The sequence below is a fragment of the Pinus tabuliformis genome, chromosome 3_2, assembly GCF_031772625.1.
Source record: "Pinus tabuliformis cultivar Carrire ecotype Pingquan chromosome 3_2, CPIR1, whole genome shotgun sequence".
Classification (NCBI taxonomy): Eukaryota; Viridiplantae; Streptophyta; class Pinopsida; order Pinales; family Pinaceae; genus Pinus; species Pinus tabuliformis.
In genome coordinates this window covers 997,760,030-997,820,977 of record NC_142302.1, presented here as the reverse complement: position 1 = coordinate 997,820,977, position 60,948 = coordinate 997,760,030, and the positions used below count along the sequence as shown (strand labels likewise).

Here is a 60,948-nt window from a genome sequence, read left to right as displayed (position 1 = left end):
TGAAGGATCATTCTTGTGGAGGAATGATTGCTTATGTAGGTGAATGGCATGAAGAGGTACCTGGTCTTATGAGGAATCAAGTGGGAGGAGTAGCCCTAACAAATTTATGAGGTCAGTATCATGCGGATATGAGTTTATATTGTGTGTTTATACTATGTCTGTATTTATGTTATGGACAGGTATGTTGAGAGATACATCAGCAGAATGAAAGCAGTGTGCTTTGATGCATGTTGGGACAAGCATGGATAAGATAATAGAATTAAGGTTGCTTGGTAGAGATAGTGTGGTTTTGGATGTGTAGTGCTATTGTTGTGTATATGTTGTGCATATTGTATATTCAGTGATTGTACATATGGTGTTGCGTGCCTATTGTATATATGGTGTTATGTGTATATTCCATATGCAGTGTTGGGTATAGGTGGTCTTATGTGTATATTACATATGTAGTTTTGGGTATAGATGGTGTTATGTACATGTTGGATATGCGGCGTTGTGTACATATTGTATTGTGCGCATGATGGATATGTGGTGTTGTGTGCATATGGTGTTGTGCGCATGTTGGATATGCAGTGTTGCGTACAAATGGTTCTATGTAGATGTTGTATATGCAGTGCTATGTAAATATGGTGGTGTGTTCATGTGGTGTTATGTACATATGGTGTTATGTGCATGCCTATACATGTGTTGTTGTGTGAATGTGGTGTCGTGTACATGTGGTGTTGTGTGCAGGTGGTGTTGTGTTCATATCGTACATGTGGTGTTGTGTACATGTGGTATTGTGTACACGTTATATAGGTGGTGCGGTGTTTATGTGGCGTTTTGTACACATTGTGCAGATGGTGTCATGTACATGTGGTGTTGTGTACACGTTGTGTGGGTGGTTCTGTGTATAGATGATAGTATACATGTTGTACATATGGTATTGGTGTACATGTGGTATTGTGTGCATGTCGTACATGTTATGTTGCAGGCACGCGGTACTATGTATGTGCGTTGTGTAGTCGTGGTATCATGACATGTGTATTCATTGTGTTGTACAATGTGTATGCATACATGTTGTGTTTTGTTGTACACCGGGTGTAGGTGTGCGTATTGTACATTGTGTGTATGTGTACATGGTTGAAGAGAAGGCATTGGGTGTTTGTCAGGTGTGGCAACTGATCCAGTGTGCATACGAAAAGGACAAAGGATAAAGGTACAAGCAAATGACCAATTGAAGGATATGTATCAATGTTTTATTTTAGTTTTGATTATGCATGTGATCTATGACTTTGGTTCATGATGGTTACATGTGATTTATGATTGTTGAGTTTAGAACTAACCAGATGTGATATGTTTGTACATGATGATTTAATCAAACAACTAATTTGACTTTTTGTGACAGGAAGTGAATAAAATTGCAGGTGTACCTTATTGACAAGCTACCGATGAGGTATGATTTGAGTTTATTTCAATTTCTTTTGAATCTAATGGAAATTATGTCCTTGGTACAGGAAAGCATGCAATGCCTGGTTTGGGATGGTTGAAACCGACTGCAAGAATTATTAGTGTCAACAGTGAAAGGAATTGGAACAAGCAGCAATATGCTAGTAAAACACTTTAGGATCAGGGCCATTGTGGGACACTGGTACCTAATAGTGTCCATTGATTTCCATGAGCATGTTGTGATCGGTATGATTCTTTTGAGGCAAGTATATGCCTTAGTTATTTTACCTTTCGATGCGAGGAAGCCTTGCTAAGGGAGGGGCTGCTCGAGGGACTGTGTAGCAAAGAAGGGGATGCTCTCAAAACTTGGAAGGTGTGTGACTGCATGGAAGGGGATGACCAGATTGCTCGAGGGACTATGTAGCAGAGAAGGGCAGGTAGGGGAATGGATTTGTTTTGGTCATTAGCATTGCCAAATGGAATCATATGCACGTTGGGACTGTGCCCTGGAACAATGAGTCGGTAACTGTTCACTGAGGGTACGATAGTGCATGATTGTAGCGCTGGACATTGGATGCGGACTTTGACTTTGGTAGTGGATTCTGGACTTCATGGGAAGGAGTTGAATCCGGGTACTACTTTGAGGGTGGAAGTGTGAGCATATGCATGAGTATATGTGGTTGTTATTGTAAATATCATAATGAGCTATGTTATAATGCTCCAATAAGTAGTATGTTTGTCATGTTTTCAGTAGTGTTCATTGTAAATACAACAACGAGCTGTGTTATAAAGCACCATGGGCAGTATGTTTTGCTTTCAGCAGTTTTTTTTGTTGTAGGTGTCATTGAACACCGAGGACGATGTTCCCCTAAGGGGAAGGGTTCTGTAATAGCCCTGGTTAAAAATTCATGTGAAAATATATAAGACCATGGTCATGGGACACGTATTCCAAGCTGAACGGTGGGAAAAACATCTTAGTGGGTGTTCATTCCAGTTATTATGGCTAAAGGAAATGACAAAGGCTTTGGACAGGCATGATTCATTAAATGACATTTTATTTATGAAAATAATGGAAAATAAGAGAAAAGCAAGGTGAAAGGTCACAGGTTGCATGTGAGGAGGAAATTGAAGGAAAATAATGGAAAGTGAAGAAATTAAAGGCCTCATTGATAAAAAGGCTTTTGAGGATCAGTTGGTAGCTTTTGCTCAGACTTTTTGTTAGTTCAGTTTTGGAGCTCTCATTCTATTCTCTCTCTCTCTCATACCCTTGGATACTTAGAGTTTTCCTGGAGCACTCTTGGAGGAGTGTGGCATACTTGGGATTGGGAGCAAGAAGGCAAAGGAAGAGTAGGAAAGCATAAGAGGACATCGAGATCAACATCTACTGCGGGTTTTGCTTGCAGGTACCAAGTTGCATGAATGATTTCCTTACTAGTTTTGGCATGCATGTGGTTTCATGGTTGTGATTTGTCATTGGCATGGAGGATTGCCTGGATTGATAGTGGTTTTGCCTAGCCTTATCATTTCCTGGATAGCCATGGTGTTGTGGGAGTCTTTCCCTTTTTTTTCTGGTTGATTCTCATGTTCCTTTGGCTGTGGGTTGAGTTATTAGTTCCTAGAACCTTGGTTGGACAAATGCCCTGGAACCTTGTAACAACTTGGGTTGAGTTATTAGTCATAGAGCCTTGGTTAGACAGATGCTCTGGAGCCCTTAGTGGGTTGAGTTACTAGCCTTGGAGGCTTGGTTGGACGAACGCTCTGGAGAACGACAGCAACTGTGGGTTGAGTCACTAGTCTTGGAGCCTTGGTTGGAACAAACACTCTTGAGCCTTGGACACCTTGGGTAGAGACCAATTTGGTGATGGTTAGTGATGTACGACCGTGAGGTGGAATCACTGGTTGAGGGATGAGGTGGTTTAGCCTCTGGAAGCCCTGGTTTGGTTTTTATGGATTTGTTCTATGAGATTCCACATTCATGCTTGGAATATGGCACAAGGGGGTGATTGGTTGAAGAGATATTTGGTTCAACCAATATATGGTCAGGTGGAACATGGAAGTCACAAACTTGGTTGGCCTTTGCATTCATTAATATTACCTCTCTTTCTCCTTGGTATTTTATGGGTAAATATACTTGTTTATATGTGGTTTATATGGTTGTTATATCCTTGATATTTTTGTTGATTATATGTTGGTTATGAGTGAGTTTTATGATAGTGATAATGTATGGCTCTCATCATGTTTTGGTTAATCGTTGAACATACAATGAATATATGGCTTAATATATGGTAATGCAATTATTGTGATGAGATACCAATGCTTCTTAGTGATTCTCGTATAAGTATGAGACCCCTGTGCTCAGATCCATTGTTTAAACCTGTAGAATGCATATTTGTGACATGTTTGACGAAATGTTTGTCAAGACTAGTAGGGGTTTAGTCAATTCCTTGTTCAAGTATTTCCATTTGTATCATTGTTTCGATGTTAGTTTTCATTTCTGAAAGTTTCATGGAGTTTTGGGCAATGTCCTGAGTCCTGGCCCTGAAAAAGTGGCACATAATCTGGAGTTGTTGGCACAAAACTAACTAGAAAATTCCCCATTTGCATGCATACCTTGTTGTGGGAGTGATTGGAGGGTCCCAGTCACATGCATGCCCATTTCAAGGGAGCGACTGAGGCTTTAATGCAGAAAAATGTTAGTTTGTCTCGGGGGCTAGTCACTTGCATGGGATGGATGGTTCTTGGGGGTCCTGTTGCAAGTGTAGAAGTTCACGTTGCTTATGTTCTGTCGGTTCCACTTCCTTAACTGATACATAGGGAGTTTAATCATATCATAGTAACTCTATGTCACATGTTTACCCTGGTTGGTCGGTTACTTGGGTAGATGTGGGAGGAGGGTGTTACAACAGAAGCAATTGGAGAAATTTCATATCTTCATCAAAAACCTAAATGGGAAGACCATCGTTTTCTAGATATGGGGTTGGGATCTTGTGTATCATTTGAAGCATATCATATAGAAAAATCTAGGGATACCAATAACACCCCAAGTCCTGGAAGACAAGGGTAAATTGTTATAGGATTCTTGCAGGCTTGAAGACTATGGCGTGGGAAAGAGATCAACTATAATATTAAATCTAAGGATGTGTGGCATCTCTTCAGTCTACAAAAACCCCAACACAAATCCTAATGGATCTACATCATTCAAGGATTCACTAAAAGTGAAGAATGTTGCTCAAGGAAACCAGGCTCAAAGCATACCAGGTCCTTACATTGTTAAGCAAGAAGACAATGTTCTAGACATGAATGTAATAAGTCTAGAAGTAAAATCTCACTTTGTAGATCTACAAGCAGGTTTAATGATTTTTGGTCGAAACCAAAATACCTAAATGAGTGGATTTACACTTATTGGACAACAAAGTGTGATATCATATTGTGCTCGAAATGTTTTTTCATAGTTTGGGTGAGACTGCTAAACCTTCCCCTTCCTTTCCAGAACCACCAAGTGTTGAATAATATCGGAAATATTTAGGGAAAATATAAAAAATAGACCTTGACAGAACATCAAAAGACATCTTCACCTTTGCCATGATATGTGTAGAAATAGACCTTAGCAAAGGTCTTCCTTATCATACTTTTAAAAATCATGAAAATTTCCAGTGGACACAAATGCTAAACTATGAGAATACGACCTTCAAATGTCGTACTTGTTTTCAAATAAGAGATCTACAAATTTCTTGCCCACAAGGCAAAAGGGTACCAAAAAAGAAAAAGAGACAAGCCCCTAAGCAAAGGGGATGGCAGTTTACAAATGAAGAGGAAAAAATGGAAGGAAATCATCTATATCTAGAAACACAGCCTCAACATGGAAACTATGTGATTAGGGGTGAATGGGGTGGCCCCAGATTAATGGACGCTATCCAGAAAGGTTCTGAATCTAAAATGATCATCGTTCCATAGTAGCAGAAGGGGAATCTATCCATGGAAAAGGATTAAGGTGACACAAAGAAAGTTCATGTATCTGGGAATTCAGACGAAGATAAAGAAGCATCTACACAGATAGAGGGTAAGCAAATGGCAATAGTAACCACTGCTCACAGTCAAGGAGTCTGGAAAAAGGTGGAGAAAAAGAGAGGAAAAAGGGGGAAGTTAAGTGATTTTTATCATACTTAACCCTGCTAAATTTTATGTATTTCTTATATAGTTATTTTCTTCTCATAAATTTGTTGAAAGGCTGATGCGTTTTGAATGCTCTCGGGCATCTGCAGAATGTAATTTTGTCCCTATTTTCAGGTTGAATAAAATTACGATTTTTCGTCGGAAATAATAAAATAATAATAATAGTAATAATAAGTGATATTTAACAATTTATATGTTGGATGGAATAATAATTTATCATAGGAAAATTGTTATTAAAATTGAATCTAAATATCTCTAATGGGGTTGTCAAGAGAGCAAATGACGTCTCAAGAGGGGGGTATTATTACCCTCAGCATGCAACAAGGATGAATACCATGTGGGCTATGTACACTTCACCTAGCAGGAGTTGGATGAAGGTTCTGGAGATGGTGGAGGAGTTAATTAGAGTTCGGTTGGGCGAGAGATTCAATTATGGGTTGGGTTAGATGAAGGTGGTGAATGCAATGGGTGTGAATTGTTCATAGGTGCAAGGTGTCTCAAACTTCAAGCCATGCCAAGCTCTCCAATTGCAATTTGTGTAAAGAGGATATGATTTGAGAAGGTTTAGTGTGTTGTTGGCTTGGGAGTTGGTCCTCATTGTGGCTACCTAGGATCTTGGGACTCTGTGGGTGGGAACAACTCCAAGTTAGACACGACAGAGTGGCTCTATTTCAATTGTTCAAGTATGGGATGGAAACAACATGGTCTGTGGGTGGATCAATTTTTCTGTGGTGCAGGTAATTTCTTTTAATTTTACATTTGGTGTCTATCTCGTTTAGAATTATGCATTAGTGGGCTTCACCAGGTTTAACATTGTTGTGGTAGGGTTGGGCCTTGTAGCAACTCAGAGATCATCTTACGATGTGTTTGACGGTTTATCTATGTGCTCTGGTCCTATGGCGAGATTGGTCGAGGGGTGGGCCATAGAGCCCAAAGGGTGGCTCTGTGATTTTGTTGCTAGTAATTATGTGTTAAAAGGTGTGGTTGGTCTGAGTGGTTGTGTCGAGTTGTTTCCAGGCTGGGGTAAGTAGGTTTTTCTTCGTCGTTGATTCAATGGTTGGGACCATGGAGAGGTTTATGAGATTAGGTATGAGGGGTGTGGCAACTGGAAATTCGGGAAGCTCAAAGGGAGTGGAAGGTGATGCAGCGACAACGACATCGTGCGTGTAGAGGGTTATCCCTCGAGGAGTGGGAGTTGTGCACCAGGTGGACTAACGAGATATCAACAGGGAGGTGGACCAGAAAGCCATTTCTTCGGGCAGGGTGGACCTGCCGCCTCCATTCGCCTCCCTTGAAGCCCACTTGAGACATCTCGCTTTAGTGGAAAAACAACTAGCTTGGGACTAGAATGATGACCAAAATTAGCTTATTTCCTTCATGAACGATTTGTAGCACAACTAGTGACACATGATGGATAGGCTAGTGTCTCTCCCGTGTGGGCAGAACCGAATTCAAGATAGGCAGGATATATTGGAAGGTCGCATGGCGCATACAAAAGCACATGTGCATGAGGCATTTCACCAACCTCAACGGCTAGAGAATGGACTGGATGCTCCAGATCCGAGTAACGTTGATATTCTAGGATGATGGTGAGGTGTATTTTGATTTTGGATCTATTTTGTTTATAGTGGGCAACTCAAATGAAATATGATATTTTTGTTATACATAAATAAATTAATTGAGAGCAAAAAAAAATCATTTACTTTTTAGTGTGAGAGAGATATGTGTTTCCCTCACTACTTAATATGGACTTACTATGAAGTTGAGAGATAGCATGTTAAAATAATATTACCAGGTTAGATCCATCTTAGCTCTGGATCTAGCATGCGTTGAGAGGGATGAAATATTTTGAGGTACAAACCTCTTTTAGACTAAAAAGGGATTTGATCCCTCTTAGTGCTTGGTAGATATTGATCTAAACTGGTTTATTATTAATTATAATTATAATTATTTATTTTATTTCATTTCTTAAATTTTATTATTTTTATGTAATTTGACGTCAAGATGTTTCCATAACATAATAGGAGAGGACAACATCTCTTCCATACACGGCTGGAGAGAGCCTTTGAGTAATAATATGTACATGACTTTATATATATACATAGGCATATCCATAATTTACGGATATGATTGCAATATTCCTACATGATTCTTAGATATTTGTTCAATGATTTGGGAAACCATCAAAACATAAAATACTTGAAAATAGCTTATACTCATGTAAAAAACATATTTATAATTGTTTACTTCCTACCATAATTTAACAAAGACTTTGCATAAAAAATGGATAGGAACAAGATGTAAATGTTTACTTCCCACCATTATTTAGGTTTTCCTCAACACTTACGTAGAAGTAAAAATGTAAATGTGTAGGTTTACTAGTGGTTACTACCCACAAAATTTTATGCAAGTCCTTAACCAAGAAATTAGTTTATCTACTTCACATCTCAATTTATTAGTTCTTCCCAAAGCAATCTTATAGCATTTCATTTGCTTATTAACTTCTATTAATTTTTTTTATGTAATTATTCGAGGAGCATAATTTCTAACCTGAGTGGAAGGGACTGAGCTACCTTGTAACACTTTTAATATGAACATTGAAATATTTTACTTGTGGCTGATAGTAATATATATATTTTTTTTATTAATTACGTCAATAGGCGTCTTTCACTGTGGGCTTGGGGTGGGCAAACCCTGTTCACTCCAACCAATCAGAGGTGTTCATTTGCGTCGTCCTACTTCTAATTAAAAATTGCCACATGGTTGTATCCCATTGCTTGATTCAATCCCTAACCTTGTTCGTGTTCTTCTGCCACCGAAAGGACAACTTCTCTAGCTGGAAGGAAGACCTACGTCTAGTTGAGCTTTAAAGGCTCGCTTTGTTCCAAAATCATATGATCTCGTAGAGGTAGAAGCATTTGTTTAAGAACCAGTCACTTTGTTCCAAAATCATATGATCCCATAGAGGTAGAAGCATCAGTTTAAGAACCAGAAGCATAGGTAGACAAACCAGTTTCAGATCTTGGACCTTCCTCTATTCAACGCACAAGCTTGGACCCTCTGTTTGACGATATACATAGGTTAGAAAAAGTTTATCTCAGAAAATGGATGCTCGGAGCAGAACTCCTTAGCCATGAGATCTGATGGAGGCTAGAAAAATTTAATCTCAAAAAATGCATGAATGAAAAAGGATCATCAGATCTAGAGAGAATTTTTTGACGTTGACAGTGATAGGAGAGAATTTTTTGACATTGAAGTGGCAAGGGCATCGAACACTAGATGACATATTAGGGTTGAGAGGTTACGCACATTGACTTAAACGTGTTGACAAATCCTCTGTATTGATTGGATATATGGATGCTTCATTGCTAAGGAGTTCCACTCTGAGCTTCAAAGCGATCATTTAAACAAGAAACTGGTTCGATCGATCTAAGATCCTTTCTTGTCCAACGCAACGGATTTTGCATGGTAAATGCCTCTTCTGCGACTTTTTATTTTGGTTTTATGTGAGTGTTTGGATGAAATATTAAGAAGAAAGAGCCGGATATTCGAGTTTTGGTCTGGAAAATATTTCAATTTTCTTTATTTATCGTGAACTTCAAAACCCTAGGTTGAAAGAAAAAAATATTTGTAGGCCAGAGCTGTAGATATTGCAGTGTTCTTAATGAAATCCTAAGGTTGAAAGTTGAAGCTGTAAATATTGTAGTAATCTTTTGTACATATATGTATTGGTGTACGAGATCTTAGAAGGAGACAAGAAATCCAAAAGAACTACAAGATAGTCTCTGCAAACTATTAGTGAATTAGATTTCAAGTCAGACTGTATGGTTAGGTGTTAAATAGCATAAATAAAGATCAAACTTAGAGATTTCACTTTAAATTGGATAACCTCAGTTTAAATTGCACAATATCAGGTTAAATTCTCGCAATTGCATAGCTTAGGTTAGCTTCTTATAATTCTAACCTCTAGTAACATTGTTGCAATTTTTAGATTAAATACCATTATTTAAGGCCAAATTGAGCCGATACAGACTAAAATACAGTTGCATTTAGAGGTAAAAGAGTGTACAAATAGTTGGAGTTCAAGATAAGATTTGTAAGGATAAACTGTATAGTTGATGGTTAAATATCATAAAATATTTGTGAATTAGGAAAACTGTAGGTTTTCAGGGGAAATTGTTATATATATATATCTATTAGGTGTTAGATTGTGGTTTCTATTGCGGAAATAGATGGCTTTCCTAACTAATATTTGGCTGCTTAGAAAAATTGTCGGACTTTAAGAGGTCTTATATTTGTACCTATACTGGACATTTCTGGTGTATCTTTATTACAAGCTTTACTTCCTCTTGCTGAACAAATAATACGTTGCGAGAAGCCTATAGGATGCCAAAGGAGAAATGCAATCTCCATTATGCGAAAAATTAAGGTCTTGTCTATGATTTTTGAAGAAGTCAGAGATGTGGGGGTTCCGCTGCCTCCCTCTGCTTTGCTATGCTTAAGAGAACTATATATTATTTTCCAGAAGACAAAATATTTGCTGGAGGACTGTAGCGGCGATGGAAGTTATGTTTGGTTGGTGATGCAAACTGAGGAAATATCAAATAAATTTTATGTTCTAACACATGACATGGCTACTGCATTGGATGTACTTTACTTGAGATTGTTGGATGTCTCAGACGAGGTTAAGGAGCAAATTGAGTTGGTTCACAGTCAGGCTAGAAGAGCTAAGCTTTTCATTGATATGGTTGAAGAACAACTCTGCAGAGATATGCTTGTTGTTCTTGATGAGTTCGAGAAGGTGGTGACCCCAAAGAAATCTAAACTCAGAAAAATTCTTGACGATCTCCATCTGAAGAATGCAAGGGATTGTTTAAGAGAGATAGAGTTGTTGGAGGAAGAGATGAGAAATCAAAATAAGGTAGGTGCAGATCAAAATGTTTCAATGATTCATAGCTTGATTGGTTTCATGCGCTATTGCAAGTGTGTCCTATTTGGGGTTACAGAGATGGAATTTGATGCAAAATTACAGCCATCAAGTGAACACAGAGTTTCCAGAGCAGAGTCCAAGGATGTCCCTGTTATTCCAGATGATTTCAGATGTCCGATCTCACTTGATTTGATGAGAGAACCAGTCATTGTTTCTACTGGGAAAATGTATGAACTAGCTTCCATTACCAGATGGATAGAGGAAGGACACTCTACTTGTCCGAAGAATGGACAGAAACTTTTGCACACAAATCTTATTCCAAATCATGCTCTCTGCAACCTTATTATTCAGTATTGTGATGCACATAACATCCCTTTTGAAAAACAAGGAAACAACAAGAAAAGTTCGTCAATGGAAAGCACCATGAGTACTAAGGCATCTATAGAAGTTGCAAAGATGACTGCAACGTTCCTTGTAGAAAAGATTTATATAGGATCTTTTGAATCGAAGAGGCAGGTTTCTTATGAACTCAGACTTCTTGCTAAATGCAACATGGAAAATAGAAATTGCATTGCAGAGGCAGGAGCCATACCTTTGCTTGTATCGCTGCTATCTTCCCAGGATCCCAAAGCTCAAGAAAATGCGGTAACTGCACTCCTAAATTTATCTATTTATGAGAGGAACAAAGCTAAAATAATGCAATCTGGTGCTTTACTATCGATCATCAATGTTCTCAGTAATGGATGCAGTATGGAAGTGAGGGAGAATTCCGCTGCAACGCTCTTCAGCCTTTCCTCTGTTGATGAATATAAGAAATTAATTGGAGAGAGGCCAGAAGCCATTCCAGCCTTGATAAATCTTCTCCGGGACGGAACTGTCAGAGGCAAGAGGGATGCAGCTACTGCCTTGTTTAATCTTTCAGTTTTTCATGGAAATGTTTCACAGGTAATAACAGCTGGGGCAGTTCCTCTGTTAATTAATGCATTGGCAGATGACATACCGAGTCTTACAGACAATGCAATTTCTGTTCTTGTTGTTCTTGCGAATCAACTAGAGGGATTTCTTGCAATTTGTGAAACCTCTGCAATCCCTCTAATTGTCAGCCTTCTAAGATTGAGTTCTACTTCACCTAAATGCAAGGAGAATTGTGTTGTTATTTTGATATCCTTGTGTTGCAGTGGAAGAGACAAAATTGTAAATAAATTGTCAAGATTGACGTCGTTGATGCCTTCTTTGTATAATCTTCTTACATCTGGTACTCCTAGAGAAAAAAAGAAAGCTAGATCTCTTCTCAGAATTCTTCACAGCTGGGAGCCTTCGGGAGCTCCCCAAACAATTCTCTCATACGAGACTTAAAATTCAGTCACTACAGTGCACTAGCATCGAAGTATTTGGTTTGCTTTCGATTCTTTCCTAAATTTTTATGGAGACTCTTATTTTTTTGTGAAGCACTTGCCACCAATTCATTCAGGTGCTCATATTTTACTAGTATAGTACATTCTTTCAGTTTGGCAACAAGGATGAAAATAAATGTAAACAAAAACATCATGTATTATATAATGTAGAAAAATGTAAACATGTCTGTTTTTCAACAGCGTATTTACGTCGATAAACGTCTTTCACTTCTGGCTTGGGGTGGGCAAACTCGGTTCAGGCCAGCCAATCACAGGTGTTCATTTTCATCATCCTACTTCCAATTAAAAATTGCCACATGGTTGTCTCCCATTGCTTGATTATATCCCTAATCATGTTCATATTCTTCTATCACCGGAAGGACAATTCTCTGGCCAGAAGGAAGACCTGTGTCAAGTTGAGCTCTGAAGGCTCGCTTTGTTCCAAAATCATATGATCTCGTAGAGGTAGAAGCATTAGTTTAAGAACCAGAAGCATAGGTAGATGGACCAGTTTCAAAGCTTGGACCTTCCTCTGTTTATATATATATATATATATATATATATATATATATATATATATATATATATATATATATATATATATATATATATAACTTACCAGATCTAGGCTTCCTAGGGCTAAATGGTTGCGAGTCTGGTAGATAGTGTAGAGGAGCCGATAGTGGGTCATTGCTGGAGAATTTTAAATGTTTGCATAGCTTTCTGGACAAGCCCAAGTGGAAAATTCTGACACACACATGCTACGTAGGGAAAGACATCCTTGTGGGTATGTTTAGTGCTTTTATATTGGGAAACCCAAATGCATTTTAGCATGTCTTGGAATTGAATTGAGAAGAACACGACGTTATTTATTTTGTTAGTGTTTGTTTCTGGACCATGGCTTAGGAAACAGTCAAGTGTTTAGCCCTACATAATGGATTCCTTCCTAATGCAGATTTTGTAGAAAATAGAGTCCTGACATTGAGGAAAAGTAGTAGTAGAAATATAGTGCAGAGGGAACCCTGTAAGGGATTGCATTTTTGATCCATGGAACCATATTTTAGCTCTCCCTAGAGATTCAAATAGTTATATTGCAACTCTAAATAGACCCACAAGTTTGCAATGTGAGTATATTTGGCTTGTCTTCCCCCATTGTCTTTTTCTTCTGCTTCGTGTACATCAACATCAGGGAAATACCTGTAGGGTTTAGGATTCACAAAGAGGAAGGGAAACATAATATTTTTGCAGAAAAATCTTCCGTTGTGGAAGAGATCTCTAGTATTACGAACATCCTGGTATTACGAATGTTTTGGATCTTCCCAAGCTTGAGTATTCACAGAGTTTTAATCAATGTTACTTGCATGTTGGATCATGAGTTTGGGATGAATCATATCCCCTTTACCAGGCCCCCTATTTCCCTTTTATTGATCCTGGGTTTCGATGTCAAGAGAACAAGAGGCTAGATAAATTTTACATGAAATGGCGGTGGAAACCTTTGGGCTGCAATATTCCCAGGTCAATAGATCTTTGCCCTAATGTTAATATTAGTTTGGAGAAATAGATGACCTAAGTTTGATCTAGAATTTCAATTAGTTTGGAGCTACATTTCAAGATATAGTAAGAACATGGTTGCCTAATAATAATGTAGTTTCATTTGAGCCCTGCGTTTTGCCAATTAATATTCATACTAAGAATAATCTGAAAGAGTTGCATGAAAATATTATATCCCCTATGTTGTTCTATTCAAGAAGGATAAAAAAGAGACCAATGGCAGTCTTATCTTATGCTGATGTTATGTGATTCAAGAAAGTTCAGACTGAGACCAATGGCATTCTTATACTAACATTGTTTGTTTAATTTGATTGGTAGTCTTTTACCAATGTTTTTCTCTTTGATGTCAGAATTTTAACAAAGTTTCAGATTGAACACCATTATAATTTTAAAGAGAATTGAGCACAGTCTGGTAACCTTTGTGGGCAAATATATATTTTGTGTCTGAACTAATTTCCTTTTATGTGATATCAGATTCAATGCAAGCAACATGCTAAATAGGATACAAAACCATCGAGCAGTCTTTGTTGGTGATTCAATCGGAAGAAACAATGGGAATCACTCATTTGCATGCTAGTAGAGGCAGTTCCAAACAAACTCCAAATATATGAGGTCAATGGAAGCCCCATTTCAAAGCACAAGGGATTTTTGTCCTTCAAATTCGAGGAGTTCAATTGCACTATGGAATATTATAGGGCACCATTTTGGGTTTTGCAAGGTTGTCCTCCTAAAGCTCTCCCCCTGAAGTTAGAATTACACTAAAATTGGATTTGGTTGACTGGACATCTTAATATTCAAAGGATGCAGATATTCTAGTCTTCAACACAGGGCATTGGTGGAACTTTGAGAAGAACCTCAGAGGGTAATATTTTATTTTGCAATTTGACAACAATGCAATTATTGCATTTGGATTTTGTGTTATTCAGTTGAAGGCCTTAATCATGGAAGACTACATAGTTTATGTTGGTTGTATGTTCAGACCCACAAATAAGAATCCCTTAATGGTGATCCTTTCTCTAACACAAAGCACCATAAAATGTTTTTGGGGCTACTTCTTGGTATTTTTTTCCAAAAAATTAGATTGGAAAATAAGAAATCCTAATTTAAAACATCACAATTCTTTCCATGCATTCCATATTTTATTAAACTTGAAAAACTTCTTCCTTGTTAGAATTTTCACCTTAGCTTTTCCATATGGATTGACAAAGAGAGTTTCATAGGGGTTGCTATTTTCAAGAAGGAGAAACAATAAACATGACACTAGATCTGCTGATTGCATTTGAGAGATCTATGAAGACTGTGATGGAATGGATTTGTCAAGAAGTAAATACAGAAAAAACACATGCATTCTTCCATACCTAGGCTCCTGTGCATTTCAAGTTTGTGTCATATCTACTACTTTGATAATCTCTACACACTTAAATATTTTTCTCTTATGGTATAATATCCAAAAAAGGGAGGATGCTGAATTCTGCTATATCTCATGTTGTGTTCTTCACATGTAGGGGAGGTACATGGAAAACTGGTGGGAATTTCCATTTAGAGACCCAACCAACACTAAGTCTAGCTGATTTCCTTGACCCACATCTATGGAGAAACAATCTCATCATCTCCAAAGCACTGCAACAACTTAATCACAAAAAGAATGTGCAATTTCTAAACATAAGATATGATTCAACTAAGGAAAGATGGTCATTCATCACTGTATTATTTAGGCAATGGATCTGGACTTGCTTCCCTTAGTAGGTAGGATTGCAGCCACTGGTGTCTTCCTGGAGTGCCAAACACATGGAATGAACTGCTCTATGCCTTTTTTATTGCAAGAGGCTTTGGGGATCAAACAAATGGAATTTACAACATGTAGAATTCCACCACATTCTTTGTAAAGTTAAATTTTCAATATCTATTCTATCATGAAGGTTTTTATTTATTTATCAAATTCCAAGTGAATTTGTGAGGAGGCATTTGGTTCAAGTAGAGAGGAAAAATCAATGTTCGTTTTTCTAAGAGTTTTCACTAAAAATTACAAACTCCCCTCTCTTTTTGGACCCTCTACTAAAGGGGTCAAACTATTTTATACTATTTTATTCAATTTGGTTTTTCCTACACAAACCCCTCTATAACAGTCAAACCATTTTTATTCATTTTGGTTTATACTACTTGTGTGAATGTGTGAAGTATTTTATTTGTCTTGTGGTGGTTTTATCGAATTTGGTTAAGGATTTGAGTTTCTTGTCTTTTGGATTGTTTTACCTATGTTAAGCACTTTTGATGACCAAGGAAATCAACTATGCATCTCCAACATCACCTCCCCTCACTCTTGATATACAGAAAATGCCTTCCATGTGTATTTTCCTTCATTGCAGGTATCAACATACATGTGTATTTTCCTTGCTAGATTTGGCATGCATGGCATTGCATGTGGCTCTTTTCTATCATGGCATGGGTTTTGCGAGGTCTAACAACGTTTTTAGCCTAGCCTTTCCATTTTTGGATAGCCATGGTGTGATGGGGTTCTCATGTTTTGGTTGAGCTGGATTGCCAGATGGGTTCGAAGTTGAGTGAGGTGGATATATGAGATGATAGAACACATGGCCCTGAGCCGGACTGTGGGTTGTGATAAACCTGGATTTTGTGTTGCCTTAGATGGCCTAGGAATCCTTGCCGATGAATGGAAGGATATACAAAAAATCAAGAGGTGGTTTGCTCTCTATTGGGCCTAGTAATCCCGGGTTTGGGATATGCGGTGAAGCCTGGAGAGTGGGTCTCGGTTTAGGGCCTAGTGATCCAGGTTTGGATTGCGGTAGAGATTGAGATACTAGTAGACATGAAAATTCAACACGGTGTAGGTGGAGAAATCTGGTGGCATCCATGATTGTTTGGCCTAGTGATTGGGTGGAGATCACGATAAAGCATGTTATGATGTGTTCATTGTGTTGGCCTAGTGATCCGGGATGGATTACGGTAAAACCTGGTTTCTGTTGATGAGGGTGAGGTGGTTTAGCCTTGGTATGCCCTAGTTGGTTCTTTTGGTTTGAGTCCCACATTCATGCTTGGAATATGGCATGGGGGTGAATGGCTAAAGAGAGATTTGGCTTAGCCATTCTATGGTCGGGTGGAACGTGGTAGTCCCATCTCCGGTTGGTTTATTGCATTCATTAATGAGAAATTAATTCCCTTGATTTTCATGTGTAAATGTATTGATGTATATGTGGATTTTGATGGTTGATATGTTTATGGTATTTATGTCCCTATTATGCTAGTTATATGTACATTTATGACAGCTCTAATGTATGGCTCTCATCATGTTTTTATGTGTATATGAATGGATAATATGTTTGTGACCTAATAGATGATAATGCAACAATTGGCATGAGGGAACAATTGTTCATAGTGATTCTCATATAAGTATGAGATCCCTACACTTAATTATGTTATTTACACATGTAGGTTACATGTTGATGATGTGTTTGACAAAATGTTTGTCATGGCTACTAGGTGTTTGGTTATGGTCTTGTTCAGTTTATTGCTTTTGCATCATTATTTCCCTGTATTTTTACTGATTCTAAGCTATCACTCCATTTTGGGCAGTGGCTTGGGCTCTGGGCCTAAAAAAGTGGTTTAAATCCCAGGGTCATGGGCACAAAACTAGAAATTTTAGTCTTTGGTTACTGGCAGGCAAGCCTATGAGAGCGACTTTAGGTTGTTGGTCACTCCCTTGCCCATAACATGAGAGAGACTATGGCCTAAGAGATCCTGAACATTAGTGGGCCCAGGGACAGGTTATCTAATGGCTAACTTGTCTCCTGAAGGTTCTGTTGATGATGTTGGATGACTATGTGTGATGTTTCGTCGATTCCACTTCCTTAAGGCCGCATCGGAGGTCGAATCTGATCATAGTAGACTCTTGTTTCATGTTTACCTCGGTTGGCATGGTTACTTGGGTGGATGTGGGAGGAGGATGTTACAGAGTGGTATCAGAGCATGGTTCAACTCTCAGACTGAAGGGCAGTGTGTGTTGGTCATGCATTCATGTCAGTTGCATGTGTGTCTCTTACACTTGCATTTCATGTGCTTGTTGCATTGACTTGATGATTGCTTATGGTTGTAGTAATGTTGCCATGGATAATTTGATATTGATTTCATGAAATGTATTTGTCATGAGTACGCGATTGGTTGCATATGGATTATATGTCTCTTACATGTTGATTTTATGTCACCTACTTACATCCTTGTATGTTAGGTTACATTCTTTAATATTTGATTACATGTATCATTCTTGTAGGTTGATTACAAGAATTGATCTAATGTTCGATTACATGCATTTATGCATATGTTTAGTTGATAAGGCATTGCTTATGCATGTTATTGGTTGCATGTGGCAATGTGTATAATGGAGTAATGGTTGGTGTCATGCATGAGGTCACAGCATGCATTGCTGATATGACCTTGTATTGATGACTGGACCCTAGCTAGAATGATGTTTATGCATTGATTCACTTACTTGTTGTATATCTATATGATATTATGTCTATGTTATACATGTATCATGTTGATTCAGTGATCTTGCAAACAAGATATCCACCCCGAGCTATACTAAGGTACGTTAATTTATTGTGATTTGGTTTATCTGGCATATTATGCATTACAGGAAGAAAGATCAAATTGCTAGCAAGATGGTTGCCTACAAATGTTCTCCCTATGAATCCGAAGAGCATCATGGTGTTGGGAAATCTTCTGATTTGGTAGTTACATTGAGAAGTTTGAAGGAAGAGATAAGGATTTGTAAGGCGGATAATGACCGAATCATACAAGCACAAGAGAAGCAAGCAAAGGTTAATGCTATACTTCTTCACAGTTTGTCAAACTTGTATCGACAGGGGCCACTTTAAATCATCCATGGACACGAGGATAAAACTAATGGGGCATATGGAAGTAGGTATCCTGGTAGACAGAGGTCAGATAGATCTGAAACAGTGAGAGATGGCAGGGGTGATGAGTACATGTACTATTCTAGTTCTGGTTTTGATAAACATCATGATCGTCGTCACTATCATCCTTACAGGAGGAATGATAGGGATACTTGCCAGATGAGTTTAAGAAAGCAAAGCCACCTACTTTTGATGGAGATATGTAGAATCTGGAAGATGTCGAGCCTTGGATATTTGGGCTAAACAAATTCTTTTAGTTGCATAATTACACAAATAACAAGAAATGCAGAGTAGCGATCTTCAGCTTGAAAGGTAAAACAAACATTTGGTGGGAAGATGTTAAGCGGGTCCGAGACATCGGGACAAATGATTTGAGCTGGCAAGAGTTCAAGAGGATTTTCAGGAAGAAGTACTTATCAGAGAGGTACTACAATAGTATGGCCAAAGAATTCTATGAGCTAAAGATGGGATCAATGACAGATGGAGAGTACACAACCAAGTTTCTGGAGCTATTGAGGTATGAACCTTATCTTATTGATGAGAAGGCCAAAGTTCAACGGTTTGTCAGTGGTTTTCCACTAGCATTTAGAGATCGGATTGAGTATGATGAACCTCAGTCACTTGAGGAAGTTATTGGGAAACTGAAGTATTGTTATGAATAATCAAAGTGTAAGAATGAATCTCAACATGGATATAAAGGAAGGGACAAAGGTAAAGGTAAATGATAGCCTAAGAGGACAAGGCCTTCACATGCAAATGAGAAAGAGAATTTGACACCACAAAACAAATTTAATGTAGCTAGACAATGACATCGGTCACATCAGCAACAACATCATAGAGGTGAGGGCACTGGTCGGTTGGAGTGTTGGACATGCGGTAAGGAGCACCTTAAGAGATATTTCCCACAAAATTAGGGTGGTATTCCTTAGATATATATTGCACATGAGGCACAAACCGTTGGGGATGTTGGTTAGAGTGTTCCACACATCTATGTAGCAGTGGAAAATAGGTAGGCAAACTAGCAGGGATCTATCATTGAGATGTACGGTAAGCTTTGTGATCAAGTTATTTCTATTTTGATTTACCCTAGATCTAATGATAGCTATGTTAGTCTTGGCTTGGTGGACAAGTGTGGTTTGAGTAAGGAATTTCATGCAGAGTCTTTGTTAGTGCAGTTGGCTACAGGTACGAAGAAATGAGTTCATCATTGGGTAAGAGCTTGTGCATTTGACTTGAATGATATGCCTATCGCAACACATTTTAATGTATTACCGTTGGGTTCATACAGTATATTGTTGGGCATGGACTGGTTGTATCTTCATAGAACCAAGGTAGACTATTATGACAAAGCCATTTAGTGTGTTGATGACAATGGGGAACCACGAGTCTTATAGGGTAAGAAGAAAGCTACATTAGTTAAGATGGTGACAACTATGCAAGAAAAGCATAGCAGCGGGAAAGGGTGTAAATTATTCGCATTGCACATTTCTAGTGATAAGGGTAAGGAAGTTGAGGATATATATGTGTTGAACAAGTATCCAAGTTTACAACAGTTCAAAGATGTATTTCCTGAGGACATTACAAAGTTGCCACATCACAGGGAGGTAGACTTTTCTATTGAGTTAGTGCCAAGGGAACTCCAAGATGAGCACACCTGAGTTGTTTGAGTTAAAGTTGCAGTTAAAGGAAATGTTGGACAAGGGGTACATTAGGCCAAGTGTATAACCTTGGGGTGCACTGGTCTTGTTTGTGAAGAAGAAAGATGGTACTCTCAGATTATCCATTTATTACAGGCAGTTGAACAAAGTGACTATCAAGAACAGGTACCCTTTGTCGAGGATTAATGACTTGTTCAATCAGTTGAAGGGAGGAACAATGTTCTTAAAGATTGATTTGAGATCCAAATACCATAAGGTATGCTTCAAAGAAGAGGACATGTACAAGATTGCGTTCAAGACCAGGCATGAGAATTAAGAGTTGTTGTTGTTCCATTTGGCTTAACTAATGCTCCAACTACATTCATGTGTGTTGATGAATAGTTTGTTGCTTCCATATTTGGATAAGTCTGTTATTCTGTTGATTGATGATATACTAGTATATCCTAAAAATGAGGAAGATCATGTTGAGAATTTAGCAACAGTGTTGAGGTTGTTGAGGGAACATCAGTTGTATGCTAAGCATAGCAAGTTTAGTTTCTTTCAAACTGAGGTACACTAATTGGGACAAGTTGTCTCCAAGGAAGACATTATAGTAGATCCAAAGAAGATAAGGGCCACCATGGTGTGGGTAGATCCTAAGAGTGTGGGTGAGGTGAGATATTTCATGGGTCTAGGATATTACAGGTGTTTGATCAGGAACTTCTCGCAGATTTCTTATCCCATCACATCATTACAAAGGAAAGGTAAGAAGTTCGAATGGACATAAGAGTGAGAGGTTAGCTTTAAGTAGCTTAAGCAGTTGTTGACACACGCACCAGTTCTACATATTTCAAATTCGTACAAAGTGTTTGTAATCTGCATGGATGCTTGCAAGAGAGGACTTGGTGAATTCCTTATGCAAGATGGACATGTAGTATGCTACGAGTCCCAAAAACTAAATGAGCACGAGCAGAACTACCTGACACGTGATCTTGAGTTAGTAACGATCATACATGCATTGAAGATGTGAAGGTGCTATCTTCTTGGTAGGAGGTTTGCACTTATGAGTGATCACATTGGGTTGAGGTATTTGTTTGACCAGCCGAATCTGAACACTAGGCAGGTTAGATGGTTGGCCACAATCAACAATTTTGATTTTGAGATCAGGTACATCAAAGGTAAAGAGAACAGGGTGGCAGATGCTCTCAGTAGATAGGTATAGGTAGATCACTTGGAAGCTATGAGCTCCTATGGGACAGACTTACAGGATAGGATCCTATAGGTAGGACAACAGGATGTCAGGTATATGGACATTATGCATAGGTTGTACCAGGGTAACGGTACAAGTGCAGGTGCACAGGGTATGAATTATTGTCTTACAACAGATGGATTGGTCAAATTCAGAGACAGGATATATGTTCCGGATAACAGTGAGCTCAAGAAGGTGATATTAAGGGAGTTTCATGTGAAACCTTATTCAGGTCACCTAGGTTATCAAAAGACATTGACTGCAATGAAGATATATTATTATTGGCCGAATATGTGGAAGGATGTAGCAGAGTTTGTGGCTAGGTGTTTTGATTGTCAGCGAGTGAAAGCATAGTGCAAACATCCAGGTGGACTGCTACAGTCGATCGCAATTCCAAAGTGGAAATGGGAGGTCATTTCCATGGATTTCATCACAGGGTTGTTGAAGACAATGAAACATCATGATTGCATTATGGTTATTGTGGACAGATTAACAAATATTGCACACTTCGTTCTTGTAGAAATTCCCACTGTAGATCACCTGATAATGAAATATACTAAAGCAAATACTATATCTACTTCTACAATCAAACTTTGCGGAAGCTTAATCAATTTGAGCTAGATCAATCAGAACACATATAACAGAGAAGAAGAAATCATACACATGAAACACATAAGAATAACCCGGGGAAAGCCTCAGCCTAAAACCCCAATCTCTGTATTATCATACAAGTGGAAATATGTCAGGATTACACAAAGCTTTAGCTCACAAGCTAGCCAACTCTCAGTACAATCCCTCGTTGCTGCTCATAGATAGAATAGACAACACATATGCCTTCCTTCAGTCCTCCAAGCCTCCTATTTCCTTGCACAATTTTTCCTGGCGTCCAGTGCTTCCACTTGTGTGAATTCCCACCTCACACTGCTCACTTGGCTCAGTAGTAACTGCGCAATCCTGAAGGAGATGATTCCTTCTACATGGATGAGTTTCCTATATAGGAAAATTCCTCCAACTGATAGTAGACTATCCCTTCCTATGATCTCAACTGGGTCTCTGACTGAACTGACATGCATGAGTTATTTATGAGAGAATATTCAGTTATCTGAAGTGCAACAGTTACATGCATGCATGCATTAACTAACTGAACTCGCAATTGGTTCAACAAACTATTTGAACTAATCTAACTAGACTTAACTCAGTTAACTGAGCTAACTAATTACAACTCAAAGTACAACTCATCCTGATCTCCTTTAATCAAGGGATAACTTCCTCAATCAACGGAGAAACTGTTGCATGTCTTCACATAGACTTCATGTTTGATTTCCTACAACTAATTAACTCAAGATGAATTAATTAATTATTTTACAAACAACTGCTAAGATCAAATTCGAATTTTACTTCTCAATTTTAGTTCAGGGACTAACTAAAATTGGAATCTATCCTGAAATGATATTTATAGCAATGTTATTTTTAGCACTTCCATTTTTCATTCCTTGTTGCTATGTCCAACACTGGTGCCTGAAATACTATATATAGCAATGCTATTTTTAGCATTTCTTGTTGCCATTTTCAACACTCCCTCTCAACAAGAAAGGCATTCAACTTGAACCCGATCTTGAACCTTTGGAATGTTCTACATGCAACACTTCTCCCAAGTGTTATTGCTCCAGCAACTCTAGAAAAAAAAAAATCTCCCAACTGACCTCTCTGTTGGGCTAGAAACACCCTCTGATGTTGAAGCTCCCTCTGTCGTTGACAAGTGCTCCCTATGTGACCTCTGAGCTGCTGCAACACTCCATGCATCTCGCACCGTTGCACACCTCTCTGTGCCATCCTACATTGGTGCAACAGTCCTGTGCCTCTCGCATTGTTGCAGCCTGCTAGCTCTGCACTGTCTTGGGATTCCTACACTGTAGCTCTCTCTGCCGCTCCATCCATATCTGCCTCTACCCACTCAGCTAGTCCTGCTACTCCTTGTCGGGGCTCCCGTAGCAAGGTCTAATCAAAGAGGTTGGGTACCTTAATGATCTTGCCCCTGTTCTAGCCTTCTTGGGACCGTCACTCCACATCGCCCCACCTCCAACCTGGAGGTATGGATGCATGTGATCCCTTTGCCCACTTGGCTCGAAATTTCCCCCTACTGGAGATCTTTGCATGAGTGGATGCCTCCACTCAATCTCCTCTCGGCTTCTACAGTTGTGGCTGCTCCACAACCTCTTGAAGCTGCTTCACCAGTTGTGGCTCCTCCACAATTGTTTGAGAATTCTTCTGGCACTGCATGTTGAGAGGTAATGTACTCTCCCTCTCAACCACCAAGTCTCCATCAGTTTCCTTGCTCCTCAAGGCTTTGCATGCATCTTGAACCTCAAGAGCATATAGGTTCTTGACTCGTGAACCGATCTGCTTCACTTGTCTAGTGGTGATGTGTCAAAGGAAAACCTTTCCCTTACTGAAGACTACATCATAGCCTTTGTGTTCCATCATTGCGATCGACACCAAATTTTTCCTCAGTCCTGGTACATACTTGACATCAGTCAAGGTAATGCGAGCTCCATGCTCCCTCTGAAAAACAATCGTGCCTACACCTGAGACACTATGCTTTTCATCATTACCCATCGTTATGAGTATCTGGAGATCTTTCTCCTCCAAGGTACTGAACAAACTCTTATCGTCGGTCATGTGGAAAGAAGCTCCACTATCAAGAAACCAACCACATCCCACCATGGATGAAACCATGCATGCGAAGAGGGTGAAATCCAACTCAAACTGTGAGGCCAATGCCTCACCTTCAGATCCTTCCTTGGATCCCATCTTGGATTTCTTCAGTGAACAATTTGTAGCAAAATGACCCACCTCATGACAACGAAAGTATCACATTTTTTATTTGTCAAACTTCTTCCCACCATGGGAAGAACTCGATTTGGGACGAGAATCCTTCTCCTTCCCTTTCTTTGCCTTGCTCACTAAGGCACAATTTTCTTCATCCTCCTTGGATGAAGAAGCATCTCTAGTGCTTCTTCTTATCTCCTTCTGCATCAGATCTAACCAAAGTCATTCCAAATCTGGCAATTCCTCTCTTCCATTTACCGAGTCTTGGTAGCTATGTGTTATCGGGAAAACTAGTGTCCATTCAAAGCTGCTAGTACCACTAAGATGGGTAGCTATCTTAGAAACAAATAGATTGAAGTTACTTGTGCTTTCCTTTATGAGAGATAGATGAGAGAGAAGCATAGAGTACCAGCCTCAGTCTTTCGCTAGTCTCCTTGCTTGTTTCCTCTCTCCTTTGATAGAGATTTCACACTCCTTTCTCACTTGTCCCGCTTCAAAGAACACCTGTAGAGTCAAGGCAACAAAATACCATCAAAGCATAGAGATCTATAACCATAAACAATATAGGATCAGATGTATATTAACCATACAAATGCATATATCAATACAAGATTTAGATATATACAAGAATATGGAGGAAAACTCAAATAGCTTTATTGATAGAAGTAGTAGAAGAGAGGATTACAACCCATTGGTCTAACCCAATGCCATCCTCCCAGCATGAAAGCCCTCTTCACCTCATGAAAAGCTTAGATCACCCAACAATATAGTGTTGCACAGAGAAACCAACAACACTTCCTTACAAAATACAAAATTCCAGCCTCTAGATCTCTAGGATGAGGGATCCATATATAGATGTTTGCAGGTGGGTGAGTCAGCTTTTGGGATTTTGATTAGTGTCATCTCTCTAATAGTTCTTGGTTCCACTTGGAGATTTCATGATCTCTTACTCATCCCTGGGCGAATTCAGAGAGGCAAGTGTCAAATGGGTAGTTTCTAAAAGATTCTCTGGGTTTCCACCTAGCCAACTGCCTCTACCATTTGTCTGCTCTCGCTCATCGCACCCTACAGAAGGGATTTTCAGTATGCATCGCACTTTTTGCATGTGGCAAGTGAGATGCATCATATCCTTAGCACTGGGCAGTCTATATGGTCCTGTTTTGACCAGTTCTGAGTAGTTTTTCAGGGAGAACTTCTGGGAGATGATGTAATCAGCTGACCTTGCTCCTTTAGGGTATGGAACAACACTTTTAGGGACTTAGAAGCCCTTGGTTTATGGACATATGTGATTGGGGTTGCAGTGCCCAAATATGTCTATAACAGTTGCCCCTTAAAGCATGAGGTCGTAAATCTTCTGATATCGAGTGAAATGCTTTATCATGAGGATCCGAGGTTTTTCGAACTGGAAAGTGACCTGTAATAAGATACAATACAATACATTATCTTCATAATATTTTCATGATCTAGCTGAGGCGGGCATTCCCATGCTCAGCTTTATAAATTCATTTTCATGTACATAGGATAGACAACCATCTGTGTGGCAGACTGATGATTCTGGTAGAGCCATCATCCCTTAGCTTGGATGATTATATGTGCAGCTATGATGTTTTTATTTTCCTGAATATATCACAGCCTGGATGGATGAAACTAGATCCGGGGTCTTCAAAACATGTTCAATCTTCGCCCGAAGTACAATTCGATCCATGTGAAAAGATGTTCTGATGTCGAACACGGAAAGACATCGCCTGATTACTAGCCAATGATTCAAGCTGTTAACAGGCGCATGAGGAATCACCGATAATGATGATGACCCTCAAGGTACTGCAGTACAATTCACGTGGTGTGAATACATGAGTCGATGTCGAACACCACGCAAAATCTTTCAGTCGAAGGCCATTGACGTAAACCTGTCGCCAGAAGTGAGAAACTTGCCATTGAGGCATGCAAGCTTCAAAGTACTGAAAGGGTTGTTCCTAAGTTGACTTCTTGGATAACGAGCTGATGTCGATAAGAAGTGACCCATCGTAGGAGGGCCTTAATGAATCCCACATCTATGAAACGAAACGGAGCAAATGATTTTGTGGAGGTGAAAACAATCTGATGATACAAGGTTCAGGGTGGCGGTCATGAAACAATGAAGTGTGAAGGTATTGCAGCGGATGATACATAAGCTGGGTTGGTGAATTCTTTGAGTGACTTCTCTTGAACATATCGGCGACACTGAAATGGATTGGTAACATTAACCCCAAAAATGGATGGTACGGAAGACCAATGGTGATATGATCAGTGAATGGAATAACCCAACCCGACTCAATCATGGTGATGGAGTGAAAGTGTCATGTTCAAGAGCGACCTGCTACCAATAAAGTTTCTTCAAGTTTTCTTCCCAAATTTTCCCCAGTCATTGCTGACCAGTACCACTTTATTTTTGTCAAGCTTGAGGAGGATAACATATGCTTGTTCTATAATTTTCCCTTCGGGCAAACCCGTCACTATGTTTTAATGAGCCTAGCGACAGTGAAACTCGCTCTTGTTTGCATGGACAAGTTTTTCGCTATTGTTTTAACGAGTTTAACGACAACGATAACTCAGTTCTTTTCAATTTTAGAGAGCTTGAAAAGAGACGGAAAGGAAACTCCAATATTCCTTTTTCACAATGTAATCCCTTAAGTTCGAAAAAGTTTAAAATAATACGAAAGGGATGACTTTTAGATAGTTTTAACGAGCCGAACAAGACAAGCACTCGATCTTTTTGTGTAATAATCCCTCAAGTCCAAAAAGATTAAAATCTGGAGGAGGGATGGCACTTCAGATCGCTTTAACGAGTTGGAGAGGCCAATTGCTTGGAAATCTTTTCATATTTTACGAGTCAGATGAAAAGCGCTTAAAGGAGACTCGTTTTTTGAGGAACGAGTGATGTTTTCGGATAACAGCTGGTTCCGGTAAGGTTTGGAACTTTTCAATCACGGTAGTGTAAAGGTGGCTAATGGGATCACTTGTCGCAGCTATTCCTCAAAAGGGGTAAGCAATCAAATGGAGGTGTATGATTGGCTAAAAAAGAGTAGAGGTGATGGTAAGAACACGACCAAGGTTTAAAGGTTGATAATTATGCGATTGCAATGGTTATTTATCGAAGGTGGGTTCATTTTTTAATGAGCTTAAACTCTGGTGGAACATATGCTCATTGCTAGGTTTATTTTTTAACGAGCTTGAACTTCGCATAAAACTACTCGTGCCAGTCGTATAATAAGGATGTCTCATCGATAGGTTCATTTTTTAGGGAGCTTGCCCCATTCGAAACTTTACTCCAAAGCCTTTTGTATGCAAGCTAGGAACGACCAACTACTGTCATAGGGGTTAAAGTACTACTAAGGTCAGGTAGGATAATTTCTCGGTGGGAAACATCTCCTTTACTTTGCCGTTTCCATTGGTCCCGACAAAGGTGAATGGTTGATCAGACCAATCACCTAACTTAAGCAGTTGAAGTTAGTGAAAAACTATGGGGTTACAGTTACGTTGGTCGCTTTTCACTTGCGTACAAAAGGTTTGCATACCCCCAGGTATAAAGAAGTAGAGTTTCCAGGTTACCATTCATTTGTAGACAAAACACTTCCTTGGCTCTATCGGGAATATCACCTTTGACAGAGGAATCCTTTTCCAGCTTGATCCATTTTCCTAAACGGATAGGATAGTCAGACTAGTCATATTCCTACATGGAAACCTACCTTATATCTGGGGTTTTTCCTGCCAAAGCAGACCAGGGCGCATGCCTCCTGGGTTTCAGTCACAATCACCGAATCACTTGTGCTCATCAGGTGGACGGACTGGAGATTGAGGAGACATTCCTTGCGCAAAAAGACCAGTTAGGGATAGAATTTGACTATTAGCTATGTGTGAACCGGGGAATGAAAGCTGGACCACTCTGCCTTCATGTGGAAAACACATCAGTCGAAAGAGTGAGGAAACAATAGCTCCCATGCTATAAATGTAGTCATGCCCAAGGAGTAGATTGTAATCTAAAGGTCCTTGGACTACCATCACGTTTAGATGAACAGTTTTCCTTCTCAAAGTTATAGGAAAATTTGGAAGGATCCCTAATGGTCAACTGGTTCCTTTGTTGAAGCCTGTCAGATTTCAAATCTCAGGCAGAAGCGATGGCGAACCAAGCGCTTTCCAAGTAGTTGAGGAAAGGATACTCATAGAAGCCCCTTCATCTATGATAGTACCAACCATGATCATTCTGTAAGCTTGTACTATGATCCAGAATGGTACATTAGATGGTAAACGGGGTCTGCATAGTAGATTCCAATAGAAGGAAACGACTAGGTTGCTTAGAGGTGGGACCGAATAAATGGTCGGATAAATCTCTGATGAACTTCCTTCCTGCGGTAAAGGAACAGGTAGATTTCCCCCATGTTCATCGGAGTCTGTGTTTACGAAAATAATTTGAACGGTGTCATTCTCATTCTCTTTGGTGATGGTATCATCTGAAGGTGGATCCTCTGAAGACAAGATGGGGTCGACTGTCATCTCGACCGATTGACTTTGGTCCGATGTGGACTCAGATGGTTTATCTTTAATGATAGGTGCTTCGACCGATAATAAAGGCGTGTTAGTCGGATTTTCAACTAGTGATGGACACGGTAAGAGTTTCTTGTATCCAGGAGGAAGTCGCTGCGGTGAAGCAGGACGGTTGTCCAAGACTCTTTTAGCTTTGTCCAAGAAGGGACAACGGTGGAGGGCATGATCGCCTTCACACAGTCTACAAGGAAATTTAGATCTTCTTTTCTATCCATTGACTTTGTTTTCACTAGTTGACGGTGTACTCTCAACATGATCGTCAGAGGTTGACAACATCGGATTGTGCAAGTGGGAAGACCAGTCCGTTAATATCCATGGGATGCAAGGACAATATCGATGATAGTGGTCCCCTTTGCAAATGACACATGGGGATTGAGGTTTGGACAGTGCAGAGTGTAGATTTTCGTTAGACGATGCTTGGTTTCCCCCTTTTTTCGTTGGCTTCTTCTTCTTCTCAGTTACTTGGTTTTTAGTTTTACTAGCTTCACCAAGCGAAGAGGAAGAAAGAGAGGGAGAAACAAACGAAGTAGAAGTTTGGGTGGGTAACTCTAGTGTCATCTGGTTGTTGATTTGATTGCTCAGGAATCACGGTGTTTTGAATGGCAGAGGTCGAGAAAAGTCATACCGGTAGGCCAATTGTCAGTCCTGGAAGGGACAAGGTGGCCATATGAGGTGCACCAACATCTCCCCAAGAGGAGAAGGGACTAGGATTTACCCCAAGGGGAAATCCTTGATTGGTGGACTCCATTTTCTCAACCTAAGACCAATGAGGGAACAATGACGTTATTCCGACTAAAATAAATTTTATGACACTTTGACACAACTTGCTTTTTCAATTTTTAAGAGTTGAGAAAAAGCTAAAGATGACTCTAGTCGCCTTCGATTTTTAATGAGCTTGAAGAGACAAGTGCTCAGATGGACCTTTTCCTTTAAGGAGTCTGAAAAGGAATGAAAGTGACTACTCTGGAAATCTAGACAAAGGGATTACCAAACCAATCACAAAACTGCAAAATACGTTTTACGGTACGACAGTCAATCTTCCCGAATGTTGTGTTCAGTGCATTGCGATTGATAGGGAGGCAAACACGGCTTCCTAAGGATAAAGGATATAGCCTATTGTGGTCTCCCAATATATACACGACGTTATTGGGAGCACAAGTCCGTACTGACACTTGTCATCTCAGAGAGGAGGAATCACCAAGCGATAGTTACCAGGTTTTACGACACCAGAATACATCTCTAGCCTAGACTTCTAAATGTTGTGCGTGAGGTTCCAAAGCGTTTTTATGTTCATTGAATTTATTTTACAGTTGATCTTTCTTAAGAAGTTTGCCTTTAAGGTTCACCGCGTGATGTAGATATACAAATCCTAAATATGCAATCTAACATGATAAACAATCGTTTACTTTGTTTTTGCAATGAAAATCCTAGCTACTAAGGAAAGAGAAGCAAAATTCTTTCAACATAGAGTAGAGAGCACACACTATGATGCACTGTCCTAAATCAATCTCCACAAGCAGTCTAAATGCAAATGCACATGCATGTATTTGTTTTCCGCTTTCTTAATGTGTGAATGACAAAAAGAATGCTAAGTATAGATTTGAACTATTTTTCTTTTAAAGCGACAGTACTAACAATTTTCTTTTCAAAAGCGAAAGGAAGACGAAGACGACACTTTGCGATTTCAAATCCAAAAAACGAAAGAAAGACTAAGGTGATACTTTGCGATTTCAAATTCAAAAAAAAGAAAGGAAGACTACTTTGCGATTTTGAATTCAAAAAACGAAAGGAAGACTATTTTGCGATTTTGAATTCAAAAATGAAAGGAAGGCTAAGATGATACTTTGCGATTTCGAATTTGAAAAACGAAAGGGAGACTAAGAGCTACACTTCAATTTAAACTTGAAGACTGCTTTCAACACTTCAAAGAATTAATGATTCAAATAAAAAACAATGGCAAAAGTGTAATCGACTATCAGGAAGAGGAAGACTCTTTTCTTTGATTGAAAACGACACTTGCGACACTTTCAAATCAAAAGACGACAGTTCGATTAAGCTACTGTTTTCCAAAAGAGAACTGTAAATGGCGAAAAATACATAAAAACATTCACAATTCTTTATACAATGGAGGCTGAATAATGCAAAGGAAGGGAGTTTCAACAGTGATATACTGATCACAGACAGTAAAACTCCTGAATAAAGCTGAAGACAATGAAGAAAAAACCAAAATCTGGAGGCAGAAACAGTCTTACCTGATCATTGCACCTGTAACACAGGGAAACAGGGATGCATCTCACCTACAGCACATGGGAGGTGTGATGCATCCAGACTGTCAAAGGGAGACAGTGCGATGGTCCAGGGACAAGACTGGGCTTGGTTTTTGCTCACAGTTTGCAGCTTAGTTCAGGGATTTAAGCTGAGCTAATGATAGTCAGTAAATACAAAGTACAGGGGCTGATCTAATGAGGTTACTTGAGCTACCACCAGGGCACTTAGGATGTTTGCAAGTCAATTATTCAGTTCATAAACAAACCCAGAGATTGACTGAAGCAACATTGATCTACTTTGCACTTGCATAGAAAAGGTAGTTTGAAGGCTAGCTGCCTTAACTTTAGGCTCCGTCTGTAGTTTATGAAGCAAACAAATAGAGACAAGCAATCAAACTATTCGCTTCCCCAGTGGAGTCTCCATTTTGTTATCAGGAAAGCTAGTGTCCATTCAGAGCTACTAGTCCCACTAAGACAGGTAGCTATCTTAGAAACAAACAGATTAAAGTTACTTGTTCTTTCCTTTATGAGAGATAGATGAGAGAGAAGCAGAGAGTACCAACCTTAGTCTTTCGCTAGTATCCTTGCTTGTTTCCTCTCTCCTTTGATAGAGCTTTCGCTACTCCTTTCTCATTTGTCCCGCTTCAAAGAACACCTGTAGAGTCAAGGCAACAAAATACCATCAAAGCATAGAGATCTATAACCATAAACAATATAGGATCAGATGTATATTAACCATACAAATGCATATATCAATACAAGATTCAGAGATATACAAGAATATGGAGGAAAACTCAAATAGCTTTATTGATAGAAATAGTAGAAGAGAGGATTACAACCCATTGGTCTGACCCAGTGCCATCCTCCCAGCATGAAAGCCCTCTTCACCTCATGAAAAGCTTAGATCACCCAACAATACAGTGTTGCACAGAGAAACCAATAGCACTTCCTCACAAAATACAAAATTCCAACCTCTGGATCTCTAGGATGAGGGATCCATATATAGATGTTTGCAAGTGGGTGAGTCAACGTCCAAGATTTTGATTAGTGTCATCTCTCTGATAGTTCTTGGTTCCACTTGGAGATTTCATGATCTCGTACTCATCCCTGGGCGAATTCAGAGAGGCAAGTGTCAAATGAGAAGTTTCTAGAAGATTCTCTGGGTTTCCACCTAGCCAACTGCCTCTGCCATTTGTCTGCTCTCGCTCATCGCACCCTACAGAAGGGCATTTCAGTATGCATCACACTTTTTGCATGTGGCAGGTGAGATGCATCGCACCCTTAGCACTAGGCAGTCTGTATGGTCCTGTTTTGACCAGTTATGAGTAGTTTTTGAGGGAGAACTTCTGGGAGATGATGTAATCAGCTGACCTTGCTCCTTTAGGGTATGGAACAACACTTTTAGGGACTTAGAAACCCTTGGTTTATGGACATATGTGATTGGGGTTGCAGTGCCAAAATATGTCTATAACACTATGCTAGCTCTTAGGAAGACCGAGTAGAGCAAGACTCACCATGTCATCATCGGCTGTCGTGATCCCTACACTTCCAAGCTCATCCCTATAGGTGGGTAGCTTGTTCAGATATGTAGAGATCGTGTCACCCTTTTCACACTTGATTTTCCGAAGCTTGTCTTTCAGCGCCAACTTCCTTTGATCATTGTTGTTCTGATATAGGTCTTTCAATGTTTTCCACATCGAAAACGTTGTATCCTTCCCATGGATGCTCGAGACAATGTGGTCTCGAACTCCCTCGAGGAGGATTCTCCTTGCTCTAGCTACACATTTCTTCCATTCTGCCAATTCTGTAGCATTAGCTGCTGCCGGCTTGGGGACTTCTTGATCAATGAAGTCCTTTAGACTGTTGTCCTCTAATACTGCTTCCATGCGATCCTTCTAGGCTATATAATTCGAGCTGCCATCAAAGGCATACTCGAGTCTTAAACTGTTGAACGCCATTGGTGAAATTGAGATGTGATAAGAACTCGATTTCTATATTCAAGAACTTTAAACTTCAAACTTCTCCCTTCTTTGTATATTGTTCTTTGCTTTGATCACCTTTGCTCTGATACCATGTAGAAATTCCCACTGTAGATCACCTGATAATGCAATATACTAAAGCAAAATACTTGATCTACTTCTACAAACAAACTTTGCGGAAGCTTAATCAATTTGAGCTAGATCAATTAGAACACATATAACAGATAAGAAGAAATCATACACATGAAACATAGAAGAATAACCTGGGGAAAGCCTCAGCCTAAAACCCCAATCTCTGTATTATCATACAAGTGGAAATATGTCAGGATTACACAAAGCTTTAGCTCACAAGCTATCTAGCTCTCAGTACAATTCCTCACTGCTGCTCATAGACAGAATAGACAACGCATATGCCTTCCTTCAGTCCTCCAAGCCTCTTATTTCCTTGCGCAATTTTTCCCAGGGTCCAGTGCTTCCACTTGTGTGAATTCCCACCTCACATTGCTCACTTGGCTCAATAGTAACTACGCAATCCTGAAGGAGATGATTCCTTCTACATAGATGAGTTTCCTATATAGGAAAATTCCTCCAACTGATAGTACATTGTCCCTTCCTATGATCTCAACTGGGTCTCTGACTGAACTGACATGCATGAGTTATTTATGAGAGAATATTCAGTTATCTGAAGTGCAACAGTTACATGCATGCATGCATTAACTAACTGAACTAACAATTGGTTCAACAAACTATTTGAACTAATCTAACTGGACTTAACTCATTTAACGGAGCTAACTAATTACAACTCAAAGTACAACTCATCCTAATCTCCTTTAATCAAGGGATAACTTCCTCAATCAATGGAGAAACTGTTGCATGTCTTCACATAGACTTCATGTTTGATTTCCTACAACTAATTAACTCAAGATGAATTAATTAATTATTTTACAAACATCTGCTAAGATCAAATTCGAATTTTACTTCTCAATTTTAGTTCAGTGACTAAGTAAAATTGGAATCTATCCCGAAATGCTATTTTTAGCATTTCCATTTTCCATTCCTTGTTGCCATGTCCAACACTGGTACCTGAAATGCTATTTATAGCAATGATATTTTTAGCATTTCTTGTTGCCATTTTCAACAGTTCTGGTGTAGTCTAAGTTCTCAGCTAGTGATGTGGCATAGGTATTCATCAGAGATGTGGTTAGACTACATGGTGTTCTGAAGAATATTGTGTCAGACAGGGATGTGAAGTTCACTTCCAAGTTTTGGAAAGATTTATTTACAAGATTGGGCACATAGTTGGCCTTCAGCACAACTTATCATCCACAGACAAATGGACAAATAGAGAGGGTCAATAGGATATTAGAGGACATGTTAAGGATGCATGTGATGCATCAATAGAGGAAGTGGCAAGAGTATCTCCCTTTGGTAGACTTCGCATACAACAACGATTATCATGAGTCATTGAGGATGATTCTTTTTTAGGCATTGTATGGGTGGAGTTGTAACACTCCCATCAGTTGGAGTGATTCGGTTAGAAGGGTATTGATTGGACCAAATATCTTAACGGACATGGAATAGGAAATGCAGGTGATAAAGAAGAATCTAAAGACAACATAGGATAGGCAGAAGAGTTATGTATATAGGAACATGTTGTTCAAGGAGTTCCAAGTCGAGGAATAGTTGTACTTTCACATCAAACCGAAGAAGAGCTCCTTGCGGATTGGATCATGTGCCAAGTTGGCACCAAGGTTTTGTGGACCCATCAGTATCATTGAGAGGATTGGGCTAGTAGCCTATCGACTTGCACTGCCTCTGACAGTGAAATTCCATTCTGTTTTCCATGTGTCATTGCTTAAGAAGTATTTTAAGGATGTTGATAATGTGATTGATTGGTCTGTATTGCAAGTGGAACCAGATGGAGAATTCCAGCGGGAGCCTCAGTGTATATTGCAGAAAAATGTGCTCATGCACCATAATCGAGCAATCAAGCATGTCAAAGTGCAATGGAAGCACTTTGGGCCCGATGAAGCTACATGGGAGATGGTGGATCAGATGCAGGCTATGTATCCTTCCTTGTTTCCAATTGAGGCAAAGTAGCTTTGATATGGTGGTTTGGTATATGCTTTATGATGGTTTGGTATATGCTATATGATGTTTTGATATATGCTTAGATATGGTGTTTAGTATATGTTTTCATATATGCTATGGTATCTGTTTATGGTATATATATTTTTGGTAATGTTTCTATACATACATATGTCTATGGATGTAAATATCGCCATGAACTATGTTATAAAGCTCCATTATGTGATATGGGTGTTGTGTTATTATGATTATGTTGTCATGTTACTATGATATCATGTGATTATGTTATGATGATGTTATGATGTCATGTGGGTTGACACTCAACATGATGATCATTGTAAATATCGTAATGAGTTGTGTTATAAAGCTCCACTAAGCAATATGTTGTCATGCTGTCATGATGTTTTTCTTTTGAGTAGGTCTTTCATTGTAAATACTGCAACGAGTTGTGTTATAAAGCTCCACGAGAAGTGTGTCTTCTTCCAACAGGTTGTTGAGGTATATTTGTGATCTGAAATGGAGCAGATTAGTAATGTTGTGCTAATTCCCCATTCAAAATAAAACCCAATATGTTTATCATTTGCTTATTAAGTGCTTAAGGATTCACCATTTTTGCTTAATTAACTGATTCCCATGAGAGTTTCTTATGTAAATGTTATAAACAATTTAACATAAAACATATGTTGAACAACAACAAAATAACAACAAAGAACATCAAAATACAACACACAACACAGAGATTTGATGAGGAGTTCACCCCTTCTGGGCTACGTCTCCTTGGTCTAGCTTCCAATGCTTGGGCCTCTCTATTATGCTCAAAATTACAACAAAAGTGTGTTTACAATGCTCAAATGCCTTTGAAACTTGTCTCAATGAGTTCAGAATAGCCAAAAATTGCTAGAATTTCCTCTTTTTTGCACCTAATTTGGATAAGAATTGAAGAATTTATGACCTCTCCCAACTCTCCCAAAATTTTCTCAACAAATTTTCCTTTTCCAGCCACTAACCATCAAATTTGGCTTGAAATTTTCCAATTTGCCACATTTCGACCATCGAAGCCATACTTCCCGGCGAGTTCGGAAATCGCAATCATAATCGGTGTTGGTGGAGAGACGGGCGAAACAACTCCTTTCAAAAACTGTGATCGCTGATTTACGATGGCAAACTTAATGATTTATGCACCATGATTCATAACAATTTCGCGTCTAGTATATATCGGCTTGTCGCAATCGGCGTGGGACCGGGGAATTCCTTAACAACGTGTTGTTTTCCGCTGCAAAGTGCGATGAATTGTCGGACCTAAACATTCCATACATTACAACCTATTCTCTTTTCACATCTGGTTCCATCGGCGTTTCACTATCGACATGGGCAGGGTTATTCTTAACAAGACTTCTTACTGCGATGCAATTTTGCAATGTGATCGAAGCAATATCTCATATCGCATCTCGGCGGGACCGAGGGCTGATTTTCAACAGAAGACATATGCTGATGTGATGTGATGGGCTGATTTGCGGGACCAGTGACAGAGTGACACTTGTCACCTCCCAATTGGTTGAAGAGACTTGAATTTGCTGATTGTGCACTTATTTTGTCTATTTAGCAAATTGATCAGAACTCATTTCTGGGATCATTCAAACTTCATTTTCGACAAAACGAGTTGCGTTGGATTCAGATCACCGAGATCTATCCAAACATACATTTTCCATTCCATTCCATGAAATTTGACTTTTTGAGCATAAACTTGAGCACTTGATCACTCCTCCCCACAGTAAGCTTTTGGATCCCAAAAGATTATATTCAGTTATTGAACATATGAGGGTATTGTTCCCTCACCTTCCCCTCTTCAATCCATTTGGCCTTTGATGGATTTGTACCTTTTAGACCCACTCGAAGATAATCAACATTTACCCTCTTTGGTGACCTCGTTCTTCAATCAAGTATGGTGTCCTGCTGAAGCTCATCAAGAAATTCTGGAGAAAGATCTTCAATTGATGGAATTTGTACACTTTCTCCTTGATCTTCAATCAAAGGAGGTTCATACAATCTCAAATTTTCAACATTAAAAAATGGAATAAATTTTCATATATGAAGGAAAATCAAGCTTGAAAGCATTATTACCAATCTTTTCCAGAATTTTAAATGGACCATAATGGATTGGTTTCAACTTTTTATCTTCACCTTGAAGCCTTTCCTTGCTAGTGTAAATCCAAACTTCATCAACTACTTGAAATTGATGATCCGCATGATGCTTATCATGCCTTGCCTTATACTTGCCTTGACTCTTTTCTAGTTGTTCTTGAACTGTTTGGTGAATTAACTGAATTTTCTCAATGAATTTCTTTGCTCTGTCTATGTCGTTATGTCCATTTACAACTACATCTTTCTCAAAGATGAAATACAAAGGAAATTTAGGAAAATAACTAAGACATTGCTCAAAAGGCGAAGTTAGAGCAGAAGAGTGTTTTGCTCGGTTGTAAGCATGTTGAATATAATGCAACTGTTCATCCCACAACTTAGGATGTTTGCTGCAATATCCTCTGAGAAAATGAATAACTGTCCTGTTAACCACTTCAGTTTGACCATATGTTTGCGGATGGAAGGATGTACTTTTCTTCAACTTGGTGTCCATCAAGCTCCATAAATTTGACCAAAAATTCCCAACAATTGGGAATCACGATCACTTACAATAGAAGTAGGTAATCCAAAATGAACCCATAGATTTTGAAAGAAAACTTGAGTTGTTTGTTCAACTGTAATTTTTTTTTTTACAAGGCATTAATATGCACATCTTGCTAAACCTATCCACAACTACGTACAAATAATCATGACCTTTTCTTGATAAAAGAAGACCTCCTACAAAATCCATAGAAACACTCTCCCATGGACGTGAAGGCACTTGAAGTGGTGTGTACAATCCTAGTTTCGTATTACTAGGCTTACTCACTGCACACAATGAACAACCTCTAATAAAACGTGACACACTTTCAAGCATACAAGGTTGGTAAAAATACCTCTGAAGATTTTCCACTATTTTACTTACACCGAAATGTCAAGAAATAAGAGAAGTGTGTGCTTCCCTTGTGACATTTACTATCTCTCCTTGTGGAACACAAAGTTTTCCCAAATGATACAACAGATTATCATGTACATGGTAGTCTAATTCCTCAACTTGGTGGCCTTGACTCAAGTTTGAATATACCTCTTGAAAGTCAACATCATGTGCGTATTTTTCAACATAACTTTCAGACAAAACTTAATGATTCTTGAGTGGCTACATTAACAACGAGTCTAGAAAACGTATCAACAACTATGTTATAAATACCTTTCTTGTACCTAATTACCAAGTGGAATTGCTGTAAGAATCCCATCCAACGAAAGTGCCTTGATTGTTGCAATTTTGTTTGAGATTGCAGATATTGCAAAGGTTGATGATTGATGTGAATAATGGTTTCTTTTCCCATTAAGTAAAGCTTCCATTTCTTCACACTTTGCACCAATGTGTAAAGATCTTTATCATATGTAGGATAGTTAATAACAACACCAATAAAAATCTCAGAATGAAATGGTTTTTTCAAATCCAACAATGCTAAAACTGGGGTTCAACTAATCTTTTGTTTTAAAGCATCAAACGCTTTTAGTTGTTTGCCTCCCCACTGGAAGACAACCTTCACACTGGTCAAAGCATGTAGTGGAGCTGCTATGGAAGAGAAATTGGCAATAAAATTCCTCCAGTACTGCGTTGCTCCTAGAAAACTCCTTACTTCTGTGACTAATTTGGGTATTGGCCAATTCACAATGACCGAAACTTTAGAGGGGTCAATCTTCAGCTCACCTCCTCCAATTATGTGGCCCAAATACACTAAGTAAGTTTTCCCAAATTCACATTTAGACATCTTTAGAAATAACTGTTCTTTTTTCAAGACATCCAACACTTTCCTCACATGCTTGACATGCTCTTCTCGTGATTTGTTGAATATCAAAATATCATCTAAATAGACAATTACAAACTCATCAAGAAAGGATCTTAAAACATCATTCATAACTCTCATGAATGTAGCTAGAGCGTTGCAAAGACCGAAAGGCATAACCAACCACTCAAACAATCCCTGTTTGGTTTTAAAATTAGTCTTCCAAATATCCTCCTCATCTATTATAACTTGATGATATCCACTTCTCAAGTCTAATTTAGTGAAATATTTTGCATTCTTCAACTGATCTAGCAAATCATCTATTATGGGCAGTGGGTATCGATTCTTTATGGTAATTTTATTCAAAGCTCGATAATTTACACATATGTGCCAGGTTCCATCTTTCTTGGGTACCAAAACAATTGATAAACCACATGACGAATTACACCTTTATCTAACAATTTCAGGACTTGTTTCTTAATTTCTAAACTTTCTAGAATTGACATTCGATACATATCGATATTTGGGAGTGGACAGTCTTGCTGTAGCTGAATTTCGTGTTGAATTCCCCTTTTTGGTGGAAATCCTTTTGGTTCTTGTGTTAGGGTCCCACCCTAACCCCCTTATTTATGTAGTAGGATCGAGTCATAGTTATAGTTAAGTAAAGAGTCAATAAAGCCCATATTAATAATTGGAAGTGGTTAACCCGCATTTAATGACGGGACCACAGTTAGTTGAAAATGGGCCATGGTATTAGATAGATGGTATTAATAAGAACCATGGTATTGCTCCATGGTATTGCATGTATGAGTCATATATATAGGATAGAGACTCCCTGCGAGGAGCATCATGTCTTATTTTGTAATCGAGATCTGCTCTATTGGAGGTTGCCCCCTCGAAGAGGCAAGTGAACATTACTTTCTGAATAATAAAATAATTGCTGTTATTTCTCACTGTTCTATGTTCTGGGTATATTTCTGCGCATATTGGGTATTCTTGTATTGCCTTGCAGGTTAAGAGCATAACAAGTGGTATCAGAGTGCTTTCCAGGGCCGGTGGGATCTCCATTTTTTTAGCAATTTTTTTTTTGGCTAGAGACGTGTTTTGGCGTCTTTAAACCACGGTATCTGCCATTGAGTGCATAAACCTGCGGATTTGGGGAGGCATGCATGCAGGAAATACAAGAGGTGGTCACGCTTGCAACCCCTGTGGGTACCCCTTCGAGTAGTAGCGCATTAGACAAAACGACGCACATACTGTCTTCCAAGTACCCTCTGGTATATTGGAAGCCCCCTAGCTCCTTTGAAACCTCGCCATAGATAAAACGTCGGCCATCTTGCTGCTACAGTACACCGAGAACAACACTCGGAGAGATTACTCGCCCCTACGATAGGGTAGTCGGGTTGTGCGGCTAAGGGTACGGTTGATCCTCCTTGGTTAGTTCCCTGAAAAATTGGGTCGAGTACTACTGTCAAACCCTTAAGTATATTGTGATCTGTAGCACCTGACACTCCTCGAGACCATAGTTCCCTTTTCTATCTCTGGATCACACATAATCTCTGCCAGATCAGATCTTGCAAGTGGGGTTTGCAGCAACAGCATAAATCAGTCCCGCAGTTCAGATTTAACAGAAAAGCCATTCATATCTATTAGATCCATCAGATCTGCAACAACAATCTGTTCCGCCGCTCAAATCTATCCGATCAGCCATTCAGATCTCTCAGATCCACCAGATCCGCCATCCAGATCTGAGTAGTTGTGTGGGTTCCTATACCGAGGCGTGATTTTCGCAGGACTTTTGGCAGCATTGACATTTTGGGGATTCAGCTACTGCAGTATTCCTAAGCAAGGAGTAAAACTCCATTAAGAGTTTTCCAGGGGCGCTTATTGGTGACCTAGCCCATAAGAATTAGGATGACGAGCTGAGCAAGGTGGTACCATTAAATTTTTAGTGAAAAAAAAAAATCGGGTGGTCCCAAATTTCAAGTACATCGGATCGGTGCATGGTAGAAACTAGAGCTCAAGCTATGGCCAATGAGAAGATCGACAAACTTGAACAATCCTTGAAAGACATCCAAGACCAGCTGGCGACAATAACTAACACACTCTCTAAGGGCAAGGCGGAAGCCCGCGAGGAGGCGTATATTGGCAATGAACACAGTGAGGGTGAGTCTAGCCACTCTCTTCACCTCTGGGGCACCCACCAACAATCTCGTCTGTGACCACCCAAGCTGGATATGCATAAATTTGATGGTTCTCACCCGGCAGCATGGATAGCACAAATGGAGCAGTATTTCAATCTGAATTACATCTTGGATAATGAGACTCAGCTTATGGTGGGGAGCATGTACTTGGACAATGAAAGATGGCAATGGTGGCAATGGCATCAACGTTGCAATGGAAGGCCCTTGACTTGGGACACCTTCAAGAAAGCTCTTATAGAGCGCTTTGACCACGAGTCTAATTTTTTGGGTCGTCTCACTAAGCTCCGACAGACTGGCACAGTGGATGAATATATTACAGCCTTTGATGCCTTAGCTTTCCGCACTATGGGTCTCCAAGATGAGTTCTACACGGAATGTTTTATCAGTGGTCTTAAAGAGGTCATACAAGCTCACGTTCGATTACACCACCCTCCCACATGGTCAGAGGCTTGCAAGGTAGCTCGTAAAGTTGAACGTGCGTTAGCCGCCCAGTCCAATCGCCCATATTTCACTGCCAAGGGTCGCCCCCCACAGGCTCACAACACTACTCAAACACTTAAGGTTCAAAAGGTGTCACTTGCAGAAATGGCAGAAAGAAGAAAGTAGGGACTATGTTACTACTGTGATGAAAAATACTCCCCAGGTCATAAATGCAAGGAGCCCAAATTCTTTCAAATTGATGCTACTGATTACAGCTCATCGAAGGAAGCCCCACCACTTGACGAACATGAGGAGGAAGAAGAGGACAACCAGAAGGACAATTTCCCTGACGAACCAATTATTTCGCTGCATGCTTTGGCAGGGATTTCTTCACCTCAAACTCTCAAAATCAGAGGTTTTATTAAGCATCGCCTAGTAGTAGTCTTGATTGATAGTGGAAGTACACATAATTTTATCCATCAAAGAGTCGCAAAAGCAGTGCATTGTTTTGTACGAGCAATTTCTAACTTCCAAGTCCAAATTGCGGATGGGAGAACAATGAAATGTGACGGCCGCTGTGAAAATGTCAAACTTCAAATGGGGGATTATCAGTTGAAGACCCACATGTTTGCCATACACATGGGAGGGTGCGACATTGTCCTCGGTGCTGAATGGCTTCGCACACTTGGGCCAATCACAATGGATTTCCAGGAGTTATATATGAGCTTTAAGCAGAACAACTACACACATACCCTCCGCGAACTCCAGGCGGGAGCTCCCTCGATCATCAGCTCACATAGGATGGAAAAATTGTTAAAAAAGGGCCATCATGGAGTTATAGCTCAATTTAATGCCATCCAGGCCGTCGAACCCAATTCTCTTCCAATTCATCCGGAGATGCAACATATTTTAAATAACCATCTGCCAGTCTTTGACAAGCCTCCTAAGCTTCCACCCTCGAGAGGGGAACATGATCATAGCATCACTTTGGTCCCAGGCGTCCAACCACCAAATTTGCGCCCATATAGATATCTGTTCGCCCAAAAGAATGATATAGAAAAAATAATCAAGGAACTTTTGGAAGCAGGTGTCATTCATCCCAACATTAGTCCTTATTCATCACTGGTGGTCATGGTGCTCAAGAAATATGGGGAATGGCATATGTGTCCAGACTTCAGGGCCCTCAATAAGTTGACAATCAAAGATAAATTTCTCATCCCGGTTGTTGATGATTTGCTAGATGAACTAAATGGGGCTCAATTCTTCACTAAGCTGGATCTTCGCTCAGGGTACCACCAAATTCACATGAAAGAAGTCGACATTCCAAAGACTTCTTTCAGAACTCATGAAGGCCATTATGAGTTCCTGGTCATGCCATTCGGTCTTTGTAATGCCCTATCTACTTTTCAGAGCCTTATGAACCACCTCCTCAAACCATATCTCAGAAAATTTGTCCTTGTTTTCTTCGATGACATCCTCATCTATAGTCGCACTTGGGCCGCACATCTTCACCATGTAGATCTGCTCTTGCAACTGCTCTGCAAGCATAAATTATTTGCTAAGATGTCCAAGTGTTCTTTTGGCATGGAAGAAGTTGAGTATTTGGGCCACATTGTGGGGTGTGAAGGTGTCAGGGTGGACCCCAAAAAGATCCAGGCAATGCAGGATTGGCCTCAACCTAATACCTTGAAGAGCATGAGAGGATTTTTAGGTCTCACGGGTTACTATTGCAAATTTTTCGGCAATTATGGTGGCATTGCGAAGCCCCTCACTCAACTCCTCAAGAAAAATTCATTCCTCCGGAACGATGAAGCATAACAGGCCTTTACATCTCTAAAAAATGCCATGTGTTCCACTCCAGTCTTAGCACTACTTGACTTCACCAAATCTTTTGTCATTGAATGTGATGCTTCGGGTACGGGTATTGGGGCAGTCTTAATGCAGGAAAGTCGACCCTTGGCCTTCACAAGCCAAGAACTAAGTGGGAAGAATTTGGGACAATCTACCTATGAGAATGAAATGATGGCCAGCTTACATTCAGTCGATACCTGGTGACCTTACTTATTGGGGCAACGTTTCCAAATCCGCATAGACCATCACAGTCTTAAATATTTTTTGGAGCAACGCCTATCCTCACCACAACAAAATAAATGGCTCGCCAAAATGCTGGGATATGATTATGAGATCATTTACAAGAAAGGGCACGAAAATATTGTAGCAGATGCATTATCTCGCCAATTTGAGGAAGAAAGTACCCTACTCGCAATTTCCCTTCCCATTCCAAAATGGATTGATGAGGCTCACAAGGAATGGTTTTCGCATCCCTGGCTCTCCCAACTCATTACTCAATTGCAGGGGGATCCAAATTCCACCAAGGGAAACTCGTGGCAGGATAAGATTCTTCGCTACAAGGACGGAGGCGTAATATCACCAACATCCACCCTCAAAATCCGCATTTTGGCGGAGTTGCACTCATCCCCCACTATGGGACATTCAGGCTTTCAGAAGACGTATGCTTGCACTAGAAGATCATTTTTTTGGACAGGCATGAAAAAGGAAATTCTTACTTTTGTAGCGGAATGCGATGTCTGTCAGCACCACAAAGGGGAGACAGTCAAAGCACCAGGCACATTACAACTATTGCCCATCCCGGCATCAATATGGATGGAGGTTTCTATGGATTTCATTATAGGTCTTCCAAAGTCAGGAAACAAGTCAGTCATCATGGTGGTTGTGGACCGACTTTCTAAGTATGCTCATTTTTGCGCCCTACCCCACCCTTTTACACTAACTTTGGTCACTCAATCTTTCATGGATCATATCTTCAAATTGCATGGCATGCCCACTTCTATTGTGTCTGATCATGACCTGATCTTCACTGGTAATTTTTGGCAGGAACTCTTTAGGCTACAAGGTACCCAACTAAAACTCAGTGCTTCCTATCATCCACAAATGGATGGTCAAACTGAAGCAGTCAACAAATTTCTAGAAACCTACCTTAGGTGTTTCACTTCAGAAAAGAAACATCTTTGGGTACAGTGGTTACCTCTAGCTGAATCGTGGTATAACACCAACTATCATGCCACCACCAAAGTGACTCCCTATGAAGCAGTTTATGGTCAACTCCCTCCTTCCCCTACTTCTTATATCAAGGGGTGCTCAAAGGTACAAGCAATGGATCAACTCCTATAGAATTGCACAACCATGCTTGCCCATCTTAGAGAGAATCTTCATCAAGGTCAAAACCGCATGAAGCAACAGGTAGATCAGCATCTCTCAGAACACCAATTTCAAGAAGGGGATCAGGTATTTTTGAGGCTGCAACCATATAAGCAAACATCACTAAAAGACAAGGGTTGTCAGAAACTATCTACAAAATTCTACGGACCGTATCGAGTACTTCAGCGCATTGGAGAAGTGGCCTACAAGCTAGCTTTGCCACCCACTGCAAAAATCTATCCAGTTTTCCATGTCCCATGCCTCAAGAAAGTGATTGGGAACAATTGCAGAATTCAAACCAGTCTACCTGAATTGGATGAAGAAGGGTCAATTTGGCTCCAACCTAAACAGGTCCTAGACACACGAGAACGACACCTGCGTGGCCGCATGATCAAGGAAGTCCTTGTCAAGTGGAAATACACCTCTCCGGAAGATGCAACCTGGGAACCAACCACTATTCTTCAGCAGTTTCCGCAGCTTTAGCCTTGAGGACAAGGCTATTCTTAAGGGGGAGGGCATGTTAGGGTCCCACCCTAACCCCCTTATTTATGTAGTAGGATCGAGTCATAGTTATAGTTAAGTAAAGAGTCAATAAAGCCCATATTAATAATTGTAAGTGGTTAACCCGCATTTAATGACAGGACCACATTTAGTTGCAAATGGGCCATGGTATTAGATAGACGGTATTAATAAGAACCATGGTATTGCATGTATGAGTCATATATATAGGATAGAGACTCCTTGCGAGGAGCATCGTGTCTTATTTTGCAATCGAGCTCTGCTCTATTGGAGGTTGCCCCCTTGAAGAGGCAAGTGAACATTACTTTCTGAATAATAAAATACCTACTGTTATTTCTCACCGTTCTATGTTCTGGGTATATTTTTGCGCATATTTGGTATTCTTGTATCGTCTTGCAGGTTAAGAGCATAACATCTTGAAACATATCTCCATATTGATTGACCACATCAATCAATTCGGCTTTTAGCTTCAAGTCACAACCTGCAAAGGATTCACGCTCCTTGTCATTCTTCTTCTTGATCATAAGGAGCATGAGATTCTTGTTGGAATTGACCAATCGCTTCATTTTCCCTGTGCTTGAGACAGATTAAGCTTTCTACTATGGACTCTCACAATATACTCCACTCCATATTTGAACAAATGATATTTGTTCTCAAATCTATATAAAACAACTTTCCGATCATACAAATACGGGCTTCCTAACACAATTCCAGAAATATCTAGCGACACTACATCTAATTCGACTTCATCAACGAAATTAGCAGTAATAGCAAACCTGAAAACGTATTTCCTTGTGACTTGAATATTTTCATCCTTGGTTATTCTAACCAACAAATACGGTTTATGATGAGGCACGGTTTCTAGATTCAACTTCTTGACCAAGTCTGTAGAAATTAAATTTGCCTAGGATCCACTGTCAAACAACGTATCAATCTTGGTGTGTTTGGAAATAACTCTGATATGGAACAACTCAATTCTGGTTTTTTCATTTTAAGATTTGTTGGAGTTATTTTATGCATTGGTGCTTTCCATGACTTCCTCTTTGCTTGTTTTTGCCACGACTTTTCATTTAGTGATTGTGGCTACAATCTTTGTTTCATCACCTGAGTCGGAACCCAAGTCTTGTTGTACAACAACGTTTGTCTTCTATTTCCTTTTATTGTTATATTTCTTCGGTCTTAATTCAGGATGAAGCTTCTAGCAATGCGCTTCATCATGGCCCTCTTTGGAACAATTCTTGCACGCGGGTTTCTCCCCTTCTCTCTTAACATAAGCACTTTTCTTTTGCTTTCCTTTAGATTTATTTTGCTTTTCAACACTCTGGAATGGCTTCTTCTTACCTTCTTCTTGTACATTTTTCCCTCTTGCTTCGAGCTGTGTAGCTTGAACACATGCCTCATCAAGATTCGTGGGATTAAACATAAGAATGGTGTGTCGAAGATAGCTATGCAAACCTCCTATGTATTTCAACAAAGTATCTTGTGACTGCTAGTCTACTCCCAGCATAAGAGTTCTTCTCCTAAACTCCCGAGTATACTCTTGTACATTTTGACCTTTTAATTGTCTGAAATTTTGCCAATTCATGATAACTTTTTTCATATGAGATAAAGGGTAGAATTGTCTTTTTATAGCAACAATGAAATCAAACCAAGTAATAGAGATCTTACCATGTTTTTTGATCTCTTCTTGAGTCCTTGCTTCCCACCAAATGAGTGTTGCACCCTCCATTCTCAATGAAACCAACTAAATTTTGATATCATCCTCTTGAAGGTTATGAATTCTACAATACACCTCCAACTGACAAATTCAATTATCAAGCTTCTCTGCATTCACTTCACCATTATACATGGGCAACTCGAATTTAACATCTAATTTAAGTAGAGGTTATTTTCCAGCTCCTTTTGAAGAATGGTGATGAGTATGAGTAAGGGTTGTATTAGTGGAAGAATGTGAAGATGCTTGTGAAGAATAAGATGAAGAGGATGGTGGAGAGTGTGGAGGTTTGTCTCCATTCCCACTACCTCCTTTTCCATTACCTCCTCGTGAAGAGCCTCCTCCTTTGGGAGGTTTGGAACTTTCTCCTTGAAACCTACTATTCCTCTCTTCATAGAGGACCTTCACAATATTTGTCATATCAAAGAAATCCGTTCTGAAGGTCTTCTCATCTTCTCTCATGTTTTTAGGTTCTCCTTCATAAGACATGATCTCTAGAGTCTCAACTACAACTTGAGGCTAAACTGGTGTTGGAGATTGTGGCAACCTTGCTCTTCTTCACCTTAACCCAACTTCAGGGTTTCCAACCACCTTCCTTCACCTCTTTTGAGTTTTAACCTTGTTAGGATGACACAAAACTACCAAACAATACTCCTTCTTTGCACAAGCAAATCTAGTAAGCAAAAACCAATGCTCTGATACCAATTTAATATGAAATGGAGCATATTAGTAATGTTGTGCTAATTCCCCATTCATAATAAAACGCAAGATGCTTATCATTTTCTTAGCAAGTGCTTAAGGATTCACCACTTTTTCTTAATTAACCGACTCCCATGAGAGTTTCTTATGTAAATGTTATAAACAATTTAACATAAAACATATGTTGAACAACAACAAAATAATAGTAAAGAACATCAAAATACAACACTCAACACAAAGATTTGATGAGGAGCTCACCCCTCCTGGGCTACGTCTCCTTAGTCCAGCTTCCAATGCTTGGGCCTCTCTATTATGCTCAAAATTACAACAAGAGTGTGTTTACAACGCTCAAATGCCTTTGAAACCTGTCTTAATGAGTTCAGAATAGCCAAAAACTGCTAGAATTTCCTCTTTTTTGCACCTAATTTGGATAATAACTGAAGAAGTTATGACCTCTCCTAGTTCTCCAACAATTTTTTCAATAAATTCCCCTTTTATGGCCACTAACCATCAAATTCGGCCTGAAATCCGCCAAATTTGCCACATTTCGGCAACAAGAGCCATACTTCCCGGCGGGTTCGGAAATCGCAATCACAATCGGCGTTGGTGGAGAGACGGACATAATAACTCCTTTCAAAAACTGCGATTGTCAATTTGCGATGGCGAACTTAACGATTTATGCACCACGGTTCATAACAATTTCGCGTCCGGTATATATCGGCACGGGACCGGGGAATTCCTTAACAACTTGTTATTTGCCGTTACGTAGTGTGAACTGCGATGAATTGTCGGACCCGAGCATTCCATACATTGCAACCTATTCTCTTTTCACATCTAGTTCCATCGGTGTTTCGCTATTGGCACGGGTAGGGTGATTCTTAACAAGACTTCTTGCTGTGATGCGATATCGCATATCGCATCTCGGAGGGACCGTGGGCCGATTTTTAACAAAAGACTTATGCTGATGCAATGCGATGGGATGATTTGCTAGACCAGCGATAGAGAGACACTTGGCACCTCCCGATTAGCTGAAGATACTTGAACTTGTTGATTGTGCACTTATTTTGCCTGTTTAACAAACTAATCAGAATTCATTTCTGGGAGCATCCGAACTCCATTTTCGATGAAACGAGTTGTGTTGGATTCAAATCGCCAAGATCTATTAAACCATATAGTTTCCATTCCATTCTATGGAATTTGATTTTTGAGCATAAACTTGAGCACCTGATCAATGTGCGATTGAACACCAAGGACAGAGTCCCCCAAGGGGAAGGGTTCTATAACATTCCTCATGAAAATTCCATGTAATAAAAGTTAAAAACAATAAACACGGTTGATGGGACACTTATTCCAAGTTTAATGTTGGGTAGGACATCCTAGGGGGTGTTCATTTGGTTGTTTACGGCTAAGGAAATTCGAAAAGGCTAGGGCTAAGACTTTGGAAAGGAAAAATGACATTTTTGGCACAATTATTTATGAAAATAATGGAAATTAGGAGAAAAGTTAGATGAAATGTCACAGGTTGCATGTGAGGAAGAAAATGAAGGAAAATGAAGAAAATAGGGGCCTCATTCATAAAAAGGCTTCTAAGGATTAGTTGGTAACCTTTTGTCAGTTGAGTTTTAGAGCTATCTCATTATTCTCTCTCTCTCTCATACTCTGGGACACTTAGAGTTTCTTGGAGCAATTTTGGCATGGGATCAAGAAAGGAAAAGGAGGCAAGAGAAAATGAAGATCAAGCAGGGAAAGATAGGATCAAGCAACTATTGCAGGCTTCATTTCAGGTATCGACTTGCATGTGTATTTTCCTTGCTAGATTTGGCATGCATGGCATTGCATGTGGTTCTTTTCTATCATGGCATGGGTTTTGCGAGGTGTAACAGTGTTTTCATCCTAGCCTTTCCATTTCCGGATAGCCATGGTTTGATGGGGTTCTCATGTTTTGGTTGAGTTGGATTGTCGGATGGATTCGAAGTTGAGTGAGGTGGAACTCCAAAATGATAGAACACATGGCCTAGTAACTCTCGAGTTGGACTGTGGGTTGCGGTAAAGCCAGATTTTGTGTTGCCTCAGATGGCTTAGGAATCCTTGTCAGTGAATGGCAGGATATACGGTAAAGCTAAGAGGTGGTTTGCTTTCTGTTGGGCCTATTAATCCCGCATTTGGGATATGCGGTAAAGCCTGGAGAGTGCGTCTCGGTTTAGGGCCTAGAAATCTGAGTTTAGATTGCGGTAAATCTTGAGAGACTAGGAGACAGGGAAATTCTTCACGGTGTAGGTGGAGAAATCTGGTGGCATCCATGATTTTTTGGCCTAGTGATCAGGTGGAGATCACGATAAATCCTGTTATGATGTGTCCATTGTCTTGGCCTAGTGATCCGGGATAGATTACGGTAAAACCCAGTTTCTATTGATGAGGGTGAGGTGGTTTAACCTCGGTATCCCCTAGTTGGTTCTTTTGGTTTGAGTCCCACCTTCATGCTTAGAATATGGCACGGGGGTGAATCACTGAAGAGAGATTTGGCTTAGCCATTCTATGGTCGGGTGGAACGTGGTAGTTCCATCTGCGGTTGGTTTATTGCATTCATTAATGAGAAATTCATTCCCTTGACTTTCATGTGTAAATGTATTGATGTATATGTGGATTTTGATGGCTGATATGTTTATGGTATTTATGTTCTTATTATGTTGGTTATATCTACATTTATGGCAACAACTATGTAAAGCTCTCAACATGTTTTTACTTGTATATGAATGGATAATGTGTCTATGACCTAATAGAAGATAATGCAACAATTGAGATGAGGAAACAATGGTTCATATCGATTCTCAAATAAGTATGAGATCTCTACACCTAAGTCTGTTATTTACACCTGTAGGTTACATGTTGATGATGTGTTTGACGAAATGCATGTCATGGATAGTAGGGGTCTGGTTATGGTCTTGTTCAGTTTATTGTTTTTGCATCATTGTTTCCATGTATTTTTACTGATTCTAAGCTATCACTCCATTTTGGGTAGTGGAATATGCTTTGGGCCTGAAAAATGGCTTAAATCTCGAGGTCAGTCGCACATCATTGGCAATTTTGGTCTCTAGTCGTTGGCAGGCAAGCAGGTGAGAGCGACTTTAGGTTGTTGTTCACTCCCTTTCCCATAGAGTGAGAGCGATTATGGCCTAAGAGATCCATAACAACAGTGGGACCCAAGGACAAGATGTCTGAGAGGTTGACTTTTCTTTTGAAGGTTATGTTGATGAGGTTGGATGAATATGTGTGATGTTCCGTCAATTCCACTTCCTTAAGGTTATATAGGAGGTCGAATATGATCATAGTAACCTCTCATCTCATGTTTACCCCAGTTGGCATTGTTACTTGGGTGGGTGTTGGGGAAGGGTGATACACATGGGCCATACTTTTAAGCTCCCAACCTTTATGGGGTTGTTACAATGCCTAGCTTTTTCATTTCAGAGTATTCAAACCTTAATTAAATTGGAACAACGCCTTGCTTTCACTTTTTTGAGGACTTAACCCTTGCGAGGTTGTAGCTGAGTCTTCAATCTCTGGTGGGGCTCTAACAACGCTCTTCTTTCACTTTCTTGAGGACTCAAACCTTTTGGGGCTATACCAATGCCTAACTTTCAGTATTTTGGGGCTATACCAACACCTAACTTTTGGGGATATACCAACCCTGATGGGGCTGTCACAACTTTACTTTCTCTTTTTGAGGATTAAAGCCTTGTGGTGTTATAGCAATGCCTAGTTTTCACTTTTTAGAAGATTCAAAACCTGGTGAGGTTGAAACAATGCTTATTTTCAGGAACTTTGTTCCTCTAAACCCTGTTGGTGTTGAAAACAATGCTCATTTTCACTAACTCGATTGGTCGCTCATGGTTAGTATATGACTAGTTCATTGGGATGTGAAAAAGGTCATCCAATATGTGAAGAGAACTATGTAATATCGCTAACGAATTCTGTGGATTCAATGAAAAATCTTTGCCTTTTATCATGACAATATTCAAACTACCTTGTTAGATTGACTAGGATGTGGGAATGCTTCTCAATATTTTTTTAGGATTATGGCTCTCTCTCCATCAATCAATAATGAATCCCAAAATTATTCGATTAATTATGAGTTGATCTCTCATATCATCCAATCTGTTAAGAGAACTGCGTAGTCTCCCAAAAGGCTTGTATAGTTCAGTGAAATTCAGTCTCTGAAGGAAACTATGTAATCTCCAATAAGGCTTGTGTGGGTTCAGTGAAATCCAATCTATAAAGTAAGTTCCAAAAGATTCTTGTGGGTTTAGTAAAATTTTGCGTTCAAGGCACACCACTGAGTTAGACTGACGATGATATAGTAGCATTTCTTAAAATTCGTGGTCAAGGAATCTGGTGCTCTGTCCATCCTTGATATGGAATCACAAAGTTAGTCAATTGTTTTAATTATGCACTGATATATAATTTACAAATCCAATAGTGAAAATTTTGATATTTTCACTATTGCACCCTTTTGTTATGAATTATATGTTTTTAATTTTAACCTTTTGTGATGAATCATATGTTCTTAATTTTAGTATGTTTTTATTTTTTACATTTTGTGATAAATGATATGCTTTAATTTTTTACATTTTGTGATGAATCATATGTTTTCAGTTTTAGAAATTTGAATAATTTATAATATTTTTGCGTACTTTTTCATGCAAGGCTCGAGAGTAAATAGTTTTGGACTCATTGTCCAGTTTTTCTGTTAATATGGATTTTTGTTTTTATTATATATTTCATGATTGCAAAGAGTGGTTATTGTTCTTCCATAACCATCCTTACCCAAAAAAGCGTTTTCTAAGCGTTTTCTATATGGAGTTGGCTGGGAAAACACTGTTCAATCCAGCCAATCTCCTAACTTCATTTTCGTCGTTCCCTCTCATTAAAAATCATCGGCAAGCCTGGCAAGAAGTATGCGGAACCTACTGAACACCTCTGCCTCGTTCACACTAAACAAACGACCGTGGACTCCCAACACCGCATCACCGGACTCATGCCATCACGAGCATCTGCAGAGTAGGCCAGACTTAGGAACCATGACGCCGCTAATTCGGTTTCCTCTTTCATCCAGAACATTATCATCAGCGTCGCTAACTCGGTCCCCTCTCCGTATCATTGCACACAGAGGAACTAAACACAACTTTTTCTATGGCTTTTTTCTATGGTTTTTGTCTAAGCGCAGGCCTCCAGCACAATATGAGCTCCTCTAACTTCAATTTCTACCATTCATTCCTGTGGTATTAATTATTCTTCAGTGATCCACAAGAAAAAGAAAAACTGGCAGACCTGCCCACAGTCTGCCAAGAAACTCCCTTGAAAGAGCAGGAAATTCCATTGTCTCCCTTATTTTACAAAGAAGATTGGAACTAGGCTTTTGGGGGAGTTTCCTGCTCGTGTTTTTATCATCTTCGTTCTAAACGGACACAGTGACGACCAGCGCTGTGGTGGTAGCAACAGTTTCCTGGTGCCCATCTTCCTCGCATGAGTGAACCAAGAAGGCAAAATCATCTTCAATGAACAAGGTAGACCATGTGACTGGAATTTCAGGGATTTCCAGATCCATCCACGTCCAAGTATCTCACATACAATTAAAACTGGGCATTCGAATATAGTCCCAGTTCAATATACAACGTGTAGTATCGAAAGGAGACATCATATACAAAACATTATATATAAACCATTATACTGAATTTAGAACTCGACTTCCTCTCAAAATGGGCATTGGTAAAGGATATGGACATAAATGATGATGATAATAATGGTTAACGTTCACTGACATCAAATTTGTCTATTGGACTTATAATTTTCTTAGTTTTTAATTGTTTAGTTTCTTGTCTTTCTTGGGGAGATTGATACTGTAGCTTTCTTTTTTTTCTCTACGATCTTCCAACTTCCTATATCTTGATATTTCAATTTTCAAGTTTGCTTTGAATGGAATTTTTAAATTCGTTTCTTCTTAAAAAAGGACATGTTTTGGTTTATAACTTTATTATATATATTGTTATTTTAATTTATTGCATAACCAAAATAACTATAGCTGAACGCAATATGGGAAGTAACATGAAGGTATGGAAAGTATTAAAAGGGTGAATCCTTATTACAACATTAGCAATAGATACAATATTACCACCATTATTGTATTATCCGCAAAATTAATGCTCTTAGTTTTCAGCTGCTCTGCAAATGACCATGTTATCTCTACTTGCAAGGAATGACCATGTTATCTCCACTTGATCTAAAGTTATAGTCTATTCTCCCTGTATCCTAAATATGGGCTAAATTTAATATATATGGAAAACATGTAGTGTTGACGATAGATATTCTAGATAAAGAACAATAAAAACCATTATTTGAGGAAACTTAAATAAAGAAATGTTATGGTTGCGTAAATATGAATCCACCTAAGACTATGGATCAATCACGTGTGAAAATTGTATGATTTATTTTAACTTTTCACTAAAATTTGATACCGCTTTATCTTTACCGAGTATTATTTTTACCAATTTACCATATTAAATCTTACCAATTTATTATATTAAATCTTGTTTAAAAATTTTATTGAACATTTTTAATTTTAAACATAGAATTCTTTTCAAGAAATTCTATTATGAATTTAACTTAAAAGATTTCTGATACAAAAGTAAAATCGTAAATCAATCGTTTTTGAAGTTAAGTTATCCATCATTCCAACCCTCAATTCCATGTCTTTACCATTTCCAAATCATTTCAAACAAGACTGTTAAAACATTTTCAAAATTGGCAAACTTGCCCACAAGTACAAAGGATTTTTATATATACCCATTAAAACATAAAGAATAACACACTATCTTACATCATAGGTAGATCCATTCTGAGTCGTTTGATCAAATGCACAAAAAAGACCGGAACAACCTTAATACTATGATAGTCCAACACATTTGCTGCAAATATTCTCAGTCCTTTAGTCGTCTTCATTTCAATAGGGCCTTCTTACTCTCTCTGATTCTTCTGCATCAAGGACATTCAAAATTCTTCTACATCAAGGACATTATATATAAAATCAATTGGAAGTTCTGCCTATTTCACATATGGTATTCAATATTATCTGTGAGGTTGAATACCATTTCTGATTAGATAGGGACATCTTGTAAAACATACAACAAAGGCAACAACTAGTAGGATATAAATTCTTCAACCTCTTCATAGAATTGAAAGCTACATAATTCCAGAAACTGCTAAACTCCTAAACACACATTCTCTCTATATATGACATAACTCAACACTGTATATACAGATTATTGGGTCATTGAAAAAAGGCATGGTCGAAGTCACCTCTGCGTTGAAAGGTGGTCGCATGTACATCATTACCCCTGAGGAGTAGGCCTTTTACAATCTAGAGGCCGATATAGGTTGAAGCATCCACAACACACACAGTCTTGGATTTTGTAGACAAAATAGTCACAATGAAGGAATTCAATTTACAAAGGCGAGTCAATGATCCAAATCAAGTTTGATTATATGCTTGCCTGCTTACCTGGCTGGTGAGTATTTTAGATTGAAATTGATTATATCCTTGCCTACTTACTTGCCTCGTCATGTCCTCTGGGTTACATGTAACGAACATCACGTCATCGCGCAACATGGACAATGGGTTTTGGGTTTGAAGGAGTAAGGTATTTTGTGAGGGGTGTCGAGAGCGGATTTGTTTTAATGGTGGTTGTTGAATATTTGGTGCCCTAATTTAGTCACCTCGCATTTGGATTGTGGATTTTTCTCTATCGTTAAGAAAATTCATTCCAATCATATCCACGTAGAAATCAAGAACCTTTCCTTCTCGACCACGTGTTTGATTTGATTTGTTTATTAATTTGACATATCTCAACAATGCTTCCAGAGAAAAAGGACCTATGAGCTCTTATAGGCTTCTCAATTCTTCAGCATTTTTATGCCGAAAGGAGTTTTCTTCTATGGAGTTGGCTTGGAAAACACTTTTCAGCCCATCCAGTCTCCTCGCTCCATTTTTTTCGTTCCCTCCCATCAAGAATCAACACTTGGAAACATTTTAGGAATATTTCTTGTTCCTTAAGATATATCTCGTCTTTATCTCTGGCATGTCTAGCAATAAGTATATGCGGAACTGACTCACCGCCTCTACCTCATTCACACTGAACAAATGAATGTCGACTCCCAACACCACATCGCCGGACTCCATGCCATCCCGAGCAGCTGCAGAATAGCCAAATATTTGAGGAACCATGACACCCATGAAGGGGCTCATTTTACACCACTCCAATAGTGAAAGCCTGCACAAAAAGGATGGTGTAAGCAAACACTATGTTGGCCACCACACTTGCACATGTGACAATAACACGGTCTATACCTCGCCTGTTTTTCAGTAAATCCTTATCGTCTGCAGCTATATCGTTATCCTTCTTGATATCTGGAAACCCCACATATCCTTTATCGGAATGGTTCTCAATGATCATTCTACATTTCTCAGATTAAATTTCAATAGAGTTGGCCCAAAGCTAATGGCGAATTTATTTACATGGATATTCTGCAGATAGGTTGCAAGAAAGTTCCCGCACTCGTGCACAGTAACTATTGCTACCAACACCCCCACTACTTGTAAGGCTGACTCTGCCCCTTCCAACTTTCCTGTTGCAAGAATTGCAGGAATTTATAGAAGGAACACACTTGAAAATCTAGTCAGATGCCTTAAAACCTTTTTGTTCTCTTTTCCTAAATCTGGGTGGTTGCTACACCATATGAAAATAGACAAAGAGGAGATACTATGTTTCCTGCCAACTTAGATCCCTCATCGGTCAAGATTGCAGAGTAATCAATAATGTTGAGAAAAGATACCTCTTGAAGGATCACTTCTCCAAGAATCATCATGTGCTCCATGGCCATTGCATTGTAGGAGATCTTTCCTTGTGCTGCAAAAAACACCCCTTTTCTTGTGTTGAAGGCAAAGCCTCTATACTGGGTTCTCCTTTGCTTCAAAACTATATTATTGAAATCAGATGAGATTTGCGTGCATCTTCTATTGCCTATTTGTAGATCACGTATAGGTCGTGGGTCCTGTAATCTCGTGGGTGAGAATTTTCTAATGGAACACAAAGTCATTTAGTATATTATCTGTTTCGAGCTTGATCAGTGGGTGGATGGTGTAACTATCATCACATATCTCAATTTTACTGCTATCGTCACAATCATTTTTCTTTTTCATGCTACGAATCTTGGTAAAAATCATTTAAAAATATCAATTTTTTATCATGAATGATTGGTGCATAGTGTTCCTCTCATCACAACTCTAAATTGTCACGATGATATGCTCCGTGAGAATTGCAGTGAGGATTTTAGTCGCCTGCAAGAAATGGCTTTGTGACGAGATTTTTTTTAGGGCTTAATAACGTCCGAGACTCTTATTTTGCCAAGGTCGTGAAGGGGCCTACAAAGAAGTTTTCAACTGTTGGGGACTCTGTGGCCATGAGCAAAAAATCAAGCCAAAGGCTCTTTAAGTGCTTGACACCTACAAGGTTTTGTGGGACTTAACGCCTGACATCGAATTCTTTTATTACCAGGAATAGTGTGGGAATGCGAGGACGCATGCGTATATGAACTTCGTTCAGCTTGGGGAGTCAGCATTGGAAATAATGACCGCATTCAAGAATGCAATCTAAGCAGACAAATTCAAAAACCTCGGTCCTCAGATGCATGATTCATCCATTTATGGTGTATGTTATGAACTTCCATATTCTACGACTCCTCCTTTCGGCGTTCCTTTGCACCTATCGGTGCAATTGCTAGTTTATACATCATTGTTAAATTTCCCCATTTCCCAATAATGAGTAGAACACAAATCACATTTAGATTATTGTCCAATTTTCATTTTCCAATAATGATCAAGAAGTGGCATAGTTAAATTTTTCCAATTAAGCAATAATAGGAAATTGGCCTTTTCTTAGTAATGGTGAAAAGTGGTTATTATCCTCCCTCCCCATGGATTATGCATTAGGTATTTGTTGACTATCTATTAAGACAGTCAAACAAGAGAAATATTTTTCAATTTAACAAAGTGTAGTTTTTAAAAATAATTTTCTATTTTTTACAATTTATTTTATTGACATTTATCTTTCATATGGTTGGTTGTCAATTTGGACATGTTATTGCCCAATGCCTCAAATAAAGAGCCAAGAGTACATGGGTCATCTCATCTCATATCATATTTTATTTTTATTTTTATTGCATTCCATAATTGAGTGAGACATCTCATAATTAAGTAATTGATATATTTCTTTATTCAAAGGTGGCAAAATAATTTTTATATTAATTAAAAATCCAAGAGTACATGGGTCACATCATTTTTTGTTTTTGTTTTTATTGCATTCCATAATTGAGTGAGACATTTCATAATTAAGTAATTGATACATTTCTTTATTCAAATGTGGCAAAATATTTTTTATATTAATTAAAAATCCAAGAGTACATGGGTCACATCAGATTTTGTTTATGTTTTTATTGCATTCCATAATTGAGTGAGATATCTCATTAGTAAGTAATTGATACATTTCTTTATTCAAATATGACCAAATAATTTTTATATTAATTAAAAAATTAATATTAGAATTAACATGAAAAATGTTTAATAATTTTGTAAGCTAATTTTGTAATCTCCATTATAAATAAAAAAATTAAATTAACATTTTTATATTTTTTAATTTATATATTTATCATATGTTTAACATTCTATATTTACTTAATATAGTTATAACATTTAATATTTCAAAAATCATCAAAAACAAACTATATACTACTAATAACTATTTATAAATAATACATTGTATTATTTCTTAATTTTTTAAAATAAAATGTATATTAAATGATAATTTTTAATATTTTGAAATAGATTGAAACAAATCTTATTCAAAGATACATTTTACAACTACATTTCAAAGCATAGTTGCTAATTCTTTTAATATATCACAATAATGATCAAATAGTTTCACTATTATTTTAAAAGGGGCAGGGAGAAGTTGCTATGTAATACAGAGAAAAGCTGTTATGTAATACTTGTTTTTTTATTATTGTAAATTGGTTGCTATTGTAAATTCCATGATTATGGCAAGTGATTTTTGTTTTTTATAGAAATAATATCAGTAAAGTGGTTTTTGTATTTATTGTAAACACAATAATGACTTACAAAGGTTCTTGTTTTTATTGTAAATATGAAAATTGGTTCTTATTTCTTACTGTAACTTAATTGTTACAGTAAATTCCATGATTATGAAAATATGAAAAGTGATTCTTGTTTTTATAAAAATATATTTATTAAAGTGGTTATTGTATTTATTGTAAACTTAGTATTGGTGAAAATAAATTCTTGCCTTTATTGTAAATATGAAAAGTGGTTCTGGTCACCTGCTACAACCAGTTTATCTTAAATATGGTTTTTAAAATAGTTGAATATTTACTTCAGTAACATTCAATATTTAGGTTTTATATGGTTGGAAGAATGTAACTAATTACACTGTCAGGCGTGTTCCCTCTGAAAAAGACATCCCTAAAATACCACGTGTGCTATCTTGAGCTATTGATTTTGCGTTAGACGATTGGGGTGTTTTCAGCGGTTGGTTTAATGTTTTTTTCCCCTCCAAAAATGTCTTCTTCTTTTTTTTCCAAAAGAAAAAGAGGGTTGGTTTAATATTTCATATGTAAAATTATCACTGAACCTTCCTCCAGACATACGAACAGTTTGTTCTTCCATGGCTCGCCAACCAGCCAAGATTACAGGTAATTTTTTTTTTTTTTTTTAACTTTCTTTCAAATCTTCAGAGGATTTCTTTCCATTTCGGTTCACTTCTTTCTGTGGTCTTCATCCAAGTGGTGGTGCTCTTCCATGGCTCGCCAAAATTACAGGTAATTTTATTTTATTTTTTTAAACTTTATTTCAATTTTTCAGAGGATTTTTATCCTTTTCTATTCGCTTATTTTTGTGGTTTTCATCCAAGTTGCGGTGTTCTTCCATGGCTCGCCAAGATTACATGTTATTTTATTTTGTTTTAAACTTTCTTTCAAATCTTCAGAGGATTTTTTTCCGTTTCAGTTCTTTACCAGAAATTTTGCAACTAGGGTATTATTTCTTTTAACATTTGTATTGGTTCATGTGGGCTTTTACAGGTATTTTTATGAAATCTTTTACCAGTGTAGGATGCATTTGGTTCTTAGACGAGGGTTTCGTTTTTAAGTTTCTCACCCTCTTTCCCAAACCTTCCACAAGCCATATGAAGAAAACCATGCTCTGCTAGGGTTTGTTCTCATTTCTTTCTGTGGTCTTCTTCCAAATTGCAGACATCATAATTGTTCCTTGGACGAGCTTCCCTATGTTCATTTAATTTTATGCAAGCACTATGGATTTAGAACTGTGGGTGGAGAATTTACCAAAAGAGAATAGAGATTTGTAGGTATCCTTTCTCTTAGTCTACTTTATTGAAATATGAAAATTGTGATAAAAAATATGTTGGTATGTACAGGATTTTTCAAAAAATACCTCGTTCACAGCCGACGTGTCCACAACAATCCTGTCCCTCTCTGAGAGTGGGGAACTTCAGAGAATTCAAGACAAGTTGTTGAAAATTGATTCATGTGAGACAACGACCAGTGAAGTCGACTCCAATAAACTGAAGATTTTTGGGGCCTTTTCTTAGAGACTGGAATTGTGTGTTTTATAGCCTTGTTTATATTTTTTTGTCGCATGATATGCCTGTTCCGTCGAAACACTCAGAGAGACGTTGAGAATTCCAAGCATCGTTCCCATGCATTAGGCTGTAGTGGAAGGTTTGTCAAATCATTTGCCAGATTTATTGATGAGAGGGAGGATGATGAAAGGAAAGAGAGGCTGAAGAGAAAGTGAACAGAGAAGAAAATGGATCTAGAGTTTGAGATGTGTCAACCTGAGCCCCTTACCTCCCTTAGTCTGACATTTTCTGTTGATTATGCCATTTCCTCTGTTTAGTTTTACGCTTTTAACTGCACTATTTTAGTTTTAGGTTGGGATAGCATTCGTGAAGGGAAGGATTGATATCTATGGTTGGAAATGGAGCAATTTGGCACTATCCACAGGTAGGCCTTCAAATTCTTTCCCTCCTCCTTGAACCTTCCACAAGACATATGAAGGAAACCATGCTCTCTGGGGTTGGTTCTCGTT

General features: G+C 38.8%; 2 pseudogenes; both read left to right on the top strand.

Annotated features, from left to right (window-relative positions):
- The first annotated feature begins 7,080 nt into the window (after nucleotides 1-7,080).
- LOC149183974 (U-box domain-containing protein 1 pseudogene) lies at nucleotides 7,081-11,884 on the top strand (annotated as a pseudogene).
- Nucleotides 11,885-12,105: 221 nt separating this feature from the next.
- LOC149183973 (protein trichome birefringence-like 11) lies at nucleotides 12,106-15,337 on the top strand (annotated as a pseudogene).
- The last annotated feature ends 45,611 nt before the right edge of the window (nucleotides 15,338-60,948 follow it).